At 37.0% G+C, this 72,089-nt stretch overlaps 5 protein-coding genes across 63 annotated transcripts; 1 reads left to right on the forward strand and 4 right to left on the reverse strand.

Annotated features, from left to right (window-relative positions):
* Positions 1–2,248: 2,248 nt before the first annotated feature.
* On the reverse strand, positions 2,249–7,982 carry LOC147510878 (uncharacterized). 22 transcript variants are annotated; one of them, XR_015219061.1, is made up of 9 exons: positions 7,452–7,918; positions 7,320–7,383; positions 7,141–7,215; positions 6,649–6,695; positions 4,669–4,856; positions 3,866–4,017; positions 3,562–3,660; positions 3,185–3,330; positions 2,284–2,558 (listed from the first exon to the last, which is right to left on the reverse strand). XR_015219061.1 is itself a non-coding variant. In XM_086602705.1 (8 exons), the coding sequence occupies exons 4-8, from the start codon at positions 7,186–7,188 to the stop codon at positions 2,527–2,529; spliced, it is 456 nt and encodes a 151-aa protein (XP_086458831.1). In that variant the 5' UTR covers positions 7,189–7,215; positions 7,320–7,383; positions 7,452–7,652; positions 7,925–7,982; the 3' UTR covers positions 2,249–2,526. The 22 variants fall into 22 exon arrangements, 8 of the variants coding, with proteins under 8 accessions (XP_086458831.1, XP_086458834.1, XP_086458832.1 ...); XR_015219059.1 differs by having other exon boundaries at positions 3,185–3,318; positions 3,562–3,618; positions 4,157–4,856; XR_015219057.1 differs by lacking the exon at positions 4,669–4,856 and having other exon boundaries at positions 2,249–2,558; positions 3,185–3,318; positions 7,057–7,215.
* Positions 7,983–20,414: 12,432 nt separating this feature from the next.
* On the forward strand, positions 20,415–25,422 carry MEE49 (Ribosomal RNA processing Brix domain protein). 2 transcript variants are annotated; one of them, XM_086602713.1, is made up of 12 exons: positions 20,415–20,504; positions 20,624–20,873; positions 20,938–21,018; positions 21,512–21,607; positions 21,781–21,864; positions 21,975–22,044; positions 22,228–22,310; positions 23,578–23,657; positions 24,426–24,524; positions 24,614–24,707; positions 24,942–25,031; positions 25,133–25,422. In XM_086602713.1, the coding sequence occupies exons 2-12, from the start codon at positions 20,649–20,651 to the stop codon at positions 25,169–25,171; spliced, it is 1,041 nt and encodes a 346-aa protein (XP_086458839.1). In that variant the 5' UTR covers positions 20,415–20,504; positions 20,624–20,648; the 3' UTR covers positions 25,172–25,422. The 2 variants fall into 2 exon arrangements, with proteins under 2 accessions (XP_086458839.1, XP_086458838.1); XM_086602712.1 differs by lacking the exon at positions 20,415–20,504 and having other exon boundaries at positions 20,511–20,873.
* Positions 25,423–28,008: 2,586 nt separating this feature from the next.
* Positions 28,009–34,519, reverse strand: LOC147510880 (uncharacterized). Of its 37 annotated transcripts, none has more exons than XR_015219088.1 (12): positions 34,112–34,330; positions 33,898–33,937; positions 32,634–32,783; positions 32,240–32,340; positions 32,018–32,133; positions 31,430–31,506; positions 30,944–30,975; positions 30,682–30,804; positions 30,180–30,282; positions 29,985–30,050; positions 28,503–28,612; positions 28,009–28,369 (listed from the first exon to the last, which is right to left on the reverse strand). XR_015219088.1 is itself a non-coding variant. In XM_086602724.1 (11 exons), exons 1-4 carry the CDS (start codon positions 34,346–34,348, stop codon positions 32,315–32,317), a joined length of 384 nt encoding a protein of 127 aa, XP_086458850.1. In that variant the 5' UTR covers positions 34,349–34,359; the 3' UTR covers positions 28,009–28,369; positions 28,503–28,612; positions 29,985–30,050; positions 30,180–30,282; positions 30,682–30,804; positions 31,430–31,506; positions 32,018–32,133; positions 32,240–32,314. The 37 variants fall into 37 exon arrangements, 11 of the variants coding, with proteins under 11 accessions (XP_086458850.1, XP_086458847.1, XP_086458845.1 ...); XR_015219094.1 differs by having other exon boundaries at positions 28,009–28,367; positions 31,125–31,506; positions 32,240–32,464; positions 32,673–32,783; positions 34,112–34,319; XR_015219076.1 differs by lacking the exons at positions 30,944–30,975; positions 34,112–34,330 and adding an exon at positions 34,502–34,519 and having other exon boundaries at positions 32,240–32,464; positions 32,703–32,783.
* A 14,941-nt stretch (positions 34,520–49,460) lies between these two features.
* LOC147510881 (uncharacterized) lies at positions 49,461–49,895 on the reverse strand. The gene has a single exon (XM_086598280.1). It carries the CDS (start codon positions 49,893–49,895, stop codon positions 49,461–49,463), a length of 435 nt encoding a protein of 144 aa, XP_086454406.1.
* Positions 49,896–50,336: 441 nt separating this feature from the next.
* LOC147510882 (uncharacterized) lies at positions 50,337–50,831 on the reverse strand. The gene has a single exon (XM_086598281.1). It carries the CDS (start codon positions 50,829–50,831, stop codon positions 50,337–50,339), a length of 495 nt encoding a protein of 164 aa, XP_086454407.1.
* Between the last annotated feature and the right edge of the window lie 21,258 nt (positions 50,832–72,089).

Genomic DNA, 72,089 nt, shown 5'->3' on the forward strand with positions numbered 1-72,089 from the left:
TTTCCAGTGAAAACTTCTTTAGAACCTCCCAGAACATCTCAATAACATAATTTTTCTGCCAAAAAAAAATCAGGTTTATACAATTAAGCAGACTATGATTGAGATGTGCCTACGAACTGTCAAAAATACAAAATGCCTTGTGATCTAACGATACAAAATCAGTGCAAGTTGGTAATAAGTCTTGGCAATGTTAGGTTTCTCTTACCAATTAAAAATATAATTAGGACCTTTGACCCCCCCCCCCCCCCCAAGAGATACTTGCAAAACGTACAAAGTCTATCTACAGAGAACTTGAAATTCAACATGTTACATCACTGGTAATAAGTCCCGGTTTAAGTTACCAATTTAAAAATAAGTGAAGCCTTTTAACATCCCCCGCGCTTATCGTCACTTTATATATATTAAAGAAAATCAAAAGTTTGTAGAAGAAAAATCATAACTTGAAAAGATAGTGTAACATACCTTCATGCTATCCGAGAGATGCTCACTGAAGTAATCATCAGTACAGTCAAATTTCACTGGAATTTAAAAAACAAATCTTTCTGTTACGTTGCCATTTGATTTATCCCTTAAGGTTTTCGAAAAGCAATAGCCCAAGTGAGAGGGAGAGTGAGGGGCAAAAATAGGGAGACGGAGAACGAAGAGTTTAGTCTTAAACTGGTGACTCTCTTTATATTTATTGAATCCCAACCGTCCCAAGTTCTCGTGGCGAGACCGAACGAAAAGTTTTGAAAACACTGAAGGGTTTTCCAATTAATTAATTAAAATTTTTATTGTTTTTTATTTATTGCGTGGCACTCGTCCCGACCGTCGATTTATACCCATTCAAAACAAATCCCAGCCGCGAGTCAGGAAAGCGAGCTGTTTTGTTAAGTTGATTTATTTATTTTACGGACATATTTTGAAGATATAATGTACTAGGTATGCCCGTGACTACGGCCCGCGAGACTTCGACGCGCCTACGACATTACCCCGACAACTCATCGCGCCTTACCGTCGCATTCAAGGCGCATAATCTTAAGCGTAAAATATTGCACAAGACCAGTGAAATAACTCAATTTATAAATACAGCCCATGAGGCCATCCCAATTACCCATTATCTATAAGCCCAAATCAATTGGAGGCGCTAACAGTTTATGGGCTAGCCCAACAATTTATAAGTCCAGCTGCAATTGTTGACTTTTGGTTGATTTTTGGATAGATCCCATAGTATTGATTACACTTAACAAAATTACACAAACTCTCCAAACACTTGGATCTGCCATGTCACAACTTAGAAAAGACAATGACAACCTACATATAAAGATAACAAGTGGAAAAATGTCATTCATTGTATCCACTCCTATGGCACTAAGACAATATCCCCCATACTTGCCCTTAAGAAAGCAACCATCAAGTCCAATGATTGGCCTATACCCCTTCACAAACCCATCTAATGATGCCTTGTATGCAACAAAGAAACCCACAAACTCATCTACATAATCCTTGTATCACTTTACAATGCTGCTTTCATTCCTTTCTAAAATTTGTTTTTTCATTTCTGAAATCACCATGTACCCCTTTTCATAATTACCATGCATTTTCTCTAGCAACATGATCTTTGCTCTCCAAGCAGTCCAATAAGATATATGTACACCATACTCACGATATATCTCATTAAACAAGTCAACTGGAGCAAAGGTTGGATGGGCCCTTACAAATGCTTCCAATTCATTAGCAACCCAAAGAGTTTTGGTTTCACTACAAGAAAAAAAGTTTTATATCACTGTTAAACAGTCACAAAAAGTCTTTTGTCGCTGTTTTTTTTTTCCCAAAACCGTGACGGAGTGAGAGTCATTTATTTTTTCCCCAAAACCGTCACAAATATTTGTTCCAAACTAGCCTCTCTCTACAATAAAAAACCGTAACAACTGCTCAAAAACCGTCACAACAAATCATATCATTTGTGACGGTTTTAAATAAACGGTTATGTATTCATCCTTTTAACGGTCATAAAACCATAAATAAACGGTAACAACTGCTAAAAAACCGTCACAACAAATCACATCATTTGTGACGGTTTAAATAAACTGTTATGCATTCATCTTTTTTAACGGTCATAAAAAGTATCATTAGTCATGACAGCTTGGGTAAAACAGTGATATATATATAAAAAAAACATGAATATATATATAAAAACCCCAAAATTGGGGACTTGCAATAAACTACACACCTGAATAAACTACATATCTGAATATGATCCATTAAATTTCAAATAACTCTCATATATATTGCTAATTTAATTAAAACATTCCAATCCCATTGGATAACCAATTTATATTTGTACTTAATCGTAAAATGTAATGAAGTAAATAACACATTTCCAATCTAATTCATATAAATATAATAAGCTTAATCCAAATCCAAATGAAAAAATAACCTAATCTCATCAAAGTCGATTACCCACAAATGAACAAATTGGACAAATCCACATCTCTTTCCCAACTGGTAGCATTCATTCCTCCAGGGGAGCCCCAAAATCCTAGCTCACTCTTTTAACACACTAGCCCACTTGAATTCTGCAATTGAAAAGAGATGGTGACACTCAATATAGCTTGATATAAAATAGTTAGTAAATGCACCGATATACAAGGTAACCAAGTAATCTAGGCATGCACAAATTATATATAAGATATTTCTTAAGGATTTAAAGTAAATCATTAGTACGTATGATAGTTGAATGCAAAATAGTTAACTCAAGATCATAAATACCTATGTGAATAAGTAGAATTGCAACTGTTAATATATCTAAGGGGTAAGTCGACCGAAACTATTTGAAACAAGCTACAAATCATTATAAGCATCTTATAAGAAACCCTGATATCGCAAACAAACAATCTATCCATTGTTAAGTTAAACCAAGATATACTTAGGTCCAATACCCATTAATTGTTCTTGGGGAATACATGTACAACTCAAACCCTTTGTGAATAACTCAAACACTTACAACCAGGTACAAAACACCTATATATAAATAAATAAATGTGCTGCCAATGCTTTAGCCTACCCCCAAGGAGATGGAAAAAAAAATGTATATGTACACTTTAATCAATTTGAAGTCCTTAAGAGTCGAAAAGTAAACTACGATAATTCATTATCAGTGTAAGTATGTGAACGATAAAAATTTCAGTTTGAACAGTCTAACCTATTAGTTTTGTAGCTTTTAGCACATACATCAACAAGTAACGAAACTTGGTTCGCTTGAATGTAGACTCAATAGGGTAACGTTTTCGTGTAGGTAGTGGAATCCCAGCTTGAACACGACTCAAACTTTCTGCCCTGCGCATACCACTAAAAACAACTACTATCACTTTTGCTAGTAACATTACCAAATATCAACCTTTCAAATAAAGACTAATAGCATCAACTTGGTGATGATGTCCACTAAAATATAAGAAACATTCTACAGTAGAATCATCATATAAATATGGAAACAAAAGAAAATAATCATCATATAGCCAAGTATAGTAGCAGAAACAAAAGAATTATTGGAAAAAAAAATACCTAGTAATTAAGAATCACCTGATATTCATAAAGAGGTCAAAGTCAAGTCCTTGTTCAAAGAGCACAACCATGAAACTACAAGCAACAGAAGTAGATTCCTTCTTTACTTCCCTGACCCTAAACAAAATAACATAAGAACTTAGCTAGAATCCTAAGGTTGCACTATAAAAGAGGATGCATGGGGAATCTAGTGGCTCATATCCCTCGCCTTTGACATATATGCACTCCAGATTCCAGGCCATAAAAGTTCAGTAACAAACGCACACTTATACGTACTAGAAAATATTTGTGTCTAGTAATAGGTGTTCAAGTGTTGAGTCACCTATGCTTTCTTGCCCACACTCAGTCCGCCCTAGCGATTGGTACGCAAATTCCCTTGTTGTGGTCTTGTGGAGTAGCGCCCAATACACTGTTCTATGATATATTTGAGGACACAATACCATATCAATGATAATCTTGAACGCCATTTGTGCACTGCATAAATCACCGCAAATATCTCCTTATTGTGTGTGGAAGTAAATCCATTCATTTATATGTTTAGGATCAATCAAGATATCCATTTGACCATTTCACACGTGTACACGACATCCATTCAATATGTATAGAGACTTACAGAGCTCCAGTGGAAGCAAGAATTCCTGAAGCATTTAGATCATTTTGTTCCAGAGCAAACGAACCATTCTATAGTATTGCTTAATCGGTGTTGTATCTTTAGAACATATATTGTATAACTATATAAGTCGCAAGCAATGGTGCTTCTACCTAAAGCAGTGAACCTATACCTACTACAGGGCAAGCAGCTACAACACCATGAACAATGGGGTGTCTGCCTCACCACTGACTTTCTCCAAAATAACCACAACTCCATCATCCTATTTCAAAGGAAATGATAGATTCGAGTTCCATGTGTCTTTTCTTGAGTGTGGTTGTGTGTAACAGAGCCAGATAAGGAAAAAAAAACCAGACAAATTCAAATCCACACCAAATTAATGAACTGCACCATTTGATTCACCATGTCAACAGCACATACAAATCCAAAGAAGGTCGAAGAACTGGCAACTAATACTAAGTTACTAACCCAATCACACATGTCTATGTTTACAATAACTGGTAACTAATACTAACCCAATCCTTTTACTTGTAATATTCAAAACTTCACATTGAACAACACCCAGTCGAATATAACACCAAGAACCATTCCAATTGATTCAGTAACCATGTCTAATTCAGTAACCACCACTGCTGATTACAATCTAGATCGGCTGGATTTTAAAGTGAAGGGACATCAGAGGGAAGACGAAACACTTCAAGTCCTGCACACACACAAAAAAGCCAAAAAGGATAGAGATTAATTTATATTAGAGTGTGATTTGATACAGTAGTCACTTGGACGCGAATAATAAACATGCTCTTCGGCCCCTTCGATGTTTGGGCTCTAGTTTACAAAGAAAAACAAATTCTATTTTTTATTTATATTATTTAAGTACATAGACAATTACAGTTTTTAATTGTATAGATGCTAAGCAATATTTCGGTTGGAGTCCCTCCACGTTTAACTGCTACGATGTGAATGTGCTCCACCAAGAATCTAAAAATCCATCGCACCTAATAAGCAACTAACTGAAATCAGGACTTCTGACAAATGATGACAACTCTCTTACAATACTAATTCTGAAGAAAATAAACTCCAATAAAATTCAGTCAATGATATTTTAACATCAAAATTTGCTCCAACCACCATGGGCCCAATATGATCTTCTATCAATCCATATTCTTCTAATGTATACTAATTCATTATTCTGACACTACCAAAGAAGGAAAAATCCCTTACATTAAGATAGTAAGACAACCCACGGTCCATAGCTTTCTCCTTCGATCATACACAACTTCCTTAAATTGCTTCAATGATACCACCCATTTTACCAATTCTTCAAAATACAAGTTCCAACTGACAAGCCATCATCAACCACTATTGGATATGCTTAACCAAGTTATCATAATTAACCATCCAGAAAAATATGACTTTGCTACAATAATATGATTGTTAAAGTTGCCCAAGACATGAATGTCACTTTGTCATATTTGGCCAGCTCGACGTCCATCCAAAGAGCTTACGAAGCAATGCCAAACCTCACCAAGTGACGCCTTGTTGATGTTCTCTCAAAAGTCTATAATATAGACGTCCCGACATTTTTTCATACAAAAATAATTCTCCCCCTCCCGCAAAACCAAAATAAGTTTTTCATCTTATCCTTTTTCTAATTTCTTTTTCAATCAAGTCGCGACTTTCGCTCGAAGGAGAACATGCAGCAAATGGGTGCCATCAGAATGATTGATTGTGTCCTTAACACCTAAGCCTCTTAGTTGCAAATGCATCATGAAGCCAACATCACTTGGCTATCTGGGAGAGGGCAATTGGAACTTCATAATGAACAATAAAATGGAATTCATCTTAGAGCTACTCTTGAGAATGGCAACAGGGGAGTGTAAAGGACACCAGATTAAAAAGTATCGCTAATTTGTACCCTCTTGTTCTTCACTTTGTAGGCTAGCCCAATTAACCCTTTATGGTGACTTTCCTGCATCACTTGTTGCAGTTTCTTTTCTCCAATAGGTCATTAAATGGGAAATGGTGCAGAAGGTGCCCACCTAGTTTGTGTGGTAGACAAAGGCCACGTGAATGCTAGGACCCCAAACCTTTGCTATGCTAACATAATTGTTGTTCCTCAAATGTATATACTTGCACAATATATATATATATATATATATAACTCCAAGCCCATCAATATGAAAGTCGGACTGTACTTTTCAGTTTCAATTATGATTGACTTGATTTTCAATCCACCCCCCCCCCCCCAAACAACACATGCACACAAAAGAATATACAGTTTATCCTATTGATCACAGCAACAGATGAGATTATCAAAATTTGAGACAACAGATCCTATTGATACAATTTTAGTAACTTCAAAGACAACAGATGAGATTATCAAAAAAAAAAAACAACAACAGATGAAAATCACATGGATATTTAACTAGTTCTGAAACTCAATACCTACATCCATATTTTTCAAACTAATATAAAAAAGGAAAACAAAGACTAACCCATTAACCAAGAAGATAACGTATGAGCTTTCAGAGTTAAGAGGAACCTGCATTCCACATAACAAAATGGACTAAGCAAACTATTTTGCATTAATAGAAGGAAAAATATGATAAATGCTTGTCAAAATGGGCAATACAATAAATTACTTCTTCATGTATTACATATAGACAACCACATATGCATTGTCCTCATTTTCCTACATTAGAACTTATGATAATATGTACAATAACTTGAATAGTTTTTTCATTGTGTAGTAAACTTTCTCGTCATTCTAATGGTATATATACGTTTTCATACACATCTGACAGACACACATGCAGTCCAATAGATATAAAGTGTACTTTATGTGGACATTACTTTTTGGAAACTTTAGTTGAGTATCCATAGATGTTGGGTTGCAGACATACATTGGGATCAGCTTGTAAAAAATGATCACAAAGATCTTTCAATGCATCATCGTAAGTAGATAAACTTGTCACTGAATTCTGTACCATTTTTGATGCGTGTTGCGCCTCAGCAGCAACAAGATCTAGTGACATGCCTAGTGTAGCTGCTGCAGCAGCAACCTGTCAATTAGAAAAGGAGAGAGCATATCCTTAGATCTTATTTTTACATATAAATCAGACAGCTTTGCACAAAGTAACATAAAAAGGGCATATATCCTTCTTACTTTAAACACCAATAAATTTTTTTGGTAAAACCCTTCTTTCAAGCTCACTACCAATAGTAACCGTCTGCAAAATGAAAATATCATTTAATACAAGTCGAAAAGATGACTCACATGTTTCTTCAAAATCCTTACCTTTACTTTACATTCAGCACTTCCAAAACTGCATCAATAATTTCCACAAAACTGTTGTTCTCTAAAACTACTACAAAACCTTTAGATCCTCCCGTCTAAACCTGTTTGCCTTGCTTCTTCCTCCGCGACTTCTTTCAAAATCTGCCGATAAAGATTAGTGAATACAGTAGTGCTACTCCGAAAAAAGTGTTACAAAACAACCTACAAAATCACCGAAACAAAATATTAGTATAAATCAAATCAAATCATTATTTTAAAAACACTCAAAAAGAGTGAATTTGTATTTGGTTGAGTGAGCGAAAGAAGCGAGCATTAAGTGGGTGAGACAGGACAAACAGTTATTTTCTTAATTTTCCAAAAACAAATAGGTGGGAACTGAAATTAGTTTGCCGCTTGATATTTGGAAAATAATCCTAATCGGAGTCGTGAGAGATCGTGCGATTCATTTTGTTTTTTTTTTCTTATATTTTTACCTTTTTTGTGAAGCATTTCTTAGGGGTTGTTTGTTTTTTTTGAATTCAGCATTCAGAGATCTTAAACTTAAGTTTTAAAATTCAGAGGCTTTTTTTTTTTTTAGTTTAAAGCATTCATTTTTGATTTTTTAAGATTCAGCATTCAGCACCAAAAAATTCTTACGAATCTTTGAATTTAATCTTGAAAAAAAAAAGTCCCTTCTCACTTTCTTGGAACCCAATCTCAAAACCCATCTACTTTTCCTACCTTGGACTTTATGGCTTAAAATTTAATGTTGGCATGAGTTTTTCATTTTTTTTCAATAATGATATCCACTTTGTTAAAATAGAATTACATATATATATATATATATATATATATATATATATATATATATATATATATATATATATATATATATATATATTCAAAATAAACAAAATATGAAAATAAACCGTTAAAATATATTTGTGAAAAAGCATATTTTAAATAAATTTATTTATTATTTATTTTTTTCGATAATCCATCTCTTCTCCTCAAATATAATATATATTTTGTTTAACAAGAAATCAAGTTAGTGTTTAAAATAGATAGCATGAGTAAAATTGTCCTAATGATTTATATTCATTTTGAAAAACAAACATATTTTTAGAATTCAAAAATCGACATTTAGCATTCGAGGATGAACCATTCAATTCAAAGATTCAAAGATTCATAGGCTCGAGAAAAAAAAAAGCGACCCCTTAGAGGCATAAACCTACAAGTGTTTGAAGAGAGCTTTGGGAGACCTGAACGTGGGCCAAGTAGTTTTTTTTAGTGCGGTTTATTGGGCGTCACATAAATTCCGGAAAAATATAACTATTTTAGTAAAATAGTCACAAATAATTCTTCACATATATACATTTTATTTAAAAAAAAAACCATTTGTGACCGCTTTGTCACAATTTTTTTTTTAAAACAGTCATAAAAACCTTTTTTTTTTCTACTAGTACTTGCACAACTTTGTTCTCCTCATCAGCTTCATAAGTATGGATGTCATTATACTTCCTGAGCTTCACTGTAAACTCATTTATTTTCTTGCTACATTTCATAAACCACTTGCAGTCCTTATCTTTACAAATCACAAAATACCTTTCCTTATCATTCTTCTTCTGTTTGAAAACTAAACATGTGGGAGACTGCCATATTTTTTATAAATTGTCTACACTCTCTAATGTGTCTCCATTCCATATTTGTTTTCAATTTCAAGGTTTTTTTTGGAGACTGTTGCTTCTAGGTTATCAACCCTCTCAGTATCTTTTTCCACATAATAATTTATTGTTGATATTACAAAATTGTTCATCTCAGTATCTTCTTCTTCATTATCTGACACTAGTGAACCTTCTGAAGTCTCACTTGAATGTACATCAACAGGATCCCAATTCTCATATTCTTTCTCAGATTCAGGATCACCCAAATTAAATGTATCTTGACTACAAGGGCCAAATTTAGCAACAATATAAAACTGTCTATAATTTTCATCATCTGAGCTACCACCAAGGAATATATCATTGTTTCTGTGTTCAACATCATGCTCAAATGCCTCACCACTCTCAAACAAATCATTGAATTGAGAAAGAACTTCCACACATGCTTGACTACTCCCAACAACTTGTTGATCAACAACAGTTGCTTCCACACCATCTCCATCCTCACTTTGACTTTCAAAGCCAATCTCCCCCCCCCTGATCATCCTTAAATCCTTCATTCAATGATTCATCACTTGCTTCCAGAATTGGTTCAACATCATCTTCATCACTCTGACTTTCAAAATCATATAAATTAGACTTGCTTTGTAAAAAATTCTTTGGAATCCCATCTTTTATCAATACTACTGTTTCGACCAGATATGATCAAAACATCAAGTGTTGATAAAAGAGACGAAGAACGTAGAAAAGTAATTGGAAAAATGATGGTGATCGGGAGAATGATGAGACTATACCTTGCGGTTGCCTACGTACCCAAATTATCAATGGGATCAAGTCTCAAGAACGTAGTTCTGAATGAAAAATAGTTTGGTATTTATATAGATATATAGAGTAGAGAGTCATTGTAGCTCAAGTAATCTTGTAGCTTGAGCAATTGTGATATACTATAACTTTCAACTGATAGTTATCTCTTTGATAAGAAACGAATCTAGACATAAATCAACGTACATTAGTGGCAAGCCATGTGGCTAAGGTTCAGCCTTAACCACATGAGTTAATGGGCCTGTACATTGATCCATGATATTGCGAATTGGGCTTTAGCCACATCGGTCATGAATCAAGTGGAGATTCCTACCAATGGACGTTTGCCACGTAGGTGGGGGTCGAAACACCGCCCCCTCTTTGGCATGCGAACAAAGTTCATATGACAAAGAAGAAAGAAAAATGAGCGGAATGTATAACGAAGTGTCGTGCGAAAATAAATAATTGAAAAATTGACTGTCGAAAAAAAATTGTGAATTATCGGAAACGAAATAATGTCAAACTAGCGTATACGGGACACAATGTAGTTAAATAAAATATGGCCGAAAATGCACAGAAATAAAATTGCAAAAAAATTCGATTGGCGAAAACTGTACCGAACGCATCACGTAATAATACGAAATTTGAATTCGACGATGCGTGCCAACGGAATAGCGATACTTGGATTATACCGTTGAAAATTAAACGTAGGAGCAGTTTAGTAATAATAATAATAAAAAGAAGTTAAATATTAATTGGACTCAAAGTGTTCGGATGTGATAAGAATATGAAGTAGATTCTTGAGATGACGGATGAAGTTTGGAACAGAAAAGAATCCCACCAATACTGAAAAACAGCTCGAACCTTATATAAGTGTTGTGCCGCATATTCCAACCTATGAAAAAACCATGGACGCTCATCAACCAGTACTGGATCAAGGCTCCCAATAGTCAAGTGCGCAAAAACACGCAGCTGCACTTTGTTCGCGAAACAATAGCCTAACAACCTGACAAGAGTTACAGCTGCACTCCTTTGCGTTGCCTTACAGGTACGTTTCCTCGACATCAATCTTGGTTTAGATATAGATTTACTTAGGTTTGTTTAGAACGTTGCATGTGGAGGAAACGCTGGACACTTAAAAATACGAAGGCTGAGGAAGAAACGCTGTGAAGGCGATACTGAAGATGATGCCGATTAAGCTTTGGGTGCGTTATGAACGGTGGTATCGTGTTTTTCCTTTCCCTTAACCGTTCTCCACCCGCATCTAATTGGAACAGAAAGAATCATGAAGAGGAAGCTCGTCATATGCAAAAACACAACTCTGTTGTCGTGAAAGAAGAAGGCGCCAGTATTCAAACCCAATGTTTAACAAACATGATACGGTGCAGCGCCAACAAAAGAGGGGCACCGTACCTGTACTGCATTGATTTGGCCTGTGGACTTGGTTTTTGAGCTATCTGACCCTAATTTTATTTATTATTTTTTTCTTTTTTTTTTCAGGGAGAAACGACCGTACTATACGGGTGAAAAATACTTGAGAAGAAAACTCGATGACGATCGCAGACTTGGTGAGGTGGAAAGAAGGTGACAGATACAGCGACTACATGAAACCGCGTCGATGGTCGCTTAAAGAACTACAGAAAATACTAATACTCGAGATATTTGAGATAGATGAAGTGTATGCATTTGAAACGAAAGTCGAAGAAGATAAAGTAGTAACGGCTTACTCACAATTAAGTTGCGGGAGTGCAATTCCGTTAAACAAAGAAATTGTGCAATTATTGAGTTATTTTGGGCTGCCGAAGAAGACGGATAAAAGTTCGGAGAATATGACAAAGTGGTGGCAAAAAAATTCGACAACATGAAACAGGTATGTCAGTATTTTTTTCCATTTAGCTTCAAATTTTGGTTAAGTCTGAAAGACTAACGAAAAGATTTGTATTTTCTTCGCAGGTTGAAACGACGGAATTACGAGCAAAAGATATTGACGACAAATTTTGAACGGAAAGATCACAATGCCGTAGAGAAATAAATAAATAAGCTGAATAAAGTTTTCGTTTACAAAGTTAACGTAAAGCGAATTTTTGCCGCACAGAGAAACGACGGTTGTACGAGCCTCGGAAAGTTTCGCTCAGAAAGTTCTGCTTAATGCCTTAGAAAAAATAATGAAGCTGTCAACAAATTTCACTTGGTAAATTTTTCGTAGAAAGATCGGCAGAATGTCTTAGAAAAAATAATGACGATGACGAAAATTTTCGCTCGGAATTTTTTTCGTAGAAAGATCGGCATAATTCCTTAGAAAAAAGAATGACTGCGGAAAATAGTTAACCGAAAGCGCTAAGCGAAGCGAATGCAGATTTCGAAGAAGAAAATAAATATTTAATCGAACAACCGTAAGACAATTGATTAGGTAATTGTGTGAATGTAATACCATAGAGCTAAAACTTCTTTTGATGAAAAATAAAAATAAAGTATGTTTTGGCAATTGAATATAGTTGCGATGTCTGATAACATACCTGTGTAAAACTGACAATGTTGTTGATTTATATAGATAACACGAAATAGAATGAAACGCCCCCAATACTAACTTTAAGCTTGCAAAATTAGATTGAGCGAAAAAATGCTCCGACGCTAATCCCAAAACGAAACGGGGTAACTTCATCAGATGTTGACATAGCGCGAGTAACCGACTAAGCGAGCGTAAAATCGTTCAATTTAGAATGACAAAATTAAATGTGGTAAGTTCGTCAGATTTTGTTATAACGATAATACGACTAAGCGAGCGTAACAGCGTTCAACTTAGACTGTCGAAATTAAACGTGGTAATTTCGCCAGATTTTATTGTAGTGATAGTAACGACTAAGCGAGCGTAAAAGCGTTCAACTTAGACTGACGAAATTAAACGTGGTAATTTCATCAGATTTTGTCGGAGCGATAGCAACGACTAAGCGAGCGTAAAAGCATTCAACTTAGACTGACGAAATTAAACGTGGTAATTTCGCCATATTTTATTGTAGTGATAGTAACGACTAAAGCGAAATAAAAGCGTTCAACTTAGGACTCCACGAAAATTAAACGTGGTAATTTAAAATTTTTTGTTGTAATGATAGTAATGACTAAGCGAAATTTAAAAGCGTTCATCTTAGACCCAATTTAAATTAAACGTGGTAATTTCGTCAGATTTTATTGTAGTAATAGTAATGACTAAGCGAGCATAAAAGCGTTCAACTTAGACTGACGAAATTAAACGTGATAATTTCGTCAGATTTTATCGTAGCGATAGTAACGACTAAGCGAGCGTAAAAGCATTCAACTTAGACTGACGAAATTAAACGTGGTAATTTTGCCAGATTTTGTTGTAGTGATAGTAACGACTAAGCGAGCGTAAAAGCATTCAACTTAGACTGACGAAATTAAACGTGGTAATTTTGCCAGATTTTGTTGTAGCGATAATAACGTTGCGATGGAAACAAAATTATAACATTAGAACTCAGGTTTTTTGTTCAACTTGTTAATTTTGTCCGCTCATTTAGTAAAATAATTTGTTGTGACGAGCCAGAAACGAATACTGTCAGGGGCTGTCGGAAATAAACCAACAATGTCAAGGCCCCATTTCGCAAATGACCAAGGTTTATGGATTGGATGACGCTTCATCGCGGGAAGTTGACCCATATCATATATCATGTGTTTGACAAGGCACACACTTCTCGGACAAACGCTTAACATCCTTTGGCATGTATGGCCACCAATACCATTGGGTCATTGCTATGTGAGCGAGACTTTGCCCCCGGGAGTGGTGTTCACATAGTCCTAAATGAATTCCTTCGTGGCCTAGTAAATTGTTCGTTCTGCCCAAACAACGAAGGATAGGATTGAGACTTGTCTTTCTTTGTGATAGAGTTTTTAGTCATCGAAATTCCCGAGCATCGTCGTCGGTTGCATGATCGTCGTCGGTAGATACCGACATTATCGCCAAGCTCATTGGAATCATCTTACAATAAAGTGGTTAATCCGGTGTTGTCATAACGATGACGACTTGATTTTCTATGGATAAGTATCGCGATAGAATCATGGCGCTTACATCATAAAAGGATCTTCGCATAATAATGATAGATGTAAAATTTCATGCAATTCGTTGAACAAAGTCTAAATAAACGTCCATTCTATCATTGCGAGCCACATATTATCATTCAAATTGGCTAACGACTAGCTTAGAATAATTAATCGTAACTTAGTCGCCCCCAGTTGAAGAGTTGTGCGTATACCACAAATGACAGTTTCGGACTCGGCCATATTATTTGACGCGTCAAATCCCCAATGTAGAGACCTCTCAATTATGTCCTCATTCAGCTTCAAGATGACACAAACAAGACCGGAGGCAGACTTATCATACGAACTATCGGTGTAAATCTAGCAAGTAGCTGATATATCCGATAAATATTTCAAGTCATCGCCCCCGGGAGGTAATGACAATTAGAGATCGACGTTTTCCTCATCGAGTAATGCTTTCGACATAGGAATATCATCAATAAGAAAATCAGTCATTAGCGAAACCAAAGTTTGTCTCTGTTTAATTGTATGAGTGTCAGAGACAATGTTGTAAATGCTAAGGTAACTTTTCCATTCTGCGACTCGATCCGTAGACGTTGCGAAAAAACTTGCGCAGCGGATATTCGACAAGTATAAACTTCGACTATTCCTTCTTTGAAATAAGCTTAAGACGTCTTACAGCATGAAACAAGACCAGTGTAATATTTTCAATACAAGAATGCCTCGAGACATATGACGGACATTATCCGCAACAGATGACGAAGAATCGTCAGAGGCAATAACTTCGTGCTGAATAATTTGGCGCATCGGTGGAACGGTAGTCGGGTCGTATGCAATCGGATGTTGAAAAGGAATAGGAGGGAGTAGTTCGATACCGCCAGGTTGACCAGGAACCGCACATTCGCGATGATTGTCAGTAAGTGCATCGAGAACTTAGGCTCGTCGAGTATTCGTCATAACTTTTGTAGAACGTGATCGTCGGTTTGGCAATAGAACCGCAGACGGCGCCAATTATGTTTCGACCATATATGATCAAAACATCAAGTGTTGATAAAAGAGACGAAGAACGTAGAAAAGTAATTGGAAAAATGATGGTGATCGGGGGAATGATGAGACTGTACCTTGCGGTTGCCTACGTACCCAAATTATCAATGGGATCAAGTCTCAAGAACGTAGTTCTGAATGAAAAATAGTTTTGTATTTATATAGATAGAGTAGAGAGTCCTTGTAGCTCAAGTAATCTTGTAGCTTGAGCAATTGTGATATACTATAACTTACTGATAGTTATCTCTTTGATAAGAAACGAATCTGGACATAAATCAACGTACATTAGTGGCAAGCCATGTGGCTAAGGTTCAGCCTTAACCACATGAGTTAATGGGCCTGTACATTGATCCATGATATTGCGAATTGGGCTTTAGCCCTGTCGATTAAACGAATAAATTGGATATTCCTACCAATGGACGTTTGCCACGTAGGTGGGGGTCGAAACAACTACTCTTATAGGAAGTTTTGCATTTGGTTTTTTGGTCAGAATAGGTTGTTTTGAAGTGGTTAAGTCTACAATGACATTTCTAGTTGACTCATCATTTGGCATAGGCTGTGGAGTGGTTAAGTCTACAATGACATTTTCACTTGACTCATTATTTGGCATGGTCAAGTCAAAGATGAGAGATGGGCTTGGATGATGTGAATGGACTGAACTAGACTCATCAATTGGTGGACTTGAATTAAGTGTGGACTCATGTGTGGGCATTGAAGGACATACACCCATGACCCTAGGGTTTGTCTCCCAATCTTGGGTCATTCCTTGCACATTCTGGTAATCATAAGACAGAAACAGATGAAATTTATTGTCACTTTCAACCATTATGTTCTCCCACATATCCATAAGTTGTTTGTCAATACTTAGTGGACACAAAAATCCTACTAAAATGCATTGAATATATGACACATTTTTCCTGAGAACAAACATCCTAATTTCCTTGATGAATTCCATCCAATTCAACTTATCTCCTTCCACCAAAGTACTCCTCCAAACCAAATAAACCAGGCATAGTTTTTTTCCATGAACCTCCCACATGAACAACAAATTTTCTTTTGTCATACCACATGACTGAACCAAAGCCAAAACACAACATTTTATATAATAAGGAATGGACATAAACATCAATAAAATACAAACTGAAATACAAATCCACTATTCTTAAATAATTATTTAATGGCAACAGCATGGAGAATCCCTCATTTTAAATTAAATAACATAACCAATAGACAAAATCCATTGGAATAAAAAAATACGAAATATTTATGACCTAATTAAACGTTATTAGGGTTTAAATATTCAAAACAATCATTGACATGCAGATTAAACATGCAAAAGAAGGGGCATTGACAACGTACCTAACCAAGTTATATATATATATATATATATATATATATATATATATAAAACTCCAACTTCAACTCCTAACCAAGTTTTTTTTTTTAATATATAAAACTCCAACTCCTAACCAAGTTTGCTATTTCCTTCGAAGATCCAAACTACATCAATGAGAGATTGTTAACACTATCATTCTCTCTGTGTGGAAAATGACAGAACAAATTAAAGAAATGAGAAACAGAAATGAGAGAGAGTGAACGAAGAGAAATGGCGTGAGTTAGTGAGTGTATTCCCACCAATTTTATCGAGATCCACAGTTAACACGTGTTTTGATAATAACGGCCAAGATCTAGATGATCTTACCCGTTAAAAATAGACCACGTGTCTCATCACATACTGTCGAATTGGCGTCAAACTACAAAATTAGAGATGGTCAACTCGGTCAACATTGACCTCATAAGGGTATTGTGGGTAATAGCAAAATATGTGAGATGGGCGGACGTCTATCATTGGTCAACCAAGTCAACTCACAATTAGGAGGACCAAAACCTAATAATCAATCATTGTTGGACCAAAGCCTAATTACCCTATTATTAGGAGGACTAAAACCTAAAAACCCCTTAGAGCATCTTTAGCAGAGTAACAAAAAAAACACCAAAATTTTGAACTAAAAAAACACCAAGCAACTTTAGGAGCAACATAAAAAAAACACCAAGCAACTACGCGGTTTTGCCAAAACCGCGCCATATAGCCCACGCGGTTTTGCCAAAACCGCTCCATAGAAGCCCATCTTACAGGTCCAAACCCACGCGGTTTTGCCAAAACCTCGCGGTTTTCTAGAAACCGAGTGCTATAACCATTTAACTCTCGGTTTTGCGATGTTCTCTTCATTTTTTATGTTCCCTCTCATCTAAACTCATCTCCTTGAGCCAAAAAAAAAAACACTACCAAAACTCTTGAAGATTTTTTCAATGGATCATTCATCTTCTTCTGATTCTTCATCGAGCTCGAGCTCGAGCTCTTCAAATGGTAGCATTGCAGTTAAAACTTGTAAATTAGTGGCTATTGCTATACCTTTAGTTTGACATCGTATGAGTTTATTGCGTCAGCAAGAAGTGGAGTCTTCTTATAGACCACATAGTGGTTCGAAGAAAGGAATAAAATATAAGCCTCGTCAGTACGAGGCAACACTGGCTCGTGTAAATGCTAACTACTTGAGCGCGATCCTATATTTAAATGACCACGACTTTCGGCGACGCCGATTTCGTATGGGTCAGTCATTATTTACTCGTATTTTCAATCATCTTAATCATAATGTACCATATTTTCAACAAAAAGTTAATTGTGCCGGGTAAGTTTGGGATTAACCCAAAAATAAAAGTAATTGCTGCTATACGAATGCTTGCTTATGGGACTGTCGCTGATCTAGTAGATGATATGTTACATGTTGCTGAGCCAACTGCTCATGAATGCATGCGCTATTTCTATGATGGAATTATTAGAATTTTTGGAGGTGAATACTTGTGCAAACCAAATGCTGCAGATATTCAACGTTTGCTTAAAGAGTCTTAGAAACGCGGATGGCCTAGAATGCTAGGAAGCATTGATTGCATGCACTGGCAATGGAAGAATTGCCCATCCGCGTGGCAAGGGTCTCACACTGGCCATAAGCATAAACCAACAGTGATTTTGGAGGCAGTTGCCGATCGTGACGCATGGATTTGGCATGCTTTTTTTGGAATGGCGGGTTCTCACAATGATCTTAATGTGCTTGACCGCTCACCAATATTTGATGATATAGTCAATGATGGAGCTATTCCTTGTAACTACACTGTGAATGACCATCATTATGATATGGGATATTACTTGGCTGACGGTATTTATCCTAATTATGGTACCTTGATTCAAACGATTGCTAAACCGACTATTGCACAAGACAAACATTTTGCAAAGAGGCAAAAAGCTGCTAGAAAAGACATAGAGCGGGCGTTTGGTAAATTACAATCGCGTTGGGTTATTTTAGCGAATCCGTGCAGGTTATGGTATTTGGAGAACATGGCTACTGTTATGAGGGTTTGCATTATTTTACACAATATGATTGTGGAAGATGAATGCGAAACGGATATCCCGCAGTATATTCCTGATTTGGAAATACCAAGTAGAGAAGGTGCTCCTGAAGATGAACGCCACTTTGTTCTATCTCGTTAGGCATCTGGCGTCGAGAGGGTTCGTTCAAAAGTTGTTCATGATAGATTGAAGAATGACTTGGTTGAGCATTTGTGGAGTAGGCGTGGGCGGACTTGATTTCTATTTTTATTTGCACTTTATTTAGACTTTGTGTTTATTTATCGTTTCAATTTCTATGTATTTGTGTTCCAAGTTTATTTCTATGTATTTGTGGTTTTATGAAAGGATTTCTGTATATGAGAATTTTGAAAATACAATTTTTTTTTAGAATGATAAAAAGTATCAACTTTAAATTAAAATAAAATATTCAATTAAAGTACATTCTAATTAAAATTAAAATACAAACTTAAATTAAAGTACGTCATTAATTAAAAGACATAAATTAAAAGACAAATTAAAATACTCAAATTAAAAAACATACAAACTCAAATTAAAAGACATATAAACTCAAATTTAGACTATGCACTACTTTGACTACTACCAAAGATATTGCCAAGTCGATTCTTCATTTTTGTAAAATTTATGCCTTTTGAGTTGCCAAATTTCTCAAGGCCTTGGGGTAATCCTTCTAATTTCATTCCTAATATTTTCGCATCATTTTCATCTTCTCGAACTTCGGGTGCATCTTTCTTCAATTGAAGTTTTTCTTTTTTGGATTTGAAGCTTCCAATCCATCGAACTTTTCTTCAATTGAAGTTTTTCAATTCCATCTCATCTTTTTTTCAACCGCTTTTGAGCTTCCAATTCATAGCCTTCTTTGGTGGTTTTAGAAAGTTCCATCAGAAAAGCATCAAGTTTCTTAGCGGATTCCTCCACTTTAGAATCACCTTCTTCTTTCTCTTTTTGCGTTCTTTCTTTCCAAGAGGTCTATCCTCAAGCCCATGAACTTGGTGTGGATCATAATCTATTGATTGAGTTGTCGCAGTTGATATTGGAATTGATGAACCTCCTTCCCCACTGTTTGACTTCGACTTTTTGGTGGGATGCAAATAATTTCTCAACTGTAGCCTCTTCCATTTGGGTGAGTCTTTCACCATATTATAACATTGCATCCACTTCCAAACCCCATTATGCATCGCATATGCACTTATTGCTTCCTCAACCTACCAATTAAGCAAAAACTAAATTAGAATTGAAAAATGTATTTGTTAATAAAAATAACAAATAAAAAGTAAATACTTACCATCATATTGTCATTATAGCCACTTGGAGGAGATCCTTGAATTTTAGAAAGAATAGCATGAAACTTGTTGATATTAGGTTGAATAATAGATCAACGGTGTTTCATACCCGTCAAGTTGCGTTCGGTCATTCTTCCTAAATTTGCATGAAATGCATTTAGAATTCTAGCCTAAAAATCGTTCGACTTTTGCTCATTTCCTACTACACCATTTTGACTAACTTGTAGCCAACTATTGGTGAGAGCAACATCTTCTTCTTGTATCCATGAAGCCCCTCTTGATTTTGATTTTGGTTATTGACTCATTGTTGTTTTAAGAATAGAGAGTAAAGAGTAGAGAATAAAGAGTAGAGAGTAGAGAAAAGAAGTGCGTGTAAAAATATGGGGTGAGTGATTCAATTTATAGGAATAGAAAGATATAGCCGTTTTTTGGCCGTTGTTGTAATTGAGAGCACGCGGTTTTAGGAAAACCGCGTCATAGAAGCCCATTTAGCAGCCCAAGCCCGCGCGGTGTTCCTACAACCGCGTAAGTGATTTGATACAGCATCAAACCTGGAACAAAATATTGGTCGATTTGGTGTTTGGTTTGGTGTTTTCATCAACATGTAGCTCTCCTGAAGTTGAAAAAAGAATTTGGTGTTTGATGCTAACAACAACTTTGATAAAACAGGGCCTTTTAAACAACAACTTCCATCCACCTCTGGTCCATTGGGCTTCCTCAGCCCATGGGCCAGTTTAAAACCCTTAAATCTCGTCTCAAATAAACCTGAGACCTCCATTATTTATTTGCCTCTCTCCGCAGCTTCAGTTTGGTATGTACTCCTTTTTAATGTTTCATTAACAAGAAAACATTATCACTATTAGGTTAATTAGCATAACTAAAAAAAAGAAAACGTTATTAGTTGTAAGTTTTAATTCTATGATTTATTAGATAAAAAGAAGAAGAAAAGAGAGAAATGGGTGGAAAGAGAAAGAACGGAGAAGACGATAACAATGACATTGAGGAAAAAGAAGAAGGGTCGGTTAACAAGAAGAGAGAAATATTACCATCACTAATAAAGAATAAACAGAAAAGATCTGCTGTTCATGCTAAGGTCAAGCATGAGAAAAAACGTGAGAAGAAAAAGAAATCTAAAGCTCGTGAAGCTGCTGAGAGACGGGCACTTGAACTCGGAGAAGAGGTATGTTCTTTTTATTTATCGTCTCTTTATCACTTTTTTTTACTGTTTTTTTTATTGTGTGTAGCCACCGGTGAAAGCTATTCCTCGTACCATTGAGAACACGAGGGAAGTTGATGAGACTGTTTGTATGCCTGATGACCAAGAGGTACACTTCCATTTTTTCTCGTGTAAGTTTTATTTTAGACATATATCTTTTGACTTTAGAAGACCGCCACATCTCGAGAAAACAAAAGCTTCACATTTGGAAAGATATGTCCAAGGTTCACGTACTTCCCCTGAATTACTTTTTTTTTGTATTTGTCCTACTAATGGAATGTAGAGAGTGTACCTTATTTTCGCGAAAGATGGATAGTATAGGATCCCATGTGCATGTTGCACATCACCAGATGTAGAGATAGTGTGAGGGTTGTTTGAAGTGAGTGTGGTATAAATAAATATTACTTAGCATATAAGTCTGTATATTTTATTCTTTGAGGAAACTCTTAAAAAAAGTGAAATGTTAAGGTTGGCTATCTGGTTTAAGCTAGAATTCGACACATCCCTCTAGTCTGATTATGATACGTATCCGTGGTTATGAAATTCACTCCTTTCTAACCTTGTTTCTGGTTTTTTACTTTTATATATTTATGTTTCTGCAGTTGTTTGCTGGAAATGATGCAGACGAGTTTAGTTCAATTTTGAAACAAGAATCTGCACCAAAGATATTGATCACAACATGCCGCTTCAATTCTTCTGTATGTTCCTTGATCCTTCTATATTTCGTTGTTAAGTTGTGATTGCCATCGCAAGGAGCGCCTGAATCATTCAGGTTCTTGCAACAGCTGAATAAGTTGAAATTGTAGCAAAAATTCTTATCTGAGTGATTGCTTGATGTGGTAATAATGTTGTCTGCTGTCTTTATTGGCAGAGAGGACCTGCTTTTATTTCGGAACTACTTTCAGTGATTCCAAACGCCCATTATTACAAACGAGGAACCTATGACTTGAAAAAGGTATTTAACTTTTAGAAGGTTGTATAATATCATAACCTAAGTGAGTAAGTGTATGTTCCAATAAAATTGTGTATAGTTGTAAGTGATTATTTTAATTCTGATCTCTGCAGATTGTGGAGTACGCAAATAACAAAGATTTTACTTCTATCATAGTTGTCCACACTAACCGTAGGGAACCAGGTTAGATCTACTCGTGTCCTAGAAAGCCCTTTGTGTATTTAATTTTATTGTTTCTTTGCTTGTATTGATGGTCAAGATAATTTCTTAGTCATCATGATGTTCCATGAGATAACATGTCAGGGTAGTTTCAAGAGCATCTGACATACGTTCTTAAACTTTAGCATTCCATTTGTCTGTTTGTAGATGCTCTCCTTGTTATGAGCTTACCTGATGGACCTACTGCACATTTTAAGCTCTCAAACCTTGTTCTACGCAAGAATATCAAGGTATGAATTATTTACTTAAATTTATTTTTATGGGAAGTTATATATACTACAAGCTATTCTATAGTAACCTGTCCATTGTGGACCATTTGTTTTGGGGGTGGGGACACGTGTGGATTTAGACCAATCATCTAGTAATTAGGGGTTTGCTGACCTTCATATGCCATCACTTTATGGAAAACTAATTGAGCTTAGAATTGTCTGAGTTGAACACAGTGCATTTATATATGTAACCACGCTACATCGATCAAAGGTTTCACTTTTCTTTGGTCGAAGTTTTGGGAGGAGTGGAGAGACACACTCTGTGGACTTTATTTTTCGATGGGATTCCTTGCTCGGTCAAGCATGATCATAGATTTTTTGTTGGGGGTGCTTCTTCTAAGAGGCAGACTTGGCATTGTATTTTTCATGTTTTCTAGTTTCCCTTGTTGTATTTCCGTGGGATATCTCATTCTACATTTTTGATACTATATTTATGAATAATTATACCCATTTCACCGATAAAAAAAAAAAAGTCAAATCTGATTCAGTCTACACAATCCGCTCCATTCCAGATCATAGGCCTATCACTTTGGATTGTTGAAAATTTTCTAGGGGACCTTGTACTTTTCTGTTTGAGTTGGTTTGGTTTCTTGAACCAACTTTTGATGATTTAGTGAAAGCTTGGTGGGTGGAAGGAGTTTTTGAAGGGAGTCCAAGTTTCATCTCCGCAAAAAAACTCAAGTATGTGAAATCGGAAATCAATATTTAGAGAGGTAAGTATTGGGGAAGGACCTCGATAGAGTGGACGAGGGGTGATCACTTAATTAACTGGAGAGGAATAGAAGTGGGTAATCAAACGAGAGTTTGAGCGAGTGATTTGATGGAGGAGGTTGCTTGGAAACAAAGATCTAGGGAGAAATAGATCAAAATACAAAATATTTCAGTGTTTAGGTAACGCTAGAAAAAGAGTTGATTCAATCTCTAATTTGAACACAAAGGGGGTTTTGGTTGAGGATGAAGATGCTATTCTCAATGTGAGTCAGTGAGTGTGAGGTTCTTTTTTTCATTTGTTTGTACGGATTTGTATAAGGAGTCTATATTGATCATATACCTGTAAAAGAAAATATGCTATTTAGAAATGAGATATTGGTGCTGGATTTATATCACTTTTAAATTCTTATTATCAATTTCGAGTATGGGATTCCTATAAGATAATGAAATATGGTTGCATGAATCATGACAATGATTTTTTGCATTTTTGTGTTCATCCGTTCATTATCTCCTGCAGAATCATGGTAACCCTACTAGTCATAAGCCTGAATTGGTATTGAACAACTTCACAACACGTCTGGGACATCGTATTGGAAGGTAGAACTCCTTTTATGTATACATACATCTTTAATATACAGTCACATTAAGGGGATTTTATGGTGGGTTATCCTTTTGTTTCTCTAAAGACAATCTTCTATTTAAGCCCCCTATATTTGTTTGTTTACATCTTCGTTTCCTTCAGAATTGGTGGTTTGCACAATGGTCGTCAGTGAATGACTAATGTGCCTGTCATTAGTAATGCGCAGTGGTATTGCCTACAGATCGGCATATTTTGTGATATGGAATTTATGATACAGTGTGGGAGTGTTTTCTTATAATTTTGAATAGATTTGTGTGCATGATTTTAGCTTTTCCCATTTAGATAGATAGATAGTAGAGAGGTTTAACATATATAATGCATCCGGTGCAATTGTGTAAAGATGATATTAACTGAAACAAATATAAAAATTTGATAAATGATATAAGAGGATAAAAGGGTAATATTGTGGCTTGAATTATATAGTTGCAGAGAGGACCTTCTGACCACGTTTACCTTGATATCCTATATATGTTAAATAACACAGTCAAGGTAGTGTGCCGCCGAGATTCTATTAGCAGGATCAGATAATCGGCTTTTTTAGGTGTATGTTCAGTTCACAAGTACGATATATTGCTCAATGGTAGTTATGGATACCTTAAAAACTCTGTTCTTTTCTGCAGTTAATAACTTAATATTTAAATTGATTGCATAGTCCCTTGGTTTATTAAGAAAAGAGGCTTCCTTTTCATTGTTTTTATAACCAATTTTAACTTTTGTATTCTTAGGATGATACAGTCGCTTTTCCCTCAAGATCCGAATTTTCGCGGACGACGAGTTGTCACTTTTCACAATCAGCGTGATTTTATATTCTTTCGCCATCATAGGTAGGATTTTTTAAGTCTCACCTTCAGCTGTATTTTGCATTCTTTGCTACGTGGCTTTGTTTTAATGTTTCTTTCATTTATGCTACTAGGTACGTATTTGATAGCAAAGAATCTAAGGGCACAAAAGCCAAGGACACCAAAGGGGAGAACACCCTTCAAGGGAATGTGGTAGCACGTCTCCAGGTTCAAATTTCAGTGATCTATACGCTGTTAATAGTTTTTTTGGCTGGATTTGATTTGAACATATGCTGGAAGATACAAATTAGATACTTCAAATTTTTCTCAAAACTGTTATGGAGATTTCTATATATGTTAAATATAATTGTGGAAAATTCTATATAATTCCAGTGAACCTTTTCTTGGACTGCATCTAGTTCTACCTGTAATGATTTCATTAAAACTCCTTGATGCATGCAGGAATGTGGTCCTCGCTTCACTCTAAAGTTGACCAGTCTGCAACATGGAACATTTGACACCAAAGGCGGGGAATATGAGTGGGTTCACAAGGTAATATTTTCATTTCTGTCCAAATTTAGATGTCAAAGATTAAATGAAGTGGGGGTCTGTGTGTGTGAGCTTATTTATTTACTTTTTGGTTTCAATTCTAGCCGGAGATGGACACAAGTCGCAGGAGATTTTTCTTGTAACATTCTTGGAGATTCTGCCATCAAGTGGTTGATCACAATTGTGGGCTTGTTTAATACCTTGTTTTTACAAGTGAAGAACAACTCTGTACTGCATCCATTTGGGAGTTACTATATTTAATTTGGTTGTGAAAGTTTTTGTTTGCGGTACATGTTAGCACTTTTTATAGTTTTCTGTTTATTACAATAGTTACATGCCCGATTTAATTAATATGCAAATATGGAAGTGTACCTTCCAGTTTTTTGAGTTAGAATAGTATCGTGCGTAAAAGGACTGTACAAATTACAAGTGCTGGTGAACCTAGAAAGCACCCTTCAGCAATGACTTCTTATTTGTTTATTTATTCATTTCTTTCTTCTGGTGTGTGTGCGTGATAAGTATGAACAGTTACATATACTAAAGCAAACAGATGATATGATCCGTTTTGCACCTAAATTCATTTTGTCCTTTATTGACACCAGTGAAATAGCAGGCGTAAGTGGTTCAACCAAAGTTGGTTCAATTTTCGGTCAGGCTGCATTTCAGTTGACTGGAATGTGGATTGACCGATCCATCTCTATATCAGTTTTGCAGGAAATACCACATGTAATTTCTGTTTAAAAGGAAATCAACAAGTTACAGCCAGTCAAAATACATTCTGAAGAGGGGTCCTATTGCCTGCCTCCTGCGCGAAACATCTACAACACCAACCGATGGTTGCACTAATTTTACAAGAAAAAGTTCGCAAAACAAAAGCAAGAACAAAATGAGTATCTGCGCTAAGACTAGCACTAGTAATCATCTCACTAACTGCCTTGTTATCTCCAATAACCCGCTTTGATTTGTTCTTACTTGTTAGCGTAGCAGCGCAGCCTAGCATGTGTTCATTAGCGCCCCAGTTGCAAAGTTCGATTGTGAAAAAGCTGCTTTTAAAGGGATTTTTACTTTTTTACACAAAAAGCTTGAGTGCAAAATTCATAGTAGGCGATCTATCTCCATATAAGAGAAACAAAATGAGATGGCGGAGTCAGAATAGGAAACAGACGAGAAGGTTGGCACTGCCTAGCCCAAATTTACGTTGGGAACGAAACTAGAAAAGCATACACACACGCAAATGAGTATATCTCACTTAAATAAATCTAATATCTTATGCCACCCGCCCATCCCCAATAACAAAGACACCGTTTCTTATAGCTCACACATTTTAGTTGAACTGTGATATTGATCTATTCAAGAGGTGGGACTAGAGTAGTTACTAACACGCCCTTTTTAAAGGAAGTAAACTTCAAAGAATGATTAAGAACAGGGTAAAGTTTGCATATTAGACGCAGCATACCCAATGATTTCCATTTCCACTTTCATTCTGGATTTAACTTATGCCCCCAGCTTTTAAAAAAGGGCGCGGTATTAGCACTCCACTTTATGGGATTATGGGATTGGCATTCCTTTAACAAAAAGTAAAATAATAATGGTTATTTATTATGTGTCATTTTACATCCCACATGCCTAGATAGTTCTACGGCATTATCGGGTTGCCGCGAGATCCCATATCTCACGGCAGGCAGTTGCCGCGAGATCGCAAAATCAATGGCATTTGGTTGCCGCGAGATCCCATATCCCACAGCCCACAGCAGACAGTTGGCGCGGAATATTTTTTTTTTGTGTTTTTTTATTTTAAATTTTTCGTATTAAACACACACGACATATGGATACTTTATTTTATTTTTTAAAGTTTCTTTATACATTCCAAGAACAACACCAAAACCATGACAAAAAAAATGTACAAACGAAGCATAATTTTGCTATCTCGCGGCAAATATTTTCATTTGCTATAAGAAAAATTTGTGATTAAATTAATGAAGAAGAGTTTTAATAATTAACACAAACAAAGACTTCATTTTAGTTAACACAACCATCTCATGACAACTAATTTTTTTTTTATGGTGGCTATTAAAAGAAATTTAAAAGAAAAAAAGACCCACGACAACCACTTTCCGTAGGAGATATGAGATCTCGCGGCAACCCGATGCCGTAGGTTGTGCGATCTCGCGGTAATTTCTTGTCGTGAGTTTTTTATGTAATTAATGGAAGAGTCAAAGGGCCATAAAGCGGGGGTCAATACCGTAACACTTCAAAAACAAACAACTGATAGAGGGAGGTAATATTCGTTAACCCTAATCACTTTTATCAAGTTTTTAAGACATACTCAGCAAGGGTTCAGAAGATAAGGTTAGCAAAAAAAAATTCCTTACATCAAGTTCGAACAACCCCCCAACACAACTGAAAATTTAAAAGGAAATTGCCACCACATTTTTAGGGTGTGTTTGTTATGATGGAAACACTATGGAAAGGAAAGGAAAATAAGAGTGGTCCACCTTTTCCATAGTTTTTAAGGCGTTTGTTTATCCATGGAAAGGAAATGGGCTTTTCCATATGGAAACAAATGGAAAAAGTTGTGTCTTTAGCTAACCCCTGAAAATTTTGTAAAAAGAAAAGGAAAGGAAATAAATAAATAGGGACTTACTACTAATACACTCCACTCAACAATACAATTATTCCTTTCCATAGCTTTTGCAAACAAACATGATTATTCCTTTTCCCAGTTTTTACTTTCCTTTCCCCAGTTTACCAAACACATACCATTTAAAATTATTTCATTTCCATGAGTTAAAATTTAACAAACACACCCTTAGTTGCAGAAAACAGAAAGGCTGCATTTGCCGCCACGTTTTTATTTGTTTTCCTTCCTAAAAACATGGATTTCAGCGCTTAAAAAAAAAAAATTAATGAAGCAAAGGCAGTCCCAGTGAAGACAGCCGAGTACATCAAAAGGTCTGGCTTTCAGAAGAAGACAAAAAGAAACTACCAATAGCAACTAGTGCGTAATAACATTAAAGATAGACCAGTCTTACATATTTTACTTTTCCCTCGGAATATCAAGTTCTTGTCCAAAAGTTTCCAAGAACTGAAAGATTTAGTTCATTGCAAATATACGGTTACGAGGGGAGAGACTTTGTTAAATCTGGACAATTCCTCAGCAAGCCTCGTCTTCAAGTTTATTTCATCCTGAATTTTATGCGAGCACCATTTGCTCCTCACCTCCATGACTTTGGCAGTCTGATTCTCTGAAGCAGCTTCAATGAATGGAAATTCTTCTAAGGTACCTCAATGAATCTCAGTACACAAATCTAGTGCCATCCACGTTGAACATTTTCACGTCTCTAATAAAAAAAGTAAAGAGCATCAGTGAACATCCAATGATCTTAACCAATCTGTTACAGTTTCGAACAACATCAAAGGGGCTGATCTTAACCAATCTGTTACAGTTTCGAACAACACCCAAGGGGATCCTACCTGAAAACATACGCACAAATGTGCCCCGTTCAGTAACAAAGTGAGCACCCGAACATTGCTTTTGGCAAAGCATATATATACTGAGCAACGACCGTGCGAAGAAGTGGTAACTGAGCACACATATCAAGTTAGTATCACCTTAGCTAAAAAAAATATCAAGTTAGTATCAAGATAAAAATGAAACAAATACAAAATTTTGGTTTTCATTAGCAAACCTCAAAGTGTAAAGGTTACCCGGACATTTCTTATTTTAGTATTTTAAACAATCAAGTTACAACATCTTGGTTAGTGAAATCTGTGAAGCGAGACAGCATGTACATCTTATACGTACATGGAAAAAATTAATATCAGAAGTCTTAGATGAAGCTTAAGAGGACAAGTTGAACAGATGATATCAACCAGGAGGGAAACTAAAGTGGTAACAGGATGGTATTATGTAAGTATGAGAGAGGGGGAAAGTCAATCACTCCTCAGAAAAGAGAACAAACAATCATGCAGACTAGATCAGAGATAAATTCACGTTGGTAACGAAAACAAATAATAACATCATTAATACTAAGTTGGATAATCCTTACAATATCTGCCACCCCAACGTCTAGATTCATCCCCTTTGAAATCTTTTTTCTGTTAATGTTAATTCGTGAGTGTAAAATTCCATATCTTCCATTCCACGATTAAAATATTTCTCTGAATCTAAACTCTACAGTTCAATTTATGAAAAAAATGATGGGGTGCCACGAAGACTTACAAATCTCTACCAGTCCTGTCCTCTGATTAACATCTAATGTTTTTGATATGGCAGCAGGAGGAAGTAAAAAGTTAAAAACTAAACAAGTTACTCTCATTATTGAGATGGACGAATATCCCGCTAGACAGAATTCAAGAACAGAAGCTTATGAATACCAGGAGGAAGAAAATGGGGCGTTCAGTAGAAACAGATGATCAATTAGTTTTCAATGAGTGGAAAGAGAACTATAATTAGGTATATCTCTTAGTAATCTTTCGTTCTTTCAACTCAATTCAATCTGCATTCTATAGATTCATATTCAGCAATAAGCTAATACAGCAACCAAGCTATTTACTATGAAAAATAAGACCAATTACTTGGTATGACAACCTAACAAGGGCATACTGCTGCTCAGTACATGAAACCTGTGTTGCATGGGTACGGGACGGAGTGTCTGGTTTGGACACGGCGAGATCTGAGAATTAGGGTACTGTTTTGCTTGTGTCCGGGTGTCCGTGTCCATATCCGTGTCCGCACGGCACGGGTACGCGATACAGAGGAAATTAGGGCGTACCCATGCAACAGAGCATGAAACCTTCACAAATTCTACAAAATTCATGTTTCAACTAATATTTTCAACCAAGTGTAAGGTTCATTAGGTTTTATGACGTTACTACGACTACCAAACAACGTATCGCAAGAAGAGATAATAAGTTTTCATAAAAAACAATATTGAAGGTAATCTATCATCACACCATGTCAGGTCATAGTCCACAAAATGTCACCAAGGTGGAGCCCCGCCCAGAATATTCTTTTTGGCACTGCAGAGAGATAGGTAATTTGTTTAGAAATAGCCGAACAGAGAATTATGAGAAAAAGAAAGACTGGTCAAGGAAATTTAAGGGAAAAAAGAAAATAACCTTTTTCAATACACATTTAGTTCACAATACCTGATAAGTGATACTGAAGGTAATCTATCATCACACCATGTCAGGTCATAGTCCACAAAATGTCACCAAGTTGGAGCTAACACTACTTCAAGAATCTTCAGGGCTGTTAAAAAATGTCAAAAATAAGTTAAAATTCATGGTTTAGATTGTCTAGGTAGTAGTAAGTAAATTTCTTCCTTTGGTGGTGTGGTATGTGATACCCATATAACAAGAATTCCCATACATTCTCTTTAAATTTGAATTTGACAATTTGGCCAGTGTAAGTGTATCCAGTAACTAAGAAATAAGTACAATATCCCTACCGTTCAACACATAATTCAGCTCTACTAAAATAACACAATATTGTTCATAGTGTAGGTGTTAATCTGGCATTTGATTGGGATTGAAACTAAACCCAAAAAGAAAGAAGAAAACTATCCAATAACATATATCATAAAAATGAGATCAACATCTAACAATAACAAATAAAAGCAAATCACTATGCAGACAACTAAAAACTCACATTTTAACAATGTCCCCTTCCAATACATATTCAGCATTGGCAAGTGCCGGAAAATGGCAGTTTTATTCTCCGCAATGCAAGTTGGAGATTTGCTATTTTTCTTAACATTGTTATGCACATTCCCTGTTAGCATGTATAACCACAAACCCAAAACACTTAAAATCATCAAAATCCATCACAATTCCAAATACCCAAACCAAAAACATTAATCACAAAAACAATTTAAAATAACACGTCCCCCATATCGCAAAGATCTACATACTTTGATCTTGCTTTACATTTCCACAGTACCAACTGCAATCCCACCGCAGTCAAGGAGACAATCCCAATTTTCCAAGATGAAAAATCGGAATCAGGATGAAAAATCGCAACTCTCAATCAAGATATGCAAAACAACAAGAAAAATATCGAAAGATTGCAACTTTAAACCAAGATAAAATTACAGTCACAATAGGCTGATCTGATAGTGGGATAGAGAGATTCAATCACAGGCGAAGCAAAAGTCATGATACGGAGATTCGACCAAAGCAGATGGAGATTCGACCAAAGCAGATGGAGATTTGATCAAATGCAGGCGTGTTGATGCAAGCTCACCCGAGGTGGCAATGGTCATGATATGGGTAACAACAATTTAACAGAAGCAAAAAGATTAGGTGACGTTACCATGAGCCAGTCATAATGCAGTAATACTACTAGTACGTCAATTGCAAACATACAACAAAAATGAGACGGTGATGCTATAAATTACCTGCCCATAGCAACACAGCCAGATCCATCTCACCTCTAACAACCATTCCTTTGTAAAAACAAGGTCTACATTCTGGCCTAAAAAAAATTGATAAACATTAACAATTAGCAAAACATAATAGTTTCTTAAAATCAAGATGAGCAAATTATATTCTTTAAATCAAAAGATAGTAGGTCTCTTAACAAGAAATTGTTTTCTCACTGAAGAAAAATAACTTTCCCAAATTGACTCTGAATGAGATAGGAATGTGAGAGACATCAAGGTATTGACAAGAAAACTAAAAGGGGGAAAAAGAAAAGATCATAAAAAAAAAGTATGCTTTCATGTCCACATTATCAATAAAATCCCAAGGTTTGAATATTACTGTATCTAAATTATTTACACTAGTATAGATATGAGAAAAGACACCCACCAAGAGAAGCTAAAATACGTTTTTTTGCCCCATGGAAGTCAACATGAACCATAAAATAATCAAATAAGTATCTACTCTGCGACTTATAAAGGATCAAGACCATGTATTTCCTATGATCCAAAAAAACTAAGTACACAAAATGAAGCAAATTATTTATGAAGACAGAAAAAACTCACATTTAACACCATCTCCTTTGATTATTGATCACTAGTAAGCCACGAAAAATGACAAGTCTTGCTACATGCAATGTAGCAACTTCCGATCTTTTTCTTAATATGCATTTCCTTTTTGACTGTAAAATCAATACCGCAAACACTTCAATTCTTCCCAAAGTCATGAATATCCCAACCACTTGAGTTTTTTTTATTTCAAAAAAATAAAAACTAACCACTATTTACCCTATAATAAAACACATCCTCTTGTTTGGAAAAATCTAAAATCTTCGCTCTTTGTTCACATTCCTGATTTCTGGTTCAAATCATCCCCCTTTCATCTTCAGCTGGCAGTGGAAAAGTTGAGGCACAAGAAAACAGAAAATAAGAATTTTATCCATATGACAGTAGGCCCTGCGAGCCTTACTATTTCCCAACTTTTCCACTATAATCACCAGGTCGACTTCGTGCCTAAATAGTGGGCAAACACCAAAATTTAGCAAAAGATAATAGGTCTCTTAATAACAATATGTTTTCTCACTCACTGAAGAGATATAACTTTCTAAAGTCATGAATATCTCAACTACCCAACTACATGAGGTTTTTTATTTAAAAAAAATATAAACTAACCACTACTTACTCTCTAATAAATCACATGATCTTGTTTGGAAAAATTTACATTAAGGCACAGGAGAACAAAAGATGGGACCTTTGTCAACAAGTAAGTAGGTCCTGCAAGACTTGTCATTTCCCAACTTTTCCACTACAAAGACGGCGCCGACTTCGTGCCCTAAAAAGTAGGCAAATAACAAAATTTAGCAAAATATAATGGGTCTATTAATAAAAAAATTGTTAACTTTCCCAATTTGGCTCGGGATAGGAATGTGAGAGGCATCATGGTATTGCGAGAAAATTACAAAAGAAGAAAGAAGAAAAGAAGCATACAAAAATGTATGCTTTCACGTCCACATAATCAATAGAAGCCCAAGGTTTGAATACAACTATATCTATAATATTTACCCTAGTTTAGATATGAGAAAAGACACCAAGAAAAGCTAAAATACGTTTTTTAAACTCACATTGAACACTATCTCATTTGATTACTTATTCATCACTACTAAGCAGCGTAAAATGACGAGTCTTGCTTGAGAGAGATATATTAGTGTTTGTAACTACTTCTTGATAATAGTGAATTGTGGTGCGCTTGTGGATTAAGGCAATTGCCTAACCACGTATATCTGTGTGTTCCTCTTTTTTGTTTATTTCTTCTGAGTTTTTTAGATTCTAAATTCGTCGTATTGGTTGGGGTAGATCCCTAACACATAGTGGAAAAGTTGAGGCACAAGAGAACAGAGGATGGGACCTTTGTCAACATGACAATAGGTCCCGCGAGACTTACCATTTTCCAACTTTTCCACTACAAAGATGGCGTCTACAAGAGACATCACAGTTATTAGTACATTCACCAGTGGTAACATCATTTTAAAGCCAATATCAAGTACATTTTAAACTAGCACTGGGCAAACAATTTCATAACAAGGTCTAGTTTATCTCTGATTTATTCTCATAAAATTAATTCAACTCGGGTAACCCTCACTTTAAATACCTAGTTACTACATCCTAACGTCTATGGATCACCTTTTATTAAATTTGACACGGTATGTGTGCATCCATCTAATCTGAATCATTGTCAAAGCATTTGTATTTCCTATGCATTCAGCATCAGATAATTTTACTTCATGATGCTCAAGTTATTGTAGCAAAAGTGATTATGAGTTCCAATCGTGCTTCGTCTTGGAACCATAAATATTGGCTACAGTCTCAATCTCATAAAGTAACATGCAAAGGATTGTGGTAACTAATAATGTGAAAAAAGAAAATTGCAATCTGCCTGTAGAAATCACCTTTGCCAAGAGCAACTGATCTATCATTCCAAGTAATTTCCTGAAAAAATCAGCGCAACATAAATTTCAAATCTCAAAAGTTAGACTCCAACAAAAAAAATCACGATCTCATCAAGCTAATTTCCACTCAAGTCAACTCCAACAAAGTGACAGACGGCGTGATCAGAGCAAGAAATCGTACAGCTTTTTCAAGAAGCACATGATCTATACTTACAACACATTTATTAATGGGCAGCTCGTTTTTAAGAGAAGAGAAATGGGTTTTCAGAACTTTTTTGTTTTTAATGAAAATTTTATGGGTATGGAACTCGGTCAGAGTAATCATTATCATATTTATGAATGATAAAAACAGATGACAATGGCCTCCGTGTGGAGGGTCAAATTGCTTGGTTCTCAATAAGTCGATAGTCAAGCTCTCGATCTGTTCAGAACCAAGTTTCTGCTGGCTCATATTGTTTTGGTACTTACTGCATACGAGAATGACATTTGTAAAATACTATTGAGTATCCTTTCTATATAATACAATATGAATGTGTAGTTGTTTCTTATTTATGTTTAATAAAGTTCCATTCAGTTATGACTATGTTCAGTTTTTCTCACTTACTTGCCGTCCTTCTCAGCTGCATTTCTTTAGCACTGAGATTGTCTTCAGCCAACATCCTAGCATTCAAATCTCAAATAAATCTAGACCCTCACAACGTTATGGCATCGTGGAATGATTCTCACCATTTTTGTGATTGGGAAGGAGTAGTATGCAGCCAAAGACATCAAAGGGTGACAGTCTTGAGTCTCAGTTGCAAAGGTCTAGTCGGCCGCATATTGTTAGAATAGTTGTATGAACACAACAACTAAAGTAGAAACGAAAGAGCGATGCTTGATGAAGAAACAAGGGCGGCCAGAATCGGGAATAACCAAAGTAGCGGATTAAAGGCATCCTTAAGGAAAGATTTAAGCCCCTTCCAATGGTGCGAAGAAAAAGCAAATGGTGGCGTCTTCCTCCACGAGGATTCAATGGTTAACAGCTGACGACTTTGCACTTAGAAACGGACTACCTCTCTCTAAACGGCAATATAACTCTCTCTCGGTGGCCGGGGAAGAAGAAGAAGAAAGCTGGTTTGAGTTTTTGAGTTTCTCGAGTTGAGTTTATGATAAAGTCTATTTTCTCTATGGACTCCAAATCCTATTTATAGAGGTTAGGAGAAAGAGAGACCAACTCCTAATAGAACAAACTGAAACTTGCTGCTTTCAAGAAAAAGGCAAAACAAGTTTAAAGGCTATTGGTCAAACCACTACCCACAACAAGTAGCCCAAGCCCAGGGCCGAACCCTACCCGCCCGATGTGGTGGATAACCAATGTGAGACTATCTACTATGCACTAAAGTGGCGAGAATACCATTTGTTCATCTCCTCCACTTTGCACACACACACTAGTATTTAGAAATACACAAGAGATTCCAACAATCCCCACTATTTCAAAATACTAATAGTCCCCCACTATTTTGGAATAGGATATTACAAAAGAAATGGGTTAACGAAATGCCGAGAGAATCGAAAAACAATGCATAAGATATTGGTGCTTTTACGGGCTTGAACCAACCATAGGGTAACATGTCTTATAATACGTGAAAGTGGTGGATTAAAAATCTTTGAACCAACATTCCCTTGTAGTAAAATAGAGGACATGCACCCACATTGCTCTTTCATTATATGCCCTGCGTCTGCGGTTGTTGGCTTTTTTTTTGGCCCTTGCATTTGCTGTGTTATGTGAATGCTCTAGAGTACTTGCACGAATACTCATAAGAACCGACCAGTTCTACATTCACGTAGGTGGATATCCATCAAGTGTACATAGCGGTTAGAATACACTATCTCATAAAAATAATAGACTATGGATTCCATTAAGAGTAAAATAACTTCGACCTTTTCTCATTGCTATTCAAGTTATACAAAGTATACAATAATGCTATCTAGTCATAGGGTGGGGCGTCTCAAAAGAAAGACAATAGCATACCGGGCGGCGAGGTGACTTGTTTTTCCCTTTGAACCTAATTCATGGGATCTCCAATCACATAGGTGGGGTTGCCGTCGATTAATAAGCCCTCTATCTAAGGCAAAAGTCCCATCCCCTCGACGATATAACCACTTGCCTCCAAAGAAGTGGTGCGCTTAGACATGTGGCCAAACTAAGTCCAACCTAACATAATCTCTAGCAAATTGCTTGATTAAGTTATATCTCAACTTACATGTATTCTTTTCCCATTGCACATAAGATAACATGTCTTAGCTATTGCAATGAGGCGGTTACAAAGCATATACACATCGAGGGTTGTTTAGAGCCAATGGGAAGATTTGCCAAGAGGTTGCTAACCCACTCGGCATCATCACATGCCTTTTCTAAAGGCGATTAAAACTTGGATGATATCTAAGACACTCAATTTCCACCAAAGGTAAACACATAAACATTCTTGGATCCAGTTTATAACATATTACCCTTCTAACATTGATGGAAATCTACTAAATATCGATCCATAATCAATGGCTCTGCTATAGTACTTGGATAATCGACAATATACATCAAAGTTCCTTATAAGGACACAATGGGTTATCATTTCGATTTCCATTAATGTAGGCAATGTCATGTCTCACATACATTATCCATCAAGTACAATTGGCTACCAATGATATTGACATATTTAGTATGAGAAAACATAAGGAGATTATTTTTCATAAGATGGATATTTGCCACAAAATGTGTTAACACATGCTTACTATCATAATACCCATACTTTTCAATGAAAAATATTTCTACTAAGTGCTATAACAATATAATGAGACCAACATGAGTTTTAATTCCTATATTCACCGGTCATTCAATTCGTAGTGCCCGAAATTCCCTATACCATCCGGCGGTCGGTTTAAAGTCTGCGGTGTGGCCTTGAACCATATTCAAACGTCAACATCTTGACAACCTGAATATAGCGATTCTGAAAATGAGTTTAACAACATAATAAACTATCATTTTCAATGGCGGTTTATGGCGTGTTTCAAATAGGAATTTCTCTGTCTCATACACATTCTCAATGCTAGCACTCATGATATTAAATCATCTAAACAAAGAGATTAACACATATGTCTTGCTTTGCTCTAAAAGAAAAGTACACAATTTTTTTTTTTTTTTTTTATCAACGGTACTTTGACATCCATATGACACTAATATGTTGTTGAATTGCTCATGTCATTTATAGGCTTGAATCAACTCATACAAAGATTTAACTAAATTGTATACCTTCATTTCATCACCTGTACTACTTGGTATTGTAGTTCCGCACAACTACTCAACTAGAGTCGTTAGAATTCGTAGAAAGAAATTCTAGTTATATGAGCAAGGTTTTCAAAATAGTATAAATTTTGTCCCCGATTGAAACCCTTGGCTATTATTATTAACATTGTATTTTGCAATACAACTATCACGTTTAGTTTTCTCTTGAAGATCCAATTCAACCTATAGATCTCCCAATAAATCAAGAGTCCGGTTTATAGGAGTTGTATCCTTCAAAAAGACACTTCTCATAGATTGGACAAACTTCCTTATAGGTTAATGAATCTTCCTTAAGAAACATATAAACATCATCACCGTTAATGGTGGAAATACTCATTGATAGTCTTCCAAATTTCTTGTGCAGAAATAATGGGATTATCTTATGTAGTTCATTATGAACATTCAACCACTCTCTATGCTAATTTCTCGAAAAGCACAACCTCAAATAAAATTAGCATATAAGACATTCAATAATAGTGTGGTATCTACAAAATTGTTATCACTCATGACAACCTAAACAAACATCACTATTATGAGTTTCACCAATGAACATCTACTTGATAATTCTAGGTCTCAAAAAAAAAAAAATATATATTTCTTTTTAGATTCATTCACAATAGCCTTGGCAAGACACCCCCACATTTTGAAACATTTTTGGATAGGCCCAAGACCTTTCCATACTTTGTAGTTCGATGTCTTTCCAATTATCTTGTGAGATGAACTATGGTAAAACAATGTCATGCATATGGGTCACTACCCCCCCAGTTCAATGGTTACTCAACCTAATCAAACTTACATGCAAAACACATTATACCGCTACAAACACTAAAAGAAACAACAACAATAAAATGCACTCTTATGACAAGAATATATACTTTACTCAAGTCTATGATTCTAGATCATATTAAACATAGTCATATTATGTTCATGCTATCTATATGAAAGGAAATCCACAAGTGATTCAAATGAATTTTAAAGAATAGAAGAATTAGATGAAAAAAAAGTTTTTGCCCGAGATAATATCATTATCATCCTTCTTTTCATCATTCAACATTCCAACTGTCATAGGGAGACAATCCACGACTTGTACATCACCTTGGCTATTTATCCATAGTCATAGGAGGATAATGCCTAATAAGACAATCTACAAGCGTTACATCTCCTTGTCTAAAATAGTCATTTGGAGGATATTGTCTAAGAAGACAAACCATTACCTTACATCTCCTTGACTAAATTAGGTTTAAGAGGATATTGATTGTTTCCCATATTGTTTCCTCTCGTGAACAACGATGCTCATTACTTAATAATATATGACATGGTTAAACTTCATGTCAATGCTAAATAATGCATTCATGCCAAACATGGTAAATATCATATCATAGGTTCGGGAAAAGTAAACTTTAAACTGTACCCCTCCCTCAACAAAAAAGTATACAATATTTAAGCAAATCTAGCCACTGAATATGCAAAACAACTGAGGACTCCACCTCCTCTTTTTTTATATGAGCTCAAGTAAGATAGAATACCCTATCAACAAGACCTCAAGTACTACCCACAACATCTAATGGCTCAATCCATTAATGTCTTCAACTAGAAAAATTTACCAATAAACTATTATCAAGTTTAAAAAGTAAATCCACGATGATTAATATCCAAAACTAGCATACTACACAACTTTAACATATGCTATATTGAATATAAGCTACAAGTTACTTCATCTAACATGTATTTTTCACAACAAGTACAATTATAACCATCGTCCTAACAACACGTTCACTCAATAAAGATAAGCAATTATGCATTGAATACATTATAATTACTATCCAAGATTTGAGTGTGGTTGATATTAACTATCTTAAGGTCTCTCTTAGACCATCTACATACATCTACATATGTACAAAGAAAATTAATATCAAACTACTTCTAGTCAAACCAATTAATTCCTCAGTGATAAACACGTATAATTTGTTGACTAGATTATTAAAGAAGTTTAAGCTTAGGGATTTTCCTTCTAAGAAAAACTAGCATGCAACTCAAGGCAAGAATATCACCATATAATCAAACCAAAAGAATTGCAAAGAGTGAAAGAATACGATACCTAACCGATTGAAAAATCGGATTACCATATTTTCCTCCTAGAAAAAACAGTTCAAAAGAACTGTAATTCTGAACCAGCTCATGAAGAATTAGGTATCAAGCCTTATACCACTGGAAATTTCTTTGAATCAGCTTTTCAACCCAAAAAGCGGATTGCAAAACCGAGTTCTGAGCTGAAAGTTATAGCAGTTTCCGTAACGAATGACACAGCAGTCAAAAAGACGAACTTTAACGTTTTTCTTGATAGAAATCTCATATTTGACTCCCACAAACGTAGGAGAAAGGTCTACAACCATATAGGGTTTGATAAACCACAAAAGATCAATAAATATTTAATCTTTAATTGGTTTCCCTAACAAAAACGAAATTATTAGAAAATTTCTAAAGTCATAACACAATAACACAAAAATAATTCAAAGTAAAAGACTTATCTTTTGATTGCCGTATTAAAGCACTCTCCTTTGTTCTACTACAAAACTCTTTCCTTAAGATTGTTAGAATAGTTGTATGAACACAACAACTAAAGTAGAAACGTAGAAGGAACAAGATAGCAATGAAGAAACAAGGACGGCGATGGCGGAATAACCAAAGCGGCGGATTAAAGGGTCGTCCTTAAGGAAAGATTTAAGCCCCTTCCAATGGTGCGAGAAAGGCAACGAGTGGCGTCTTCCTCCGAGGATTCAATGGTTAACAGCACTGACTTTGCACTAGAACGGACTACCCTCTAGAACGACAATATAACTCTCTCTGGGGCCGACGGAAGAAGAGAAGAAGAAAAAAGGATGGTTTGAGTTTTACGTTTCTCGAGTTGAGTTTCGATCAAGTCTATTTTCTCTATGGACTCACAGTCCTATTTATAGAGGTTAGGAGAAAGAGACCAACTCTAATAGAACACCTGAAACTTCTTTCTTTCGAAAAAGGCAAAACAAGTTTAAAGCTATTGGTCAAACCACTACCCACAACAATGATAAGCCCAAGCCGGGCCCGAACCCTACCCCCGATGGATAACCAATGTGGGACTATCTACTATGCAATAAAGTGGCGAGAATACCATTTGTTCATCTCCTCCACTTTGCACACACACACTAGTATTTAGAAATACACAAGAGATTCCAACAATCCCCCACTATTTCAAAATACTAATAGTTCTACTACAAAAATCTTTCCTTAAGATTGTTAGAATAGTTGTATGATCACAAAGAACTAAAGTAGAAATGAAGGAACAGATAGCAATAAAGAAACAAGGACAGCGATGGCAGGGAATAACCAAGGTCGCGGATTAGAGGTCCTTAAGGAAAGATTTCGCCCCTTCCAATGGTGCGAGAAGGCAACGGCGGGCGTCTTTCCTCCACAGGATTCAATGGTTAACAGCAGCGACTTTGCACTAGAAACGGACTACCCTCTAGAACAGAATATAACTCTCTCTCGGGGCGGGAAGAAGAGAAGAAGAAAAGGACTGGTTTGAGTTTTCTGTTTCTCTGAGTTGAGTTTCTGATCAAGTCTATGATTCTATGGACTCACAGTCCTATTTATAGAGGTTAGGAGAAAGAGAGACCAACTCCTAATAGAACACTGAAACTTGCTGCTCAAGAAAAAGGCAAAACAAGTTTAGGCTATTGGTCAAACCACTACCCACAACAGTAAGCCCAAGCCCAGGCCCGAACCCTACCCGATGTGGTGGATAACCAATGTGGGACTATCTACTATGCAATAAAGTGGCGAGAATACCATTTGTTCATCTCCTCCACTTTGCACACACACACTAGTATTTAGAAATACACAAGAGATTCCAACACATATCACCTCATATTGGAAACCTCTATTTCTTGAGAACCCTACTCCTCTTTGACAACGGATTTCAAGGTGAAATTCCTCATGAGCTTGGTCATTTGTTTAGACTAGAAGATCTTATTCTGGGTAACAATTCTCTTGTAGGAAAATTTCCCGTTAATATCTCCCGTTGTTCCAACCTCATAAACCTCAATTGTGCTCTCAATAAGCTTGTTGGACACGTGCCTGTGGAGCTTGGGTACCTTACAAAACTTGTTCATATGTCTCTGGGGTATAACAAGCTAACTGGAGAAATTCCACCTTCCTTGGGGAACCTAACATCTATTCAAGCTCTGTCTATATCATATAGTAATTTGGTTGGTGGTATTCCTAGTACTTTTGGACAGTTGAAGAGACTCAAGTTTCTTGTACTCGATTCATGTAAACTCTCTGGTACATTTCCTCCCTTTCTTTATAATCTATCAGCCTTAGAAACTATTTCGATACCAGAAAATCATTTTATGGGGAAGTTCTTAATGAGATCGGTCTTCTACTTCCCAATCTTAAATTATTTTTAATTGGGACAAACCAATTTTCTGGTCCCATTCCTACTTCTTTATTCAATAATGCTACAAAACTCCAAGAGCTTGATATTGGTCTCAACCAATTTAGCGGATTTGTCCCTACCAATGCAGGAAATCTAAGAGAACTTACATGTTTCCTTATTCACAATAACAATCTTGGAAGCGGTAGGTCTGGAGATTTGGATTTCTTTTCATCTCTACCCAATTGTAGTCATCTACATACTCTTGGGGTGGGCACCAATAGATTTGGTGGCGTTCTTCCTGCCTCGGTAGCCAATTTGTCAAGTCAACTAAGTACATTGGATTTGAGTAGAAATCAAATATCTAGAAATATTTCTATCGGAGTTGGGCATCTCCAAAATTTGAGTTTTTTAGATTTGTCTTCCAACTTCTTGACTAGTAGTATTCCCATGGGCATTGGAAATCTCCAAAACCTACATGAATTGCATCTAGGTATCAACCAGCTATCAGGACAGATCCCTTCTTCCATAACTAACATGTCCAAGTTATATTCTCTACATCTATCAAACAACAGGTTGGAAGGAAGCATTGTTTCAAGTCTAGACAACCAAAATTTGCAGATACTAGACCTTTCTTGTAACAATCTTACTGGCCCCATACTAGAGCAAGAGATTGGCCTATCTTCTCGTTTAGTTACCCTTGATTTATCCCATAATTCATTGGATGGGTCTATACCTTTCAAAATTGGTAGCTTGAAACATCTTGGGTACCTTAATGTCTCTGAGAACAAGCTGGTGGGTGAAATTCCTAGCACACTTGGTAGTTGTTCGAGTTTGGAATACCTCTATCTTCAGGGTAACTTTTTCCAAGGACCCCTTCCCTCTCAACTTAGTGATCTGAAAGGCCTTCAAGTTTTGGATGTTTCACGAAACAACATATTTGGAAATATTCCTAAAGAACTAGAGGAGCTTTCATTACAAAGACTAAATCTATCTTTCAATAACTTTGAGGGTGAGGTACCAATACAAGGGATCTTCCAAAATGCAAGTGCAGTTTCAGTTGTTGGAAACAACAAGATATGTGGTGGCATTCCTAAACTTAAGTTACCTAAATGCAAAACCCAGAAACATAAGTTGCTTGTCACTTTGAAGGTGACACTTGGTGTACTGATCCCATCCTTCTTGGTGGCAATGTTCCTTATAATCTATTTGTGGAAACAACCTAAAACAAAATTTCTTTAGGAAAAACTTGCGGAGATTTCACACGTGTTTCTTACAATGATCTTCACAAAGCAACAGATGGATTTTCCTTGAAGAACTTGATTGGCGCATGAAGTTATGGATCTGTTTACAAAGGTATTTTTCACCACGATGAAGGTTTAATTGCAGTGAAGGTACTTGACCTCATGAGACAGGGAGCTTCCAAGAGTTTCTTGGCCGAATGCGAAGCCCTCAGAGGAGTTCGACATAGAAATCTACTCAAGATCTTAACTGTTTGCTCGGGTGTGGATTCTAGTGGTAATGATTTTAAAGCTCTTGTTTTCAACTTCATGCCTAATGGAAGTCTAGATAACTGGTTGCATCCAAGCTCAAAGGGACAACATCAACCAAAAACTTTAAACTTATATCACCGGTTAAGCATAGCAATTGATGTTGCCTCAGCTCTCGATTATCTTCATAATTATTGTGAAATGCCTATTATTCATTGTGATTTGAAGCCAAGCAATGTTCTCATTTCTGATGACATGACTGGCCATGTTGTTGACTTTGGAGCAGCAAAACTTCTTTCCAACAACACCAACACTTCCTACAAAACTGAAACTAATTCGATTACACTCAGAGGAACTATTGGGTACATTCCTCCAGGTACGCCTTTTGATTTAGTGTTGTAGTTTATATCCAAAGTTCATTTCATAATGTTACAAGTTACAACTACAAGAAAAAATGCCATTAGATATAAACAATGGCATTAAAGTAAATATTTAATTACCAATAATTTTATGAAAAAAATGCAGAGTATGGAATGGGTTCTGAGGTTTCTAAACAAGGGGATACATATAGTTATGGTGTACTTTTGCTAGAGATGTTGACAGGAAAGAGACCAACAGATCACATGTTCAAGGATGGACTCAGCCTTCGTGAATATTCTAGAATGGCTTTACCTCTGGGGGTGATGGATATCGTAGATATGAGGTTGCAATCTAAAAAACCTCACAATGGAACTACTAGTGTGATAAATCAAATAAACGAAAGCTTAAGTTCCATGGTAAGAATTGGATTGGCATGTTCGAAGGAATTAACAGTTGATAGAATGGACATTAGAGACGCTCTCAAGGAATTGAGTTCAATCAAAGAAGGTCTTTTATTATTTTGAAACCGAGGACTGAAGTTGAATTCTGCATATTTTTTTGTTTTGTTTGTTTTTTTTAATGAGTAATCTTTATTGATATTACGTGGAGAATGATCTATCACATATTCACATGGGCATAAAGGAGGTCCTCGTTTGCTGTACTACTAGTCTACTAATACCTAGTAAAATGTGAAATAAACATCTTTTTTTTCCCCTCTCGGGTACAAACATATCTTATATTATTTAAAACATCAATACTACATGCTAATAGATGACTAGGCAGTAAGTTCATATCTTGATTATGGATAGCCCAATTTGTGAGATCATGAGTTTCTACATTAGATAATCTACTAATCCAGTTAAACTGACAAAAAAAAAAAAAAGGCTTACGCAAGCCAAGTATCATAGACCTAATAGGCTCTAACCGCCAATATATCATAGAGTGTTCTGTAAATCCTGAATTACTATTTTATAGTCACCCTCAAACAAAATAGAGGTCCCTCCAGTGCTCTTAGCTAGTTTTGCAGCAACTTCTAGTGCAACCATCTCTGCTTCCTTTGCACTTCCTGTTTCAAATCTCCTAGTGGCTGCTCCTATCAGATTGCCTTCCCCATCCCATGCTAAAGCCCCCGTTGTAGCAGACCTTGTTTCCTTACAGAAAGTAGCATCAAACCTAATTACAAGTATATTTGATTCAATCAAGGGAAAGTTACTAGTATACTGCACATAAGGAGTTAAGGTAGGAATTTCTGTGTTGGTATTTCCAACTCCCTGGTTCTCTCTAAAAGCTTGGATGCATCTATTCCACTTAGCAAAAGCTTTCCTTATGAGACTATCCCTGTTAGGGAATTTGCCTTTAAATTTAGTCTTGTTCCTCATTCCCATATCTCTTGCAAGATAATAGTTGCTAGAACTCCCTTTAATTTTTTGCAATGGCCGGATCATTGGCCTTGTTCCATTCAAGGAACATATCCAACCACTCCCATATGCACTTGTATGCCATCTCCTCTACTTTGCCTCCCAAATCAGAAGCAAACCAAATCAATTTTATCCATTCACACTTGCAGAAAATGTGCATGGAGGGAGGAGTATACTCCCCTTTTATGTTCCTTCTTGACAGAAGATCATCTGTAGGGAGGATGTTCATGTACATCTTCCATAGCAGAAGTTGGTTGCTGGCCGGCTGTTATCTGAGTTTTCCAAAGGGTATTTATAGCTTTAGAATTAAAAGAAGATGTGCACCTTTGTCATTCCTCTTTTTTCAGAAACTGGTACACATACTTTACAGATAGTATGCCATTTCTGGTTCCTACCCATCTGACTTTATCAGTTTTGTTGTACTAGCTAGATGGTCTGATAACTATTTGCTTTATCAGATTTGCTATATCTGGTGAGAAAAGAGTCACAACCTTACTGTGGTCCCATCCATTACCATCATCTAACATCAAGTCCCCCACTCTTAGGTCCTCGAGGTCTGGTCTGTCAGGTCCAATATCTCTCAGAGTAATAGGAGTATCATTTAGGAGGATCCAAGGTTATTGCATCACATTAACCTTTTCCCCCTTCCCAATGCTCCATATTGTACCTGGAAGAATACCTCTAGCTGATCTATGGACTCCTTTCCAGAACCAAGAGGCCTTAGGTGGAGGGTCTACTTTTATATCAAACCAGTTTTTCCCATAAGCAGCCAAGAAAGTTTTTGCCCAAATGGAGGATGTATCAGTGATAGCTTTCCAATCCAGCTTAGCTAGCATAGCCTTGTTCATATCACCAGCTTTCCTTAGTCCTAGGCCTCCTAAGGCCTTAGGTTTGCATATGTCATCCCACTCAATAGTGTGGATGCTTTTGCTCTCTTCTGTGCCATACCACCAGAAGTTCCTGCATGTTTTATCCATCTTCTTACAAGTAGATCGAGTTTGGGAGTTTATAGGTGAACATAACATATAAAGGTGTGGCCTGGTCCATAACTTGTATGAGGGTAGTCCTCCCAGCTACTTGTGCTATGACTTTTGCTCTACACCCTTTAATCTTACTATGTACTTTATCCACTAAGTAATAAAAGTCATCCTTTTTCTTTATGTGATAAAACGATAGGGACCCCCAGATATTTATATATTTTTTTTTTATAAAAAAACCTCATTTTCCATAATCTTTTTAAAAAAAATTTGTGCATATTATGTATATTCTTAATACAATAAATACTATACTTATCATAATTAATCTTTTGTGTAGAAGCTTCACAATAGTCCTCAAGAATGCTCTTGAGCTTCCCACTTTCAGCTAGATTAGCTTTAGTGAACAAGATGAGATCATTTGCATAAAAGAGGTGAGTGATAGGGGTGCATTATATTCCTCATGATTTTAATACCATGAATATCCCTATTGTTCTCAGCTTTGGCTATCATCCTAGATAAAGCTTCGTATACTAGAATAAAAAGGTAAGGGGAGAGAGGATCTCCATGTCTAAGACCTCTTTAAGGAGTAAACTTTTCAAGGGGTGAGTCATTCAGCAAAACTCTAAAAGAAACAGTTGAAAGGCATTGGGAGATGAGGAGTCTCCACTTGTCACTAAACCTAAGATTTTTGAAAATATTATCTATGAAGAACTATTCAACTCTATCATAGGCTTTTGCCATATCCATCTTAAGAGCTACAAAACCTTTTTTTGTTTTCATATGTTTCATATTATGGAAAATCTCACTAGCAAGGCCAATATTGTCCCCTATGCTTCTTCTTTTTATAAAAGCTCCTTGAAAAGGAGAAACAATCTTATTGATATAAGCTTTGAGCCTATTGGCAAGAATTTTAGAAATAATCTTATAAGAAAAATTACATAAGCTAATAGGTCTGAACTTAGACATATGATATGGATGGGAAATCTTAGGAATTAAAGCAATAAAGGTTTCATTAAAGCTAGGATTCATGCACCTTTGAATAAAAAAATTCTTAACAATCAATAATAGAGGGACCAACAACATCCCAGCACTGTTGGTAGAAAGTGCCTTGGAAGCCATCAGGGCTTGGGGCTTTAAGAGCACCCATCTTCCTCACAACATGCCATATATCTTCTCCAAAGGGGCAAGCAATAAGAATCTCATTTTCTCTAGCAGTAATACAAGAAGTAAACAAATTAAGAATGTTATCATTATTAACAGGCTGGGTTATCAGAAGCATAAATCTCATCAAAATAGTTTTTTACAGCTAGACCCACCTCCTTCCAGTTGCCCTCATTATCCTTTATTTTATCAATATTATTTTTTCTTTTTCTGTAAACAATAGACAAATGGAAAAACTTAGTGTTTCTGCCCCCTTCTTTAATCCAATGTTGACTAGATTTTTGTTTCTAGAAGACCTCCTCTTTATCATACCAATCAAACAGTCTTGGTTTTAGAACCTTAACTTTCTTATGATTATTTGGATTGAAAGGTTGTTGTAGAACCCTATTAAGGTCTTTATGAGTTCTTTTTATGTTATAGAAAATATTCCCAAAAATATTTTTATTCCAAGTTTTCAGACTTTTTTCAGTATTTTTAAGTCTATGCCTCTATGGACCACATTCCAATAAGGCAGGTCATAAGTAACTGCATTCCAAGCCCTATCTATAACATGTTTACAAGAAACATCTTTTAACCACATATCATAGAATCTGAAAGGTCTATCCGCATTCTCAACCACAAGTTTAAGATTAAATCATCAAGGAGAGGTGATCCGAGGTAGCATTAACAATATTTTTAACAATCATAGAAGGAAAAAGATCAAACCAGTCAGGGGTGGCTAGGGCCCAATCCAGTCTCTCTAGGATGTTATATTTAACTTTCCTATTGTTATTCCAAGTAAATTTAGGGCCCTTATACACCAGATCAACCAGACCAAGGTCATTGATCAACTCATTAAAATCTAACATGCAATTGGTAAAGATAGACCTACCCCCTACCTTTTCATTAAGAGATCTTATAGCATTAAAATCACCAAATAACACCCATGGACTAGGAATAAAATGAGCACTTTCCCTTAATTCAGACCAAAACCTATGTCTAAGGTGAGCATTAGGTTTTCCATAAACAAAGCTAAAGTGCCAAGGAGTAAGACTATTAAAATTAGAAAGTTTACCTATAATCTGATTAGCTGTTGCTCCTAGTACTTCAAGATTGACTCCAGTTCTCCAGAAAAGAGCAAGATCACCTCGAAGCCCAGAAGCAGGAACACAGAAGAAGCTCTCATACTTAATCACTTTACTTAACATACTAATCCTAATTTCACCCACTTTGGTTTCTGACAAACAAATTATATCTGGTTGGTGTTGCCTTACTAGATTCTTCATATTTTGAACTGTCGTGGAGGAACCTATTCCCCGGCAATTCGGCGTGAATTATTTCTGACGAGGCAGCTGTTTGGGGATAGCCACCGCGAACCCTGGAGGAGGACCACACAGACCTCCACTGATTGACGACTCAGAGCTCACACTCGAGCTTTCATCACCATAATATCCACTATTAGAACCCCTTGGAGCCTTTGAGCTTTCACCAGGACCTTGTTGCCTATGACTGAATTACAGGCGAAGCATCTATGGCTAAAGGCTGAGGTTGAGAGATACTATCATCAGAATTATATCCTATCAATCTTGACTTCCTTGAGGCAAATCCAATGGAGCATTACCTACCGAGACCAAATCATGTTGTTCATTATTATAAGCCACCATATTGAGATCCGACAATTCAGTTGGTTCTTGAGATGGAATCTCATCTTCAGGAATATCTTCATTTGGTTCTTCAGAGGGTTCAGTTGAGTCCAGAGAATGATAAGTAATTGATGGTTCGCTGGTCTCCATAGTGTCACTAGAAACAGAGATAATAGGAGCGTCATCAGGAATAAGCAGATGCCCCATTCCTTTAGCCCTCATCTCATCAACATCTTTCTTTGCCTTTTTTTTACTTCTTCTCAATGAATCTTACACTTCTTCACACCCAACCATTATTATCCATGTCTTCTCCTTCTTCTTCTGTACTTGCTATTGCTTTTTTTTTTGCATGCAAGTAGGGATATATTATAAATAAATAAAAGAATATTACAACGAGGGTGATGTATTTTCATCCCTGGCTTTTAGAAGCCAGGTCATATAAAAGGTGCTAAAAAAAAGATACACTGGGCCCATGACAGGCCTTGTAGATTGCCAGTGTGAGGCTCCTGGGCTTAAGCTTAGGCTCCCTTTGTTGCTGTCCGATCCATCTCAGAGATCTCACATGCTTCAAGTTCTACGCTTTCCCTCTGACTGGACCAGCACTCCAAAACATTTCCCGCCCACCTGTTTTATCCGCACCCTTGGTATATAAAACATAAAACCAAACTTAGCAAAATCGGTAGTATGTCCTATAAGGGCTCTCTAAGTTTCTGATATAACAGGGTCTAGAAGAGCTCCACCGTCCCTCACCTTGGTTCAGTGATGAACCCATATTGGCAGCTGCATCGGCCCCAAAGTTCGCTTCTCAGAAGGTATGCATCATTCTCCAGCTGGTAAGTTGTTGCGTCGCTCTCAGCCACCGAGCTTTGAGAACCCAAGGTGGTTTGTCTGTGCTCAGAGCCAGGATCGCTACTAGAGAATTGCTTTCTAACCATAGTTGCTGCCATCCATTAACCACTGCCGTTTCCATTGCCATGACAAGCGCATAACATTCGGCGTGAAAATTAGTGGTAATCCCAAGCCCGCAGGCCTTGACCCCAACTACTTGATTCATGTGGTCTCTGAAGATGACCCCAGCTCCTCCAATCCCTGGGTTTCCAAAAGAGGAGCCATCCATACTTGCTTTGATAATGCCATCATCGGGTGGAATCCATTTGACTTCTTGTATCCTACTCCCCCTTGCTCTTCCCTGAAGATTAAAAGACTGCAGCACTTCCAAGTCATCAGCAGTATTATACATGTACCTTGTGGCTATCTTACCCGAGGCTTTGGTACCTTTAGTAACTTCGTTCTTTATGTCGGCATTGTTTAGCCTTGTTTCCTTGAAGTAAATTCTATTCCTCGTCTTCCAGATTTGGGCCAAAAGGTGGACAACAGTTGCATTCCAGAGTTCTTGTCTGATAGGACTGAGCATCTTGGGGGTAACCATGACACCTTGAAGACTAAGGCTTGGGCGTAGCTTATGCACTCCATGGAGCCATGACCATAGCTCTTTTGTGACTTCGCATTACCAAAGCAAATGGCCAACCGATTCTTCTTCCTTTTTGCAGAGCCTGCATCGGGAAACCATGTGAACTCCTCGTTTTCTTACCCGGTCATCAGTTGGCACCGCATTATGAATAAGCTTCCAGGCCAAACAAGCTGTTCTAGGGTGCATATGCTTATTCCAAACCCATATATGCTAGCCCACCACTTGCCTTTTTTTCCTAATGGAGTCAAAGACAGTTTTGACAGTGAAATGGCCATCTATAGCAGTTTTCCAGATTCTAACGTCCTCGGCATCTACACTAGGCGGCGACAAGGTGTTAATATCTATTCCCGCTCGAGCAAAGACTTGGAGTACTTGATTTGGAATGTTCCACTGCCCTTCGGTAATAATGTTAGAGACCTTAGCTTTGAGGGCCCTCCAGTGAACCCCCTGGACTTTATCCGCTAAAACAACTCCAACCCATTCATCTTGCCACAGTCTAAGCTCTTTGCCTTGGTCCACTAACCAGCCCAGGTTAGGAGCCAACTCCTCCAGAGCCCATCTGATGCCTGGCCAGATAGAGGATTTTTTGTAGTAGGTAATCAGCTCACCTGAGGCCGTGTTGAACTTTGCTCGGATATACAAGCTCCATTCAGTAGATCCTGCAAGGAAAGCCCAAGCAAGCTTCATGAGTAGGGCCAAGTTCATCTCTCTGAAACTTCGAAGGCCAAGCCCCCTTCCTCCAGAGGCTTACACACCTTATCCCATTTAAGGGTAATACCCTTTTGCACAGTAGGATTCCCTGACCACACAAAGTTTCTTATGGCAGCTTCACAGTCCTTGATACACTTTGATGGCCACTTGTACACAGACATGTTATACAATGACAAACTGTTAAGAATTGATTGGGCAATGACCACCCTTCCTTGAAAAGAGAGCATTTTGCCTGTCCAACCACTCGCTCTTCTCTTCACTTTATCCACCAAAAGCTGAATACTTGCTCGTGTAACTCTTCCTTTAAAAAGTGGGGTGTCCAGGTATTTCTCAGAGAGAGACCCTTCAGAGATACCAAAAAGATCTATCACTTTGGCTTTCTTATCACTATCCATTGCACCAAGGAACAACTTGCTTTTAGATGAGTTGAATATCTGACTCGTAGACTACTCGTAGACTTCTAGTAGAAGTTTAAGTAGCCTAAGACCCCGTATACCTCCATTTGCAAAGATGAAGACATCATCCGCAAACAAAATGTGAGTGGGGCTAGGGCACTTTCTCGCTGCCGTCATATGTTTTATCTTGCCCGAGAGAAATAGCCAATTCAATCCTCTGCTAAGGACATCTTCCGCAATGTCGAACAGAATGGGGGATAGAGGATCCCCCTGCCTATGCCCTCTGCCAGCCCCGAAGAACCCATATGGACCACCATTGATCATAACAGAGATGCTTGCACTTTTGAGAAGAGTAGAAATCCAGGAGCACCATTGGTTGCAGAAGCCAAATCGTCTAAGCACTTCAAGCAAGAACTCCCAACTAATGGTATCAAAAGCTTGAGTGATGTCAAGTTTGATGCCCATATTCCCACCTCTAGTCTTCTTGTCTAATTCATTTACCATTTCTGATGCCAGAGCAATGCCCACTGTGCCTGATCTGCCTTGAATAAAAACCAGCTGCTCTCCACTAATGATCTTGCTCACAATTGCTTTAATTCTCAAAGAAAGAATCTTGGTGATAATCTTGAACAAGAAATTACTAAGGCATATCGGTCTAAAATGGTTCACCTCTATCGCATTTGTATTTTTTGGCACAAGGACGAGAAAACTAGAGTTCATGCCTCTGGGAAGGACATTATCCCTAAAGAATGATATAACCGCCGAGCTAACATCCTGTCCAATACTACTCCAGAAGGTGTGATAGAAAATGCCTTGGAAGTCGTCGGGCCCCGGGGAACTATTTGCATCCATAGAGAACACCGCCTCTCTGACCTCATCTCTGGTTGGCATAGCTGATAGCCTAGCATTATCCTCCATAGTAACCAGGTTCGGGATCAGATTCATCATAGTTGCATCCATCTCCACTGGCTGCTTCTTGTATTTCTCCTGATATTCCTTAATAATAAAACCCTTTATTTGATCCTGTTGCTTGAGCAAGACACCTTCTCTGTTCTTTATCTCAATGATTTGTGCTCTTAACTCCCACATTCTGATAGTGGCATGGAAGTAGGCGGAGTTTCTTTCACCATGTAGAGTATCTGGACTTTTCCTTGGCCATGGTAGTCATTACATTTGTGACCTCGTCGATCTTAGCTGCCTTATCAAATTCCATTTGTTGTAAGGTGGAATCTGACGGGTCAGCCTCCTGGTCCAGTAGAATCTGATCCATCTCATATCATCATAGAATCTTGCTATTGCTTTCCTCTTTGTTCCTAAACAAACATATTGGATTTTCTTGTTACTCTTTCTGTTACACCACATTTCCTCGGTCCTCGAGAGGCCATAGTCTTGTACCCCCTGCCACATGTGGGTAGACCGATGAATCAAAAGTTGGGCTTACCTGTAGTAGTGGGTAAAGCGGTGTGGAGAGGTTCATCTGTATTGAATTTTTCAAAGAATGGAATAATTACATTGGAAAGGGAAGAAGGCAGATTGTTGGGAGAGGCGGGATCAAAAATCAGATTTTTTTCTTATTCCCAAGATATAATCCTCAGAAACTAGAGAGCCTAACCTAAGAGATGCTTGAGTCAAGCTCACCGTAGCCCTGACCTCTTCAGAGATAGATGTATTGTGTTAGGCCTGATTCATAGCTTCTGGTCCAGAGGCCAAGTCTAGGGCCATGTCCATAATCATGCTACCCAAAAAGTCGGTTCCTAAATTACTAAAGATCCATCTTGTTTAGCTGGCCCATGTGTAGGCCCAGATGAGAGGCCTTTGTCCATTTGGGCTTTGGTCCACTGACTCTGAGCTTTGTGGGCTAGTATTATTTATTGGGCCCACCGATGTTGCAGATCCAACGGTAACTACAAAGTTTGTCGTATTGCCTGAGGTGTCCGTTATGATCCCATAAGAGTTTGTCTCTCTCTCCTCTATACTTGCAGACCTCGTGGCAGAGATATGTGCCACATGTCTACTCCTGGGTGGTGTTGCAAGAAAACCCACCCCATTCCAATTCCTTTTCACCAGTGAACCTTTGTTCCTCGCTAATATCTGATCAAATCTAGGTTTTTGCGGTGTTCCGGAGAACGTTACTGACATAAGACAAGAGTTCACAACTCCATTAAAGAACACATTTGCTCTCAGTATAAAGGAAAAGTTGTTTTTTATATCCTTGGGAGACCCTCCACACTTCAACATATCTATCCGATATTTCTCTTTTTGATTGCAAAAATGCATATCATGTCCAATGGACCCACAAAAATAGCAGAAAATATCAAGCTTTTCATATTTAAATTTTACTGGTAGAACTCTTCACCCGATTCTATTCGGAGATCGATATGCTTGAGCAACTTTTCCTTGATATCCATCCTTACTCTAACCCTGGCAACCGATTTTTTGAACTCTGTTGAGCAGAAAAGATCTACAAGCTTCACTTTGCCCAAGCTTAAACCTACCTTACAGACATTCTCATCATTGATTCGATTACTTGGGAGACCATATATTTGAACCCAAATTCTGACCAAATCAAACGTGGGTTCTTCCTCTAGCCTCTCTATGTGCTTCCATTTCTTGACAGAGATGATAAAACCATGTACCAACCAAGGCCCATTTTTTCTAACATGATCATATTCATTAGTGTTTTCAAAAGCCACCTTATAGAACCATTTTGATATAGATTCTATTTTAGTTTTACTCCTTGTTTGCCAACACCTATGCAGCCCATCTGCTATATCTTGTAATGCTATCTGTCTTTCTCCATACAATTTGCATAGTAAAGTATATTTTCCATCTGTAATATCTTCCTTGTTTTTGCAAACTATATCAACCACTCGTTTTTCTTTTGAACTGAAAAATTTTTGCATTTTAGCTTTTAATTGTTCAATTTTTGACCTGGAGGAAGATCCTGAGGATTCCCCTCTTATAATATCTCTAATTGGGGTAGCCATCACCAATATTGGTAAGGAACACAAGGGGAACCTAATGGATAACCAGATTCGAATATTATTTGATTTGTAGTTGAGGAGCAAAGGAAAGTTTAAGCCCTATCTAGTGGGTGGGTGAGAGAGAAAAAAGACAATTAAAATAATATGAGATAGACCCAATGAATTGAAGCTCTGAGTACTAGTAATGGTTTAGATTTCAAATTCAAAATTTGAATTTTGAATTTTGAATTTGAAAGATGAGAGAAAGAGGGGGACAATTATGCTTTCAGCCGTAAGAGAGCTCACTTTTCTAAAATACTTGAGAAGTACTTGAGAACTTTATACATTCTTCAGTGTGCATTGTATAATCGAGTAGGATTGCAAAGTTATCCATGAGTTGCCCTGATTTTTTGGTACCATGCATCAAAAGTTATAGGCCTCACTACACCATTTGTGCCAAATTGGAACGGACGACCCTTTCCTATTAGGTCCATTCCAACTTATGTACAAAACTACCCAACCTTGAGCCTACATTTGGGATGGGCTCAACGGGAACATGCCTCATCCGTTCCACCCAACTTTGAGCCTACAAAACCCCTGTGTCATTAAAGACACCCCACAACAATAGTCACAAGCATAAATTATAATCTAGCTTTCCCGTTCGTATAGTAGTCCTACGAACGGTAGCCTTCGTCTCAGAGTTGTTGAAAATTTGGTTTTTGTTGTTGTTGTTGTTGTTGTTTTTAGTTTATAGCAAGATCAATTCTAACTTGCATCAGTTATCTAAAATGGCCAAAAGGGGACGACTAATTCTTGAGTAATTAAGTTTTGTTTTCAAGTTAATACTCACTCAAATTGCCTAATGTGGATTAATAAAGTAAAAATGCCAAATAATGTCCAGGAAATCTAACTAATATTTTTGCTTGGTTCTTCTTCTATATTGAAGTTGTTTGATCATTGTAGCTTCACTTAATGAATGACCAACATAGTGCATATGAGATGGTGGTTAATAAATGATAGAAATCCACACAACATTTTTCTCAATACAATGCACTCCAATTATATAAGTCATCCTTTTACTCTGAAAACTACAGTACGTCTATAGTAGTAACAAAATCTTGATGTCGTCAAATCTTGTCAATTAGTTCTTCTTACACGGTTGCTCCATAACTTTGTAGCTGCATCAACTGTGCACATGCACTATTATGATTTATGAAATGTTTGCACCGCAACAATCTCCAATATATTTATACATTGTGCTCTCTTCCAGTAAAGTCATCTCTTGTAAAATTAGTTATTACAACGTATACATCAATGAGTTACAACCTAGTACTGAATTTGGATATTCAAGCAGCACAAGTAGCAAACTAAAATTTACAAATAGAGACTTTTGATACATTAAAAGGACATAATAATGTGATTGAGAATGAATATCTTAAGATGAAGATATGAAAACAGTTGGTTACCTAAGGTCACGGACAAAACCATCCCATGTATAAACAAAACCTGAATAGATTCTTAAATCTGCAACATGATAGTATAACTAGTATGTTAATTAATGCCGACATACATCTCACATAGAATGTTAGCTAAATAGCCTAATTTTTTGGTATCCATTATATGCATGGTTCCTTCCAAAAACAACGTACAAGTAAAGACCCATTCATCAGATGCATGGTTTCCTTCGTTCCAGTAAGAGCACACAAACTAAAGAATCCAAACCGCGTTTCACTCAGTCAATAGAAGATTTAAATATCATATGTCAAGCACATTAATCTGAGACCCATGATCAACTGAAATAACATTCCCCCAACAAATAAAAAAATAATTGTAAGACTCAATGAAGGAGACCTGTCATTACACGATAATGTGTACTGTCTTCAACCTCATACGTTAATTAGCTCATTTATTTTTGTAGTGAATTAGGAAGAAGCCATGGGAAATGTTGTTCTATGTGTTTCTTATATAGAAACTCAAAGACTTGGGTACCTATTTTCTAACTGCATGCCAATGTTCGAAAAATGTTCAAAGTTCTAAAAGCATCAAGACATCATAAAAGCACTGTTGAATAATTTGAAGATTGGTAGTAGATGAATTTTTGTAGTTCAAGGATATAATCAACAATGAAGGCAAAGTCACTTGCTAATCTCATGCGAGTGATATTTAAAAGGGAAAACATCATAGGCCGGGGAAGAGGCAATCAAACCCAAAAAGATAAATTCAATGCTTTAAGTGTGTTAATTTTTCCTCTGTTCTCATAAAATGTATATGATTAGTGATCAGCACCCAAAACTGTATTATAAACCCCGTAGAGACACTACATATTGGTTGATTATGTGTTTAATAAATGTAAATTAATTGCATTTTCGTACTTTCACAAGTTTCAACAATTAACGACAAAATTCTAGCAAAACTTGCGTTTTAGCATGAAAATGATGTACGGAATAGTGCTTGAACCAAAAGTCTTCTCGCTCAACCCATTTGAAGCTCAAAAAGGCCAAATTAATGCCTGTGGATTCAACACTGATCATTTCCAGGTCAAATTAGGACAATTATATATGCTGAAAAGTACAGGTGGCGTAGTAGGAAAGAACCTATATTCCTAAATCGATTCAAGCCCATAAGGATAGTAGATGAGGTATTAACATTGGACTGAGGACATGGCCTTCTCAGCATTCGAAGTTCATTAGGTCAATTCTCCGACGAAAGCTTCCTTTCTTTTTGATACCGAAGCATCGACAGAAATGGAATTCTAATATTCAAATCTTTTCTTTATCCCCTGTTAATTGAACTGGAGTTCACTGTAGTAAAAAGTTAACTTTATTATCTTAAGAGATCTTCGATTTCTTCCCTTATTTTTGAGCGTCAGTTGTCTCCTTTGTGAGGGACTAATACCCACATCCTATGAATATTATACACGTGTCCAGCACAAGTGGAGCCACCAACTGATCTCCACCAAGTACTCCTTCAAGTTGCTTCAATTCATTGCACCACGCGCATCCATATTGCTTTGTAACAACTCGAACCAAGAGCACGATCTCTTTAGATTGATCGTCCTACAACGACCTCCAGAAGGTCCACGCTTGCTTATGCAATAACAGATAGTAACGTATGCCACAGCTGTCACCATTAAGACTGGAACTCCAGATGCACACTCCATTACTCCACCACAACTCGCCATCATGGCTCATTAAATGACCTCAAGTCCTGAACTTGACCTGACACGGGAAAGGAGGAAACGTGGGCATCTTGCCTATAAAAAGAGAAGAGAAACTACGTCTGGCTTGATTCAAGTTGCACCCCAGAACTTGATACGTAAGCAACTCGCATCTATCACGAACTCAGTCAAACCAAAATACAATCTACATTCTCACCTCTAATCAAGACCTATAAAGCAAACACTAAATCGAGCATTTACAACCTTCTTCATAAGTAAGGAAAACGCTTTTATTCGCGGCAACCCAAGATGCTGCACCCACTGCTCTAGCTAATTGTCCACCCTTTCCCAGTGTGATTTCTATGTTATGTATGGCCGTGCCTAAGGGCATATCGGCTGAAGTAGATTCTTTTTTTGATCAATCAAAACCCCTTCCGAAACTGTACAAGCTTCTTCCAAAGCATACGACTTTCTGGATGTATATAATGATATCTAGACAGATGGATCTCATATGAATCGTATGATGAAGTACCACATAAAATTCCCTTAGAGTAATTCTAGATCCTTGTTATTATATGCTCAAGAGTTTAGACATGGGTATGCATTCTTGCTTAAGCTATACTACAACATAATTTTGTGAGCAAAGTATTGATTCAAGTGTAGGTTTAGTGTTGCGTCTAGCATACATAACAACTAACAAATTTACACTTATCAAATAGCACTGTTGCCGGCCTAAAGACATAAGAAGCACGACTACGGAGCTCGACTATCTCAAAGGGGAATCCCCCTATCATCACCCTTCCACAAATTTTCTTCATATTTTCTCAGATTTTTCTCCCAAACATTCTTGACTTTCTAAATTTTTCTGGTAACAGGTTCACAGGGATGGAGTTGGCTCAATGATTAGGAACTAAACGTAAGATACTATAGTGAAAAACTCAGACCCTAATCTCCCAATCAAGTCACAAGACGCGACTAAATTGGTGGCATGCGTGACTCACATGGAACCACTGAACACATGAATATTATCTAGACAAGCATAAACTATCATTGTAAAAAGTTGAAGTTCCCCAGCCATGACAGAGTCGCGCGTGCTACTCATATGTGCTTATAATCTGTTGTGCGTGCTACTATCCTGGGGAATTAGACTCATAGTTTTGGACTTCAGGTTCTCATATTATAGCATATCTCACTTCCTGTCTGAGGCAGTGAAACTGGTTCCTGGAAATCCCAGTTAACTAAGGTTTTATAACCTTCGAGGAATTTCCAACGCCTATTCTATAAGGTGGAGTTGCAGGATGCTATCAGGTTCTATTTTCTAACACTCCTCGACTCACTTGCTAGAGGAGTACTTTCCTAGCATGCCATAACCTATTTAGTTTTTCGTATGAGTATGATAGCATGTATATACTAGTATTTGCTTGCATGTTTTGATTGTTTAGAATATATATATGTTTGCGTGGAATGTTTTGTATAAGTATTTGATTTTGTCAAGAAAGAGGAGAACATTCCAATAAGGGTTAAAATCCGAGTTGGGTAAGTTATTTCTAAACCGTTCGGGGTAAAGCTGCTATCTATATGACATTCGCAATCTCAATGAGTATTGACGAAATCAAATCCTTATAAAAAAACAAGTATTAATTAGTCTCGTATATATTGTGTAAAAGACGCATGTTTAGTAAGTTTTAGTATATAACTTGATTATAATTTTTAAGCATATGAGATTTGTTTTTATAAAGCATGCTACAATTTGTTGATTATAGGTTGTTTACATGTTAAATATTTTTGTTCCATGCATAAATTATGATTTGTGTTGCATAATATTGCCGTATTTGTTTGTATAATACGTGAATAGTACATCTAAAAAAAAACTCATATTCAAACAGTGTCTAGGAAACTTGTAAGATTGAGGTTCTCTAATTAAGGAACGTGCTTACACGAAAACCTCCCTCAAATCTCTCAAGTGACCTGATTGTTGTCTATGCCAATGTAATCTTTGCTCAACTGCTACCATTAGCAGACGCTCATCCTTACATTGTTCATCTCTATACTCACGTCATTGCTAAATCATATGTTAAAATTTATTCCTTGTATGCCTTTTGCTAATTTTATGCTTGCATGAGATTAATAATTGGTAATAGTAAGGAACTTGAACACACTTATCGTAAAAGAAAGTACGATCGGAAATTACGTAAGTTATCACCTCAACCAAGCTCTTCCTCCGACACCAAGCCCTAACAAGTGTCTCCGTTGCCATTAACTCCCGTAGTTATGGCCGAAGAGAATCCTCTAGTCGAGAAGCCCCTTTCGGGCTTCTACACTGCCTTAAAGGAAAGACCTTCTTCCTATATCAAACTTGCAAAACTTGGTGGTTATTTTCGAATACCGCCAAACGTCTTCAATTTGTTATCCGTGTATCATGGTTTAAACCATGAGAAACCGTATAACCACCTTCGTTGAATCCAGACAATCTTAACTACTTTTCATCATCCCAACATTTCTGACGAGCAAGTTACGATTGTTTCCTTTCACCTTAGTTGATAAAGCTTTGGTCTGGCTGACAGGCAAACCGCCTCAATCTTACGACACATGGGCCAAACTTGTGCAATCTTTCATGATCAAATTCTATACTCAGAAGAAAACAAAAAAGATGCTTCAGAAGATTCAGTTCTTTCGCCAGCATGCACATGAGTAATTTACGGAAGCATGAGAAAGATTCAATGATCTTCTTCTTGAATGTCCCCATCACCAACTCGACGCTGATGTCCTTGTCCATTCTTTCTTTAACGGTTTATCCAAGCATCAACAAGAAACACTCGACATCATGAACAACGGTAATTTCATGGATAATGGTGCTAATGAAGCGTTCCAATTTTTTGAAAAACAAGCATCCAGAAGTACTTCTTGGGGAAAAATTGATTATTCTCGCTCATCTCACAACACTACTCCCAAAGCCACATTTATGTTTGAAGTCAAACCTGATCTAGAATTAAAAACTCTGATCGAGTCCTGATCAGCTCCCAAATGTGTGTTTTATTACTCTTACATTACTATATTACAATCCTTCTTATGTTTAATAAATAGTTTATGACTATTTAGTACCACGTACTTTCATTTTTTTTCCTAAATGGTACATGTACTTTGTTTCTCGCCTATTAGTACCACGAACTCTTAATTTGGTTCAATTTAGTACCTCCGTCTATTTTCCATCCCAATTCGTCAAATTTGTCTAACGAGGACCTTACATGTTTAACCACGTGCCAAAGTAAGGATGATACATACTATGTAGCATACCATTTTCTGGATGATACATACTATATAGCATCCTGTTGAGCCCCATTATCACTTGGTTATCACCATTCTTATTAGAAGTTTTGGTCTGCCAAAGTAAGGATAATACATACTATATAACATACTATTTTCTGGATGATACATACTATATAGCATTCTGTTGATCCCCATTATCACTTGGTTCTCACCATTCTTAATGGAAGTTTTGGTTTGCCAAAGTAAGGATGATACAAGTTTTGGTTAAACACGTGAGGTCCCCGTTAGACAATTTGACGGATTGGGATGGAAAATAGACGGAGGTACTAAATTGAACCAAATTAAGAGTTCGTGGTACTAATAGGCGAGAAACAAAGTACATGTACCATTTAGGAAAAAAAATAAAAGTACGTGGTACTAAATAGTCATAAACTCTTTAATAAAAAGACAACTTATAACTTTTATTGCCTTTTTCAGGTTACAGAGAAATTCAAACAACTTATCATAAAAGCTGCGTCTTAGCACCAAAAAGAGCCTTAATCACGCTTATTATGAAGACCAGAAGCTGCTATGAAAAAGTGTTGAAAAAGTCAAAGTCAAAGGTCAAAGCCCTCAACTCAGAAGACCAGAGATGGAGGTCCTTATCACAAAATATGACATTCTCTAAACCTATCTTGATCAAGAAGAAATAAACAAGCAAAAGGTAAAAGCAAAAGCATAAAGTAAAGGGTAAGGTATCTCAAATGTAATGGAGAAGAGCAAATCAGTAAAAAACATAAAGTAGGGGTATATAAACTAAAAGTTAGGGAGAGAGAATGCACCTAGACTTAATCTAGTGTCATGTAGAATTTAATTTCTAGTCTTTTTTTCATTCAAGTTATTTACTTTATTGTTCTTCATTTCAATCTTGTTATTTTCTTTTATATTTCAATCAATCAATCTTCTTTTTGTTGTTCTTTGTTCCAATCTTTCACTTCAATCCGTTCTTTCAATGTTTGTGTCATTTTAATCTTCAACAACTTAAGTTTTCAATGTTCTTTATAAGCTAAAAACTAAACAAGTCCTTAACTAAAAGGCTACCTTCCTTTCTTCAACTCCCAACATTCAAACTTTAAACAATCTATGGTGAACCACATCAAAATCTTTGAGACACTCCAAACTACTTACTTCAAATGGCGCTGCCATCATGGATTGAAGGAGCAAGAGTGCTTGGTTGAGCATCTAAGGAGGAAGCACCATTCTCACCTTTCCATTTCTTATTTTTATAATTTTTGTTGTTTTATTTCATTGTTTTCATTACTGACTTACTTTTATGCAAATCCAGGTTCAAGATCAACATACTGGAGAGGAGCTGAAGCTGCAGTCGAAAATTGAAACTCTTTGGATGGAATCTGACGCACGACCGTGCGGGTGATTGCACCCTTGCCGGTGGGCGACCGCGAGTCCACGTCAACACACCGAGGTCCAGTTTTCTCTAGTTCCAGTTGTTTTGAGATGATTTGTTGAACTCCAGACTCAGATTTTGTAATAAAGTAGTATAAATCAGTGGAACTTGTTTGCAATAGTTAGAGATAAAAAAAAAACTAAAAACATATAGAAAATATGAGTTTTGATTGATTGTATGGATGAACTTGGGTGAACACTTGGTTGAAGTTCTAAACTTACCAAGAGATTAGAGTTTTCACTGCTTTGAGAAGTTCAATTGTGCGAGGCAAGTCGTGAATCATCGCTCACACACTTTCAATCAACTTGGTAATCAACACTTTAACTACGTTAACTCTAGTTAATCTAGATAATCTATCTTAACTAGTTAATCTATTAGATTAGTATAATATTAGTTTAGTTTTATGTTTTGGGCCCTTGAAGTTAAAGTTATTTAATTATCAAAAACCCAACTTGTGGTCTTTTTAAGTGGACTTTTATTGTAACTTAAAATATGGTAAAGCTCGAAAGGTTGGGCCTGATTCTCAGATCATGCGCCAATCGACGTTGCCTTCTCCTCAAGCAGTATCTAATTACGGCTTGATAGGTTGTACTGTGTTCGCCTGTTCATGTGCTACAAATTACTTCAAGTACCCCCTCTTAATTAGATCATGTAGTTCATTTTTCAGGGTTCTGCATGCCCTGGTATTGTGACCCTTACTCTTGTGGAATTTGCAATATGTTCGTTGATCTCTGGTACCCAGGGAGCCTAACTTGAGTGGAGCTAGCCATTTGAGGAATTTCTGGTTCTTGATCGAGTCCAGGACCTCATCTGACATTTTGTTCAGAGGAGCGAAGTTTCTGTCCATCGAGGGAAGAGCTTCTTCAGCTCCTTCCATCCGTGGCTTCTTTTGTGGTTTTCCATCTCCATTGCTGGCTAAATTTTGGTACTGCCCTCTTGGCATTCATCCATGTGATGGGGATTTAGCCTTTTGGCGACCACAATGGTGCTTTTGAGGTGAGGAGTTCTCGTGCCCCTCTCTTGGGACAACAGGGGTTGCCTAATTAGTTTTCTTTGCTTCTTGACGTCTGTTCATGACATCCCCTTCCCACCCTGCATAAGTTTCGACTCTGTCTAGGAGTTCTTCCAAATCACGGGGTGGTTTCTTGGAGAGGGACCCGAATAAGGCGTTGTTTTCATCCAACCCTTGTTTGAAAGCTATTATAGTAGTCTGTTCGTCACAAGACTCTATCTGGATTGAGATTTTTGTAAACCGTTGCATGTAGGATCTCAATGTCTCTCTATCCTTTTTCCTGATGTTGAACAGTGCATCGATCTATTTCGGTTAGTGCTTGTTGCATGAGTATCTATCGATGAAGGTTCTAAACAGCTTTTCTGAGGACCTAATATGCCGCTCAGATAACCTGTGGTACCACTGGAGCGTGGATCCAGACAGGGAAGTTTTGAACTCTTGACACATGACGTGGTAATACCTTTCATACTGTCCCATGGTGGCACGATATTTAAATACATGATCCACCGGATCTGACTTGCCATTGAAGATACTGAACTTCAGTTGTCTGTAGCCGTGGGGATAGGGATTTCTCATTACTTGTGATGAGAAAGGAGATATGCCTACCCTTATTATAGCGGATTGAACAAGGGAGTCTTGCATTTTTCTTCCTTTACCAGTCATCCTATGCATCTGACAGATCATGTCATTTTTCTCAGTCTCCCAAGCGCTTTCTTTAGTAGAAATTATCTTGTTATGGATTCTTTTTTGGTGTCGAGGGTTGACATCGCAGTCCTGGTCAGTTGACTCTGATTCTGATGCCGAATTCGAGTGCTCATCCGAATTATTGTACTCTGATTCTGATGGTTCGCATCGAATTGGATCCCCACACCTTGGGTTCCTAGCTTGATCGCCCTCTGGAAGGCCATCACCATCGAGATCGATGAGTGGCTCCTTTCCCCGTCGTCGATTGATACAAATGCCTCGGCGGTGAAATGTACTTCGCCAAGGTTGCTTTTTGCTATTCCGTGACTGCATCACCGGGCTTGCTGAATAGACTCTGGGTTGGTAAGAATAGCATTCTCACCATTTTGGCATTCTCCTCGAGCATCATTACCAGGGTCTGCACTAGGAGTAGCTAGTCCGTCGGTGCTAGTTACCTGTCCTTGAAGGGGATTATTCACATCATGATGATCGACATTCTCCCCTCCTTCAGGCATCTCATGTTCTTCTTATCTGACAACAATGCTGCGGGTGGTAGCACCACCTTTTGTTTTCTTAGATCTTGTCATTACAATGTTAAGAGTTTTTAAACTAAATCGGTTAATGAAATGAATGTTTACCTACTTTTGTCTCCACAGATGGCGCCAAAAGATGTAGGGGATTTTTTTAGTATTCCCTGATCCTCCTCTGTGCCTTGTGATTTAGAACTTTTTCTCAATGGAGAAGGGATGAGATGATTTAGTGTTCAGGGTTGAACCATCTTGCGGCTGCTTACGTATCTCCTTATTTATTTAGAAGAATCAAACCATATTTTGCGTATTTCCTAAGAGCAAATTCATGTTGCTTATATAGGAAGAGCCTTGAGAGTCCTAGGATTAGGGTTAACCTCACCACTTGTGAGTTCCTGACACGCGCTCTTTTTGTGTATGTAGATGGTGTATGATTATTGAACAAAACAGAAGTGTATCAAAACCTAATTATCCCTCAATAAGTAAAGGATGAGTAGGGTATCGTTCCACTTTTAAGTGTATGTTATGTGAAGGACAGGACTAAAAATGGGGTTTAAGGGATTAAAAACTATGATTGTAGAGATTATAGATTCTAATGCTAAACTAAACTAAATTAACTAAACTATTGAGAATTTATATAAGAGAAAGAATTCAAGAGATTAGAATCCACCAATACTTTTAATTTATGACCTTCTGATTCATGGTTGTTCTTACAAGTAGACTACAATTAGGCAATCGAGCGAGTGTCGATGCCCTCTTGGACGAAACATCATTAACAATTAACTCTACTTAAGGTTGTTCCTATGTTTATGCTATTAATATCTTCTTTCCTTTTATGTAAGCTCGAGCAGCCATTCAATGTATTACCGAGAGCAACATCAAGGAGTACTTTCTAATAGGGCGGTCATTTAATGAATCACCACTTAAGGCAAACACAAAGAATACTTCTCCTAGGCAGCCACTCCCTGAGCTACCCAATCTAAGACAACACAAAGAATACTTCCCTAACTCTAAAGAACTATACTACTAGAAGAAAAGTAAAGAACACTAGCATGATATTAATATTGCAAAACATAAACCCTACTATATACTTCCATCCCCTGGTGTGGGCAATGGAACTAATAACTAAAAACATAAAGAACTAACCTGATTGAAGAACACCATGAACCAGAAGAATCATTAAACCTTAAGCACTGGCTTCATCTCCTCCCTTGAAGGAGAAGATTAGCCTTCTATAAAGAAGGAAGAACACGAAGAACGAGAAGAAGAAGAGTCGAAGAACATAAGACTAGAAAGACTAATTTATTAAGACTCCGCTAGTTAAAACCGATCTTTTATTATTAATCTCTCTTTGCCTCAAGTTCTGGAGACAAGAATATAAGTGAATTGGCAAATTACATGAGGCACTTAGGTCCTCTATTTATAGAGGTTACAATGAGCTCTAGAAGCATTCCAAACCGTCATTTGTTTGACTTCTTTCAGAGTCCAACTTCGTCTCCAAAACTGAGAAGGAATTGGCTACAGTGTCGATCCATGCGTCTGGACACACTATTCATGCGTCTCAGACGCGATCAATGCGTCTGGACGCTCGATCCATGAGTCCCAAATGCGTAAGCCTATTTTGTCTTTTCTGCTCTATCCTTCTATCCTCTTTTGTGGGCTTTGGTCCAAGAAACGAATCATTTGGCCTTGGGCTTCCAAATAGGCTTTAAAATAGGTCCAAGTCGCATCTTTAATAGCTCCAATTCCTTGGCTTTCTCCATGATTGTCCATGGGCTTCCCATGTGATCCTTAATGCTCTGAATTGCTCCGTTTTACCCATTTTTCTCTAATATTCCACAAAACTCTCTCTTTGACCTGTAGAATCATAAAACATAACTTACAAACACTATTAGTCCACTAAGATGGCTAAACAAGAGGCATAATCGAGGGTTAAATAGCACTTTTTGAGCACTTATCAGTTCCCTTCCATCTTTGGACTTTGCCTTCCCATTAGGAATCCTCTCCTTATGGAAGTCTGAATCTGGACCATATCTTATTAGAGGTAGGTTTCCTTGTTGGTCATAATAACCCATCGCATATGGGAAGATTAGATATAAAGGGTAACTTTTAAAGATATGTCATTCAGTTTCCTTTTGTTCAGGAACTGTCTTCATCAGTTCCTAATGACTTGGAGAACTAGTATATTTAGAGGTGGCTCATCACGTGACTAGCACATGCTTATGACACACTTGTTATAAACACGAGATAACTTATTCCCAAAACTAATCCGATGGTTCTCGTCTTATTCTGGGTATCCATAGTCCTAGGCCATTTCCCGCCCATGTGTCATCTAGTCAATGACGGGAAATCCCCCTTACACCTATCATTCTAAGGCACCCAATGCCACCTTGAAATTCGTTCCTTTATACAATTCTGATAATGAGTTATCTAAATATAAAGAGACATCAACAGCTTAAGTGTTTACTGTGGAAGAACAGAATCCTGTAGAGACCTTGTTACCCACAACACCAACACATTCCCTTAAATCTCTCCCTCCTGACCTAAAATATATCTATCTTGATAACGATGGTACTCATCCCATCATCATCTCATCCCAGCTATCAAAAGAGGAAGAAGAATGCTTGGTTAGAGTGATTCAAGAACACCGTTCTGCCATTGGTTGGTCACTTGATGATATAAAGGGAATTGATATAAAAATTTGCACACACAGGATTCACCTAGAAGAGAATGCCAATACCTCTAGAGAGCCACAGCATCAGTTAAACCCTTCAATGAAAGAGGTAGTAAGGGAAGAGATCTTAAGATTACTGGATGCTGGAATCATTTACCCTATATCTGACAGCGAATGGGTTTGTCCTATTCATGTGGTGCCAAAGAAGTCTGGGATTACAATGGTCCGTAATGAGGAAGGGGAGTTAATCCCAGGACGAGTTCCCATCATGTGATTATCGGAAGCTGAATTCCGTCACAAGGAAAGATCATTTTCCCTTGCCGTTTGTAGATCAGATGTTTGAACGTTTAGCAGGACATGCTTATTATTGTTTCTTGGAGAGGTATTCAGGTTTCCTTACAAATCTTAATTGATGAAGCATATCAGGAAAATACTACCTTCACTTGCCTTTTTAGAACATATGATTATGCCCGTATACCATTTGGTCTCTACAATGCACCTGCCACATTTCAACGCTGCATGTTACATATTTTCAGTGATATGGTGGAGAGATTCATGGAAGTGTTTATGGATGATTTTTCCCTCTATGGAGATTTTTTCGATGATTGCTTATCCAACCTGTCCAAAGTATTGGCGCATTGTCAGGAAAAGAATCTAGTCCTTAATTGGGAAAAATGTCACTTCATGGTAAAAAAGGGAATAGTGTTAGATCACATTGTGTCTAAAATTGGTATAGAAGTAGATAAAGCTAAAATAGACAAAATTTCTACTCTACCTATTCCCCAGAACATTCGTGACATATGAGCCTTTCTAGGCCATGCTGGATTTTATAGAAGATTCTTCCAAGATTTCTCAAAAATTGCTAAGCCTTTAACTAATCTTCTTATAAAAGATGCACCCTTTGAGTTTAACACGGACTGCATGCAGGCTTTCAAAAAGTTGAAAGCCGCCTTAATAACTGCACATATAATTCAACCTCCTATTTGGTCAAAATCGTTTGTGCTCATGTGTGACGCCAGCGATTACGCTGTTGGCACCATTCTAGGTCAAAAACATGATAAGGGACCTACGGTTGTGTACTATGCAAGTAAAACACTAAATGAGGCTCAACGGAATTATACGACCACTGAAAAGGAATTCTTAGCTATTGTCTATGCTTTAGACAAATTTCGTCCTTATTTGATAGGTTCAAAAACCTTAATCTACACTGATCATGCAGCACTTAGGTACCTTCTCGCGAAGAAGGATGCTAAGTAGAGGTTAATCCGATGGATTCTCCTCCTGCAAGAATTCACTCTGGAGATAAAAGATAAAAAAGGAGTTGAAAACGTAGTGGTTGACCACTTGTCCAGGTTAACCAATGATAGTGATAGTGATTTTGAAACCATTTTAGATTCTTTTCCTGATGAGCACCTTTACACAATCCTTTTTGGACCTTGGTATGCTGATATTGTGAACTATTTGGTGACTGAAAAGACTCCACCATTATGGAATAGAAATTAGAGGAAGAAGCTCCTGGCTCAAGTAAAGTACTATCATTGGGATGACCCATATCTTTTCAAATACTGCCCAGATCAGATCATCCGACGTTGTATTCCAGAATGGGAACAATCTGCAGTCCTTTCCTTTTGCCACGAGCAGTCCTGTGGAGGACATTTTAGTGCAAATAAAACTGCTGCTAAAGTCTTATAATGTGGATTCTACTGGTCAACACTCTTCCGCGATGCATTTCTTCATTGCAAGGCATGCATTCGTTGCCAACATCTTGGTCGCATTTCTGCACGTAACATGATACCCTTAAATCCAATTCTCATAGTGGAGATTTTTTACGTCTGGGGCATCGATTTCATGGGACCTTTCCCAACTTGTAATGGTTTCATTTACAACATAGTAGCCGTAGACTATGTATCCAAATGGATTGAGGCCATACCATATCGTAACAATGATAATAAAATGGTTATCAATTTCATAAAAGAAAACATTTTTTCAAGATTCAGTGTTCCAAAAGCCATCATTAGTGATGGTGGATCACATTTTTACAATCGAGTTTTTGAACATATCATGAAAAAATATGGAGTAACCCACAAGGTTGCAACTTTGTATCATCCTCAAACAAGTGGCCAAGTAGAAGTCTCCAATTGAGAGACTAAGTGTATCTTGGAGAAAATAGTTAACATAAATAGGAAAGACTGGTCTCTCCGTCTGAACGATGCGTTATGGGCATACAGAACCACTTTTAAAACACCTATAAGAATGTCCCCCTACAGGCTTGTCTTTGAAAAACCTTGTCATCTGCCAATTGGACTAGAGCATCGTGCTCTGTGGGCAATAAAAACCCTTAATTATAATCTCGATACGGCAGGTGAAAAGCGTAAACTACAGATAAACGAGCTCGAAGAGATTCGGAATGATACTTATGACCATTCAAAATATTACAAAACCAACATGAAAAGGATTCATGACAAGCATATTTTACGAAAACATTTTGAAGTTGGTCAAAAAGTTTTGCTTTATAACTTTAGATTACATCTTTTCCCAGGAAAACTGAATACTAGATGGAATGGTTCTTTTAAAATAACCACAAAGATAACATCACAATGCAAGTAAATGGTCAATGCCTCAAACATTTTCATGAGCTACGGTCTACGGATGTCGAAAAAATCCTTCTCCAAGATCCCATCTACGAGGATTAAATCCTTTTTTCCATGATGTATTCCTTTCCCATTCCATTCTATCTTTTGCTTTAAGGGAATACATCAATAAGGTAACTGGACCCTCCATTTGGAGTGTGTGGTTGTAAGTGCCAGAGCCTTAGACCACGTATATCTCGTATATTCTTTGTAAAACACTTTTTGCACGTAATTTGAGTAAGTGTGAACCTGTGGAGCGAGTATACAATTTTTTTTTTCTTTATTTTACATTTCTTTAAAAAAAAAAAAAAAAAAAAAAAAAACTAGTTGTTTTCTTTGTTCTGTTAATGCTGGATTCTCAATACATCAATAGTTATGTGATTTTTTTCAAAAACAAAATGGGCATTAGATTTTACACAAACCAACCCCTAGAATAATGCAATCTAGGGGCGGTTTGAGATAAGTTTTGCTTACTAAGGGTCGCCTACATCACCGAGCTATTCGCCCGGGTCAGGACATTCCGTGTCTTGCGCAGTAAATCCCCCAACTCGCATAGCTGAAGCTTTGTCTGTCTAGATTGGGTTCGCCACAGAGCTGACACGAAAGTTGTCTGAGATTATCTGTTATGGTTTGTTTTCAAAAAAAGAAAAGAAATATTAGCGTCTAGAATCACAGCTTTTGAGTACAAGTTTCTTAAAAACATCTCTACATAGTTTTCAAAACTAGAGGATATAAAAATGAAAGTTTTATGCCCTGGAGTAACCAAATTGATACCGGATTCACGTATAATTTTATCTTCTTGTCAAAACCTCTATATGGTTAGAGATATCTTTTGCTTGAGAAAACCAACTAAAAAAAAATAAGGCGTCTCCAAACGAGAACTAAACAAATAGAGTAACCCAAATTGATACTTTTATCTGTTTAATTATATTTTTCGCCTCCACCTCTCAATTTGTCTTGAGAATCTGATGTTAAAAGTCTCAAACTTGTACAAAATTTTCAAAATTTTCCTTTCTTAAAAATCTTTTCCCCTTCTCAATCTCTCTCTTTCTAAAAACTTTTCAAAAACTTTCAAAAATGTCTTCTGTAACAAACAAAAACCCTCCACCTAGCAAGACTAGATGGATAAGTTTCTTAAAAATCTTTTCCCCTTCTTAATCTCTCTCTTTCTAAAAACTTTTCAAAAAAATTCAAAAATGTCTTCTGTAACGAACAAAAACCCTCTACCTAGCAAGAATAAATGGATAAGTTTCAAGGATCATGTGCAAGCACTTCCTAGAGAACTGCAGCTGAAGATATGAACACATATATCGAAAATCATCCCTAGTTTAGATAAGAGTTTATACGCACATAAGAGACGAGCTATGAGAGAAGGTTGGTGCTTGAATTGTTAAAAACCTATTTTGTCCTGGTCTTCAACCTCAGAGTGAAAATTCAGTTTTCAAAGTTTTCATGTGCCAGCCACATTCTCATCGAGCACAGCTGAGGAGAGTAATCTAACCATCTGGTTGGGATTGACTCAAGTTTTCAAAAACTTCAAGTCTTGGGGATCTGACTTAAAACGACCCCACCTTTTTAAAATATAAGTCAAACTTATTCAAAACCCAAAAAAATTAATTAAAATTTTTCCTTCTGTTGTCTGTACATATTTCCCAACAGTTCCTTTTCGTTTTTTTCCATCATCCATTTGTTATCCATCATTGGATATGAGTGTAACATATATCTTTACGTTGCATTTTCGATACTGATCGTTTTGGTACCTCACGGGTCAAGATCGGACGAGTAACGAAGCATGGATCGGCTCTTGAAGTTGGCAAGGCACTGAGGACAAGATTGGAATTTCATGATTTTATTTGGGCTTTGGCCAAAATTTAATTTTCACTTAAAAGGCACGTGCCATCAAACCTATTTAGCCCACGTGACCGCCCAACCTCCCATCTTCTTCCTCACAAAATTCTAAACCCTAGCTGCCCAAACCAACTTGGGACCGCCCCCTTCTAGCTCGCGACTGCCTGCTCACCCATACACACCACCACCTAATTTTTTCATAGCCTGCTCCATTTTCAACCCCCATTCTAACTAAAAAGCCCAATTTTATCAATTCATACTCTAAATGGCTCGAGTTCTTAAAATTGTGTAGAAGCAAAATTTTCAAAACCTCTTCAATTCCAATCTATTTGAAATGCACTTCAAGGCTGAGATTAGAAGAAGAAGGATGGGAACCCTTGGTTTTGTTGGAAGGTGTGAGTTATTCTCCCTCTCTTACTCTTTCGTTTTATAACCACATGCTTAGAGGGGAGGATGACCGCATCACGGTTGTCATGGATGGTCGCTCGCTTGAGCTTACCAAAGAGTTGGTGAGTGGAGTTATAGGGATTCCTATGAAGGTTTACGTTCAGACAGAATAGTCCCCAGACAGCAAGACCATCGATGTGATGATGGTAGAGACACTTCTTGAGGGGGTGAAAAACCACAAGTCTCACTGCGCGTTTCAGAGTT

This window comes from Coptis chinensis, chromosome 3, assembly GCF_015680905.1.
Source record: "Coptis chinensis isolate HL-2020 chromosome 3, ASM1568090v1, whole genome shotgun sequence".
Taxonomy (NCBI): domain Eukaryota; kingdom Viridiplantae; phylum Streptophyta; class Magnoliopsida; order Ranunculales; family Ranunculaceae; genus Coptis; species Coptis chinensis.

Bases quoted from the DNA above. Each gene is read 5' to 3' on its own strand.
- LOC147510882 (XM_086598281.1), bottom strand. From the start codon at position 50,831: ATGAACTTGGCCCTACTCATGAAGCTTGCTTGGGCTTTCCTTGCAGGA.
- LOC147510880 (XM_086602715.1), bottom strand. From the start codon at position 34,348: ATGAGCCAGCAGAAACTTGGTTCTGAACAGATCGAGAGCTTGACTATC. The intron at 33,938-34,078 runs GTACGATTTCTT...TGATTTTTTCAG, and splicing joins ATGTGCTTCTTGAAAAAGCT to GAAATTACTTGGAATGATAG. The intron at 30,805-31,429 runs GTAATTTATAGC...ACATGCTAACAG, and splicing joins GGCTGTGTTGCTATGGGCAG to GGAATGTGCATAACAATGTT.
- LOC147510881 (XM_086598280.1), bottom strand. From the start codon at position 49,895: ATGTATAATACTGCTGATGACTTGGAAGTGCTGCAGTCTTTTAATCTT.
- MEE49 (XM_086602713.1), top strand. From the start codon at position 20,649: ATGGGTGGAAAGAGAAAGAACGGAGAAGACGATAACAATGACATTGAG. The intron at 20,874-20,937 runs GTATGTTCTTTT...TATTGTGTGTAG, and splicing joins CACTTGAACTCGGAGAAGAG to CCACCGGTGAAAGCTATTCC. The intron at 23,658-24,425 runs GTAGAACTCCTT...TTGTATTCTTAG, and splicing joins CTGGGACATCGTATTGGAAG to GATGATACAGTCGCTTTTCC.
- LOC147510878 (XM_086602705.1), bottom strand. From the start codon at position 7,188: ATGTCACTAGATCTTGTTGCTGCTGAGGCGCAACACGCATCAAAAATG. The intron at 3,661-6,648 runs GTTAGTCTTTGT...TATTTTGTTTAG, and splicing joins GTTATCTTCTTGGTTAATGG to GGTCAGGGAAGTAAAGAAGG. The intron at 3,331-3,561 runs GTGATTCTTAAT...AGTTGTTTTTAG, and splicing joins GACCTCTTTATGAATATCAG to TGGTATGCGCAGGGCAGAAA.